At 33.9% G+C, this 63,775-nt stretch overlaps 3 protein-coding genes, 2 long non-coding RNA genes and 1 other non-coding gene across 6 annotated transcripts in view; 5 read left to right on the top strand and 1 right to left on the bottom strand.

Annotated features, from left to right (window-relative positions):
* The first annotated feature begins 4,085 nt into the window (after positions 1-4,085).
* LOC132060160 (uncharacterized) lies at positions 4,086-10,511 on the top strand. The gene is made up of 2 exons (XR_009415891.1): positions 4,086-4,242; positions 10,045-10,511. It is a non-coding gene; the product is annotated as an uncharacterized LOC132060160 (long non-coding RNA).
* Positions 10,512-25,364: 14,853 nt separating this feature from the next.
* On the top strand, positions 25,365-29,403 carry LOC132060159 (actin-97). Its single transcript, XM_059453059.1, has 5 exons — positions 25,365-25,494; positions 27,395-27,460; positions 27,592-27,985; positions 28,157-28,770; positions 29,129-29,403. The coding sequence occupies exons 2-5, from the start codon at positions 27,401-27,403 to the stop codon at positions 29,192-29,194; spliced, it is 1,134 nt and encodes a 377-aa protein (XP_059309042.1). The 5' UTR covers positions 25,365-25,494; positions 27,395-27,400; the 3' UTR covers positions 29,195-29,403.
* Positions 29,404-30,004: 601 nt separating this feature from the next.
* Positions 30,005-30,077, top strand: TRNAK-CUU (transfer RNA lysine (anticodon CUU)). The gene has a single exon. It is a non-coding gene; the product is annotated as a tRNA-Lys (tRNA).
* A 3,882-nt stretch (positions 30,078-33,959) lies between these two features.
* On the top strand, positions 33,960-39,794 carry LOC132060158 (triosephosphate isomerase, cytosolic). Its single transcript, XM_059453058.1, has 9 exons — positions 33,960-34,131; positions 35,244-35,319; positions 36,024-36,147; positions 36,432-36,516; positions 36,635-36,767; positions 38,104-38,198; positions 38,673-38,751; positions 39,270-39,352; positions 39,498-39,794. The coding sequence occupies exons 1-9, from the start codon at positions 34,093-34,095 to the stop codon at positions 39,546-39,548; spliced, it is 765 nt and encodes a 254-aa protein (XP_059309041.1). The 5' UTR covers positions 33,960-34,092; the 3' UTR covers positions 39,549-39,794.
* A 10,342-nt stretch (positions 39,795-50,136) lies between these two features.
* On the top strand, positions 50,137-54,040 carry LOC132060157 (receptor-like cytoplasmic kinase 176). The gene is made up of 6 exons (XM_059453057.1): positions 50,137-50,406; positions 51,602-51,903; positions 52,346-52,481; positions 52,748-52,890; positions 52,982-53,105; positions 53,286-54,040. Exons 1-6 carry the CDS (start codon positions 50,355-50,357, stop codon positions 53,693-53,695), a joined length of 1,167 nt encoding a protein of 388 aa, XP_059309040.1. The 5' UTR covers positions 50,137-50,354; the 3' UTR covers positions 53,696-54,040.
* Positions 54,041-60,519: 6,479 nt separating this feature from the next.
* LOC132060156 (uncharacterized) overlaps positions 60,520-63,775 on the bottom strand; it is a 3,704-nt gene continuing 448 nt past the window's right edge. Inside the window, exons 2-7 of the long non-coding RNA XR_009415890.1 lie at positions 63,697-63,742; positions 63,488-63,584; positions 62,101-62,267; positions 61,970-62,070; positions 61,230-61,284; positions 60,520-60,705 (exon numbers count right to left, since the gene is read on the bottom strand). This is a non-coding gene — a long non-coding RNA (uncharacterized LOC132060156). The remainder of the gene's footprint in view (positions 60,706-61,229; positions 61,285-61,969; positions 62,071-62,100; positions 62,268-63,487; positions 63,585-63,696; positions 63,743-63,775) is intronic.

Genomic DNA, 63,775 nt, shown 5'->3' with positions numbered 1-63,775 from the left:
ACGAGTTGATTGATTTCTTGAAACGAAGAAGAAAAGAAGAAGAAGACGACGACGTACGTGGCACCGACGACACATCGACCGTATGAGAGCGCAACACTTTTCACCGTGAAACCGGCATCAAATTTTGATTGTGCTTACATCGACCAAAAAGTACAAAAATACGGGTAAAAAATAAGGCCAGGGGTAATAGGTCACCCGCAGTGCGAGCGCGTCATAATTAATCCGACTATACGTTCAAAGGGGGGGTGTGGGGTTATGTATTTTCCCTTTAAAATTATATGAAATGTAATATGGATCAACATAGTAAATAATTAAATATCTTAAGAAGTTTGAAAAAAATATAGTCATGTATAAATTATCTGACTTCCCAAATAGTCTAACATAAAATGAAATCAAAAAAATATCTAAATACAAAACCGTGCGCCGAAGCACTAATACGAAATAATAATGTTGGGGCGCGGGCTCACGAGTCGTGTTGGGCTCATACTTTGAACACATAAAAGTGATTGGGAAAAGGACACGCGTGTCCAACGCCAAACTAATCCCACATTTGGCCAATGTTTGGGTTTAATGTCACCAGAAGTTCACTCGGCCCAACTAATTCCACCCCGTAGCCCAGCGGTTGAAAGCCCACACCTAACGCTTTTATTTCCATTAAGCTAAGGGAAAAGGATAGAATTGGGGTTTCCATCATCGACGTCTTCTCTTTTCAACATAACTGAAAGGGGTTTCGTCTATCTCCTATTTTTAAGCTCGATTATGTTCGAAATTGATATGTTCTCTTCATATAATAATGCCTATTTCCATTAAGTTGTATCTATTTTGTGTATATACACATTGTATTGTATATATTTTGTATATTGTTTGTATAGTGAACTTTGTTGTATGTATAAAACTTGAAACTAGTTTGACGTGCTCATGTATCGTGTGGTCGAGAATCGAACCGAGGCTATTCCTTTTTCTCGACACACGAAAAGACGTGTATATATGTTGTATATTTTTGGTATATATATACACAATTTTGTATAGATATGTATATTTTGAACTTACCTATACAGTATAATCGTATCGATACATATTTTATACAAAAATGATACATATTATATACAAAAATGATACAATTTTCTATTCTATACAGGACACTGTGCTGATACATATTATATACACAAATGATACATATTATAGACAAAAATGATACGATTTTCTATTCCATACAAGGAACTGTGCTGATACATATTATATACACAAATGATACATATTATATACAGAAATGATACATACCTCAGTGATTCATATTTTATACAATTTCTATACATTACAAATAGGTACTGATACATATTTTATACACAAATGATACATATTATAAACAAAAATGATTTTTACGGCTATTGTTTAGGTGTTATATAGGTTGAAGTTTCCACGTTTAAGAGTGATTGAAGAGGAAATCGCCTCGCAGTTTTTTGCGTTTGGGTTTTTATTTGAAAATTGCCTTATTTAAGTTTTAGCTAACGGATGGGATTTGTTTAAGGAATTTTTACTTGGTGTAGCTTCTTCTAAGAGGTAATTATTGATAATAACGACCTTTTAATTTATTTATATTTAGTAGCTACAATGATTTTCTAAATTACCATTCGTAGCTATATCAAAATACATCAAGTCGAGTTGTTTAACCTGTGTTCGAACCCACCAACAACATTACTTTTATATATTTTTCCTAGCTTCTTCTCCTTATATTTTCGAGTGTATTTAACTATATTTCGTCATATGTATAATCAAGTTGGACTGGAAGTGGTTATTGCGTTGTTCGCCCCTTCCCACTCGTGCTCGAACCTCACCAACAACATTACTTTTCTTACACATTTTTCCTAGCTTCTTCTCTTTGTATTCGTTGTATTTTTCGTCATATGTATTTGACTCATATTGTATCTCATATGTATTTGTCCCGAAAGATTTGTATCCGAATGTATACGAGCCAAATACATGGGATAAGTGTATTGGCTTGCTCAAATACATACGAGCCAAATACATATTAAAATGAGCGTATTTGGCCAAGTCAAATACATTAGCTACTTAATTGTAATTTGGCAAAACAGTAGCTACGTATAGTAAGAAGAGCCTCATATAAGGTAATTATATTTGTAAGTTTGCCTCCGTTTAATGGCTACATTTTGGGTTTGGGGAAACTTGGGCCAGCGGGTGGGTTTAATTTAGGCCGAACGGCCAATTGTGTCCTTTTCCCAAAGTGACTTAGAAATGAAATTGCACGAATCGACCTTCTAATGGGCTGGTCTAGCCTTTAATTTTTGTCCCTTAGTACTTGGCATAAGTTTTTTGAGGGAAAAAATTACGCTAACATAAATAAGCGATATTATAATACGAAAAATATAAACTTACGCGCGACTATCACAAAACAGGGGCAAAAGTGCGACCCGTTTAAACAATCAACTTGCGCAGAAAACGTGATGGAGAGCTCCAACAATGACTTGGTGAGAATATCAGCCAATTAATTGCATATTTGCAGTCCTAGAAAAATTGTACCTTAATCATAATGACCCATCTCCTTATCCGGTGGGGGATGAAATAACAATTAATTTCAATCTGCTCACTGTGTTCATAAAGAAATTGAATTATACTTAATATTTAACGCAACTTAATTATCAAAAATTTCATAAAATTTTTGAATTACACACAGTATTTAAAGCAGCCTAATTATCACAAAAGAGCATTAGCTTGAACATATAGTCACGATTTCAGTCCCCGCTGAAGCAATTGTGTCCGGTCTCCATTCATAAATAAGAATTGGTGCAGAAAATAGGCTGCCTTTTTAGCCAAAATAAAAAGAATAAAATTCGATGTGTACTCTAATACCTTTAATCAAATCTTAGGTAAAGATCAATTTGAAGTAGAATATCCTGATTTTGCTAGCCATAGCGAAATCGACACATGAGCGATCTATCAGACCGGGAAGAAGAGAAAGAAAGGTCAATCTCCGAAAGGCCTTCGCAAAGCTGAGCTTTGATCCTCCCATCCCTTTCAAAAGCCGTTTTAACTAAATGAATTTGATCCAAAATAAGTGTTACTTTAGAAACCAATAAGACATTAACTATTTTAATCCAAATCTGTTTTTCTCTAATATCTAATAGATAATCTGTATAATTTTCTTACAAGTCTCTTATTTACTCATTTTAGAAAGATAAAGAGTAATTTATTTTATTATTAAAAGAGAATAATTTCCTTAACATAGTAACTTTTCATAATTATTACTGTAAATAATTTTCTCAATCACAATGTCAAAACTTTAAAGGAAAATTATGTGACGTGGCAAACATTTAGATTGTATTTACGAAACCTAAGTATAATTTGTAAAAATTACGAAACATAGCTACTGTATTTATGACACGTAGCTATCAGCGCTGATACATTATGTGCTAATAGGTTTTAGCTGATATAGCTGATACTGCATGATACAACCCATACCCACCTAATACAACTGAGTTGACACCCGTTTGATACAGTTGATACCTGACTAACACAACTCTTTTGTGTAGTACAATAATTGTAAATACCTTTCGTATATATGCTAAGGGATTGTTTGGTAACTTGTTAGGAGTAAGTTATTCATGTATTAAAATCCCGCTAAAGTAATATAGTGTTTGGTAGCTAGTTATGATGTGAGTTATCCATGTATAAAATTAGTACGGTATTTGATTTGTAATTTAAAAACCCGCATTAACTAATACATGTATAAGTTACGAGGGAATAAACATATTATTTTATGTAAGGCAAAAGATGAAATAGCTAATACATGAATAATTAAACCCTGCATAAAATAATGCATAAATTCCCTCATAATTAATTTGTGTATTACTAACACCTGCATAACTCTAACCAGCTACCAAACAACACCCCGAGTGTTACGCTCCAAATTATAGCTATTTATGAAATTTTCACAACTTTAACCACATTTAAAAAGGACCAATGAAAACATTATTTTCACCAGATTTAGTTCAACTCTTTGCAATCACAATTTCACTTCACTCACACCATTGATTCTTCGTCTTCTTCGCTCTCATAACTCATAACTCGAATACTTTGATAGATAAAAGCAAAAAAATGAATAGAAAATTTGGTGGAGGGAAGAAACCAACAGGAACTCCATCAATGGCTTGGTCAACTGTGGTTGTCGTTGTTTCTCTCCTTGCTGGTGCCTCCCTTGTCCACAACTTTTTCAAACCTGATTTGGTAACTCCCCTTATCCCACTTTCACTTTTATTTTGAAACCCCTAATTGATTGATTATTGGAATTAAATGAGGTTGAAATGGAATGTGTTCTGTATTGAGTGTTTAAAATTGAGACGCACAAAGTGAAAATTTTGGTCCTTCTACGGTAGCAAGTTTGTTAGCAGTATGAGATTTGGGTGTTTTATTTTAAGGGTCATTTGGTAGCTGGTTAGCGATATGCAGATATTAATAATACATGGATTTATTTTATGTAGTTTTAGTTATGCAGGGTTTAGTTATTCATGTATTAGCTATTCCACCTTTTTGCCCTGTATAAAATAATAATAGATTTCCTTATAACTTATACATGTATTAGTTAATGCGGGTTTCTAAATTGCAAACCAAATACTGTACTAATTTTATACATGAATTACTCACCTCATAACTAGCTACCAAATACAGTATTTCTTATGCAAGATTTTAATACATGAATAAATTATTCCTAACCAGCTACCAAACGACCCCTAAGTGTTTACCTAGCAAGGGCGGATAGCGTGATTATATGTTTGATAAAATGCCCCTTCAACATTGCGGCTATCTAATGGTGGTGCCAGTTTAAAGACATTTGTGCTATCTCTTAACTATGCTTAGCTATAAAATTGAAACTTTTATGCAGTACATTATGTATGAGTACACAAGTTCCCCTATGCTGAATTGTGATTAGAATTTAACTGAATGATGCAAAAATGAGATCGACAGTGCGGTCTGCAATAAAAATTATCTAGTTTACATGAAATTTAGGTGTACTAATAGGCATGGTTTCTAGCAAGTAAGAGGAGTCTGTGTCTTTTTTCCTATGTCTTTTACCTGTCTGATATCAGTGGCGAAGCCAGGATTTTCATTTAGGGGTTCAAAAATTCTAAAAAGTAAATACACGAAGAAGTCAGGGGGTTCAACATCTACTATAGATACATAATAAATTAATTTTAACTTTAAAAATACAGTGTAATTTTTCGCCGAGGGGGTTCGGATGAAACCCCTGGAGCCAATGTGGCTCCGCCCCTGTTTGATATAACGCCCTTTGAATTTGTGGCTGAAACAAACTGGATAAAATTTATCTGTTAAATAGAACAGATAGGATATATTGATTCAATGAACGAAATTACAATAACTGGAATAAAAAATAGCAATAGAACAGCAATAACCCCAGTACATATCGCAAGTGAACCAGGTGATCCTACCGAGTTGGGCTATACATCAGGATATCGTCGAATACGACTAACACAAAGCGCAGGAGGTATGGCTTGAATACCTCGTTCATTGTACCCTGGAACGTCGGCCGGGCATTAATACCTGTCATGTGTGCGAAATGCTATTTTTGCGACATCTGCTGTCCTAGCCCTGATCTTATGGTATCCAGATGGTAAAAATAGATGGCTCCATATAATTTTTTGAATAACTCATCGATGGTTGGAATTGAAAATTTGTCTGACAGTGATGGCATTGAGAGCCCTATAATCAACACAGAACCGGAACCTTTAAGTACCATCCTTCTTCTGGACTAGTAACACTGGAGAGGAGAATGGGCTCATGCTAGCCATGATGACCCCATCCCCGAGCATGTCAGCGACCAGCTGCTCCATGACTTGTTTCTGGAAGTAGAGCTATTGATAAGGCTCGACATTGACCCGTTCTGCTCCTGGGTTCAAATGAATTGCATGATCCTGTGGCCTGGATGGAGGTAACCCTGTGGCTTTTGAAACACATTGGCAAATCTGCTAGGATAGCAAGCAAGTCTAGATCACGGCTCAGTAGGAGTCGAATCGGCTTGAACTATCTGTAGGCAATAATATGAAGACATAACATCAGTAGCTGCATTTTGCCGAAAGCTATGCAATTGGACTGGTTATAGCTGGAATGTCCCCTTTCCAACTTATGGTCGTCCATTGCAAATTGAACTCAAGTAGGCGATCTGCATAGTCAATCACTGTCTTTCCCAACGTAGAGAGCCATGAAGCCCCTAGGGTCACAGGTCCGCCATGCGTAGGGAGAACATACAGGTTAATGATAAGACTACACCCTGGAATGGTAAGAGCAACTTAGTGTTCAATCCCTTCGCACCTGAGATGTTGACCGATGTCCACCATAACTGGAAAACTCGAAATGGAATCAATAGACAGCTGAAGAAACTTAGCCACCCTACTCTGGACAAAGTTATGGTCACTACCTCTATCCACCAAGACTTGACTGAGAACCGTTCTCAAGGATCGAGAAACCGAAGTGTAGAGGATGAAGTTCCTCCCGCCAAAGCATAATACGGATAGCAGATTGCTCTTGGACTTCCAGATACCGCAAATCTTCTCGCTAAGAGATCGTCGGAGACAAATGGCTCGGCAAGGCAGGGTCAATATCGAGCCACAATGAGAAAAAGTAGTTGAGGCGGGAACTTACATTTATGATCGGCAGTGTACTTCTCCTCACTATGATAACATAACCTGCTCTCACGCACCCGCTCTCACGCTGGCTATGGATCTCAGCATGAGTGAGTTGTTTAAGGGGTGGTCGATTTGGTGCTTGAGGTGAGTCTGTGGTAGGGGTGAACGAGGCGGAGGGATTTTGAAATGGGGATGAATTGGGATCCGGTAAAGCGGAGCCCCTTTATTAGCAAAAACGGGTCGGACCGGACCCTTTTCTGCCTGGATCCGGCGCTCATGGATATGGGCCAACTTAAGTGCTTCTTTGGACGTAGTGATCCATGACCGAGAACTAAGTTTCTAATATCCTCTCTCAGCCCAGAAATAAAGTGTCTTACTATAAGTCCGTCGGAGTTATTATTCGTTTTGTTGGCGATGACTTCATATCTGGAGCTTCGCCAATCGGCCTTCAGCAGACTTGAGCCCCTTGGGCTGATAACGGATGTTCACCTTCTCATCAAAGTGTTCCCCAGCTGTTTGTTCAAAAACAGCCACCGCCTACCGATACCATTCTATAGCTTCTCCATCGAAGTAGAACTAAGCGAGAGATAACTTGTGGGTTTCTGCAATTTCGTAGAATTCGAAATAGCGCTCGACTTGGGATATCCATGCTTTCAGGGTTCTCATCATAGAATCTCCCCAATTCCACAGGCGCTAGTTTTTGACGGAGAGTTGGCGTCGCCGGCGTATGGTCGTCGCTTCTTTCCCCTGGCAATGGCAGCTTACCTCCATTGTTGGATCTCGAAGGTGAGGGGTTGGCAGCGCCATTTTGCCAACCACTTCCTATGACATACATTGAGTATCAGCGATATCCTTGGAATATGACTCCTGAACCTTAACTGATATACTGTTGAGAGCCTCCAGTAAAAACCTCTGGATGAAAGCACCAATGAATCAACTGGATAACAAAACTCTCTTAAATAGAATGGATTGGATACATTAGTTCAATGAACAAAGTTACAATAATTGGAATGGAAGATAGCAATAGAACAGTAAGAAATCACTGAGAAGAAGAAAGGGGATGAGGAGAAATACAGAGATAAGATGAGAAGGTAGAAACTCAATGCAAAAATACCCTGAATTTGTTATGCACACTCATAGCTATTTATAACAAACTCCACATCCTTCACACCCTGCACACAACACACGCTCCCCTTCACGTTTTGGTTACCCTGTCTTTACAATAAAATCAGCTCATCTTTTAGATGGATATGCTTATCCGCCGTGTCTGCCATATTGTCCTCCGTGTCGCCACTTGGATTCATGACAGTGGCTATCTAATGAATGGTGCCAATTGGGAAATTTTAACTACTAATAGTAGTGTTTCATCTCTAGATGCACACAACTTGACCTCTTTCGTAAGGCAACAAAAAGTTGAGTAATTTTTTGGGTATATGATGTCTGAGGAAAAAAGATTTTTTCTACATTGGAATGTCACTAGCTTGGGATTTAAGGATGAAAAATTGATATTGACACTTTAGTCTGCACTATAAAGATATCTAACCTTATTGAATCTAGGTGATGAGTTACAAGAAAAATATCCGCTTATACAAGTGGTATGCTTGTTTTGGTGACATTACTCCAACTTGAAATATCACTTATTCTATCTTTTGTCGCGAATTGCAGAACCAGAATGAGAGCATATCTTAATGATAATGCAGCTTACATGATTGTATGAGATAACTTTGTGTCTTTTCCAAAATGATATTTGGAACAATGTGAGTTGATCTTACTCTCTGTAAGAACTTACTTCTTTCCTAGAGTTTTACGGCCCACAAAAAAAAAAAAAAAAAAAAAAAAAAAAGATCAAAAGAACCTTGTAGATTTTCAAGTATGTAGGCATTAGCATCTGAACAGTCATCTTTAACTTACGTTTTTATCGATAACTAGTCAAATATTCTAATTACAATCATGAGAACTTAGACATAAAATATGGTGTCTTGTGTTGTAAATATGCATTGATCTTAAAAATGCCGATTAGCAGGGTTCTCCATCATATCTGACTATTCTTTTAACGTTCATAATCAAACACTAGAAGTACTTAACGGATATCATGTTTGCTAACATAATTTGTTCTTAAAACAGATCCATTATGTGATTAGACTTTCGAAACATTAGGAGGTTGTTCAATACATTAAAAAATGGTTTGCAAATTTAAAATTGAAACAAGCTTAAAATGTTTTCTGAAGATTCCTGCAAGAACATAAAGATACTTGACAAAACCTTAAGCTTTTACAACCTATAACTTTTACATTTTAATCATACACGGACTTATGAAAGAAAATTTATCATAACGACTCATTTCTTCATCCCCTATTTCCTCCCAACAATGTGGTGAAAGGATGAGTCTTTAGGTATTGAGTCCAAAAATCTAAAAGAAGTGAAAATATCTTACTCTGTTGCCTGTCCTATACAAATGTTTAGAAGAATTCATCATTTGTAACAGACTAAAAGCCAAAAGGTTACCTTAGGCAAATAGTAACAAAAGGTTATTTCGTACTTCTATATCTATATTTAGTCATCCAAGGATTAGCGTGCATTATATTGCTATTTTTGTATTTCTGATGTTTATGAGTATCCTTCTAAGAGGAGGAGAAGATCTGAATTGGGTATTGGGTTGGGGTCCGTCTGGCAAATATGAGAAGATAAGTTACACGGAGAATGAATGCAGAAATTCATAAACATGAGATATACACGGTAGTTATTTCCCTTCTTTATTGACCTTGTATTATTTTGTTTTAAATTTCTTTTTAACTGCTATTTGGATTGTGAGTTTTCGTTTAAACAAAAGTAGAGAAAAATATAGTACTAGATGTATTGGTTAAATGGTTAGTCACTTTACTGAAAGCAGAAAAAATAAGGTGGCCTCTTCTGGATGTTAAATTCACAAAAGATTCATTTCAATAAATGAAGCTGAAACTCTAGCAACGACCAAAGACTAAGGGACTAGTTCATGGATAATTGGCGAAAGCCTCCCTTATATTGGGCAAGAGTTTAGTCGATATGATGGCTAAAAACAATATCCCAAGTGCTACCAGTTTCAAAAAAAAAAAAAAAAATCCTAAGTGTATCTTGTTAGTTGAAATTCTTTTTAAGACTGTTTATTGTTGTAAGGCTTTGACAGGCACATAACATTTTGGTGTAAGCGGGGTTGAGGTTATTTTGTGAAATATCTTGGTATCAGTTACTTGTGATCTTCTAGGAATGATTTATCTTGTATTTACTCGATTGACCCTCTTTTGTAGAAGCTCATAATTTCTCTCGTTACTTCCTCCTAGTAGCTCCTTTTCCTATTGGTTTCAGATTCTTTTCTTATCTTGTAGCATTTGATCTATTGTTGAAATTGCAGACTCTGCCCCCTGTAGACAGCATAGATGGAATCAAGCAGAAAGATGCGGAGAAGCAATAATCTTTTATTTCTATTCATTTAAGTTTGATGAAAATCATGAAATGGAGTAGCTATTAACAGTAGTACGCGCACACCCCTCTCCTTCGCGCAGGACTGAGTTTTAGCACTTGAAGCTAAATGATGTTGCACATGTGAGATGATTTGAGTTCGGATTCACTGATTATTATGTTTTCTTGGACAGTCCAGTTCTTAGTTGTTCTTTCCCTTGTATTTCGCAGTTGTTCCTAGTAGCGGATAAACCAAGTTTAGTGTTTCGTGTTTTACTAGGTTGTGCTTTGTGCATGTACGTCTTCGTTGTCTGTCAATTGACCAAGAGACTGTAGCTCATTTGAAATGAAGTTCTCTTACCCAAAAGAACAAGAAGAAAATTATCCATGATTATGGTTCTGATGGCTTTTGAATATTGATGTTGCTGAGACTCTCTTAGATCTAAATATACATCTTCTAATGAAGTGCCAAAGCTAACTGAGTCCAAATGGTTCATCCATCCAAAGGGCCCGAGCCATCTGCTGAACTTACGGGGTCATTGTCACTTATGCGTTTGTACTGGTCTTTAATTTTTGGCCCTCGTAGTAATAACTTTTTTGCAGATTCATTAAGTGCTATACTTGCGAAACATACGAAGGTTGTTTAAAACATTAAACAATGGTTTGAAAGTTTATAGTTAAAACAAGCTTAAGTTAGTCAGTCATATTATGCTAAAGAAAATGTGTCCTGGAGATTCCTGCAATAACATAAAGATATACAGACTTGTGGGTTTTCTATTTATGAGCGTCTGGGCATTCACACAACCTGGTCCGACCTCTTCTAGTCACAAGAATTTCTATCAATAATGACTATTTTTTCATCCCCTATTTCCTCCCAGCTACGTGGTGAAAGGATGAGTTTTTGGTATAATATGGTGTGAATTTATGGAGTCAGATAAACCAAAAGAATTGAAAATATCGACTGTGTTGCCTGTCTTATTTAAGATGTTAAAGGAACTCACATTTTTTTTTTTTTTTGATGAAAGGTAAGAAGAACTCATCATTCGTAACATAAACTAAAAAGCTGCCTTAAGCAAATTGGTAATAAGAAGTTAATTTTTTCCTTCTATATCTATATTTAATCATTCAGGGATTAGAAGTTATGTTCCCAGTTTTGTTTTTATGATATTTAGAAGTATACTTCTAAGAGGAAGAAGAAGATTTGATATGTTTGGTTTGAGATCTGGCGAATATGAGAAGTTACAGGAAAGATAAAAATATGAGAAGTTACGGGAAAGATCAATGCACAAAGCTATAAAGATGAAATGCAAATATACCTATTTCCCTTCTTTATTGACATAGTATCTTTTTGCTTTAAATTTCTTTTTGACTTGAGTAAATGCCTGATCATGAACTGAAAGTCTGAAAGCAGAATGAATATGGTGGCCTCTTAAAAATTTTAGATCACAAAAGATATTATTTCAATAAATGAAGCTACATAACATATTTCCGGACACATCCTATAGCAACGACCAGAAACTGAGGGACTACATCCTTGGTTAATTGGCAAAACCTCCCTTATACTAAGCGAGAGTTTAGTTGATATTATGGCCAAAAACAATATCCTAAGTATATCTTGCTAGTTGAAATTCTTTTTAAGACTGTTTATGGTTCTGGGGTCTATTATACAAGAAATGGAGATATTGATGATGACGTCACACATCGTATTGGTTCAGGGTGGATGAAATGGAGGCTCGCTTCAGGAGTGCTGTCCACCGGAACTTAAAGGCAAGTTCCACAAAGTGGTGGTGACACCGTCTTTGATGTATGGAACGGAGAGTTGGCCAGTCAAGAACTCTCACGTTCAGAAGATGAAAGTTGCGGAAATGAGAATGTTGCGATGGATGTGTGGGCACACTAGGAGGGATAAAATTAGGAATGAAGATATCCGGGATAAGGTGGGGGTGGCATCAGTGGAGGACAAGATGCGAGAAGCGATACTGAGATGGTTTGGGCATGTGAAGAGGAGGGACATAGATGCCCCAAAGGCGAGGAGTGTGAGAGGTTGGCTATGGACGGTTTCGGTAAGAGAGAGAGGTAGGCCGAAGAAGTATTGGGGAGAGGTGATTGACAGACTTGGCCAGCTCGCTTCCGAGGACATGACCTTGGATAGGAGGTTATGGAGGACTCAGATTAAGTTAGAAGGCTAGTAGGTAGTCCCGCTTATCTCTTCGTACAAGTAGTCGCAGTTTTCTCTATAGTTTATTGTCCTTTGATTCCTACTACTATCTGTTGTTTCTTGTACTTCGATTATCTTATTTATCTGTGCTAGATACTGCCTTCTTTTCAGAACGCTTGATCATGACTTTTTTCGCTTTCGTTAGTTTCATTTTCATACTGCTTTGATCAGGTTATCCTTATCTAACCTTTTTTCGTCATGTTTTCTCTTGAGCCGAGCGTCTTTCAGAAATAGCCTCCCCAGACCCCACATTGTGGGATTTAACTAGGATGTTGTTGTTGTCGTTGTGTAAGGCTTTGACAGGCACATAACATTTTGGTGTAAGACGGGTTTGAGGGTATTATATGAAATATCTTGGTATCAGTTACTTGTGATCTTCTAGGAATGATTTATCTTGTATTTACTCGATTGACCCTCTTTTGTAGAAGCTCATAATTTCTCTCGTTACTTCCTCGTAGTAGCTCCTTTTCCTCTTGGTTTCAGACTCTTTTCGTATGCTTGTAACATTTGATCTATTGTTACAATCGCAGACTCTGCCCCCACTAGAAAGCGCAGATGGAATCAAGCAGAAAGATGCAGAGAAGCAATAATCTTTCATTTCTATTCATTTAAGTTTGATGAAAATCACTGTTACCATTCTAAAAAAAAAAAGTTTGATGAAAATCATGAAATGGAGTAGCTATTACTAACAAATAGGAACCCCACCGGGCCATCTTTTGTGTTGGATAGAGTTTTAGCAGTTGAAGCTAAATGATGTTGCACATGTGACATGATTTGAGTTCGGATTCACTGATTATTGTGCTTTCTTGGACAGACCAATTTCTTAGTTGTCCTTTCCTTTGTATTTTGCAGTTGTTCCTAGTAGCACATAAACCAAGTTTAGTGTTTCGCGTTTTACTAGGTTGTGCTTTGTGCGTGTACGTCTTCTGCTTTCTGTCCATTGACCGAAGTGACTGTAGCTCCTTTTGAAATGATGTCTCTTACCCATAAAAAGAAGAAAATTACCCATGATTATGGTTCTGATGGATTTTGAATTTTGATGTTCACTGCATTCTCATTGTGGAAAGGATCAAAATAACCCATCTACGAATATTTTAGTTCTATTATTCATTATGCTTTTGGGGTCATTAAATTATCGTTGCCAAATCATCTCATATTTGCTTTTGGTATCCTAATGAAGCTCCAACATGAAACGTAATTAAAGGTAAATTTTTTAATCTCAGTTGATCATATAGGACCGTGTGAAATGCACATATTCCAAGTTGATGCTTGTTAAAATCAAGGATAACTACACGATTTGCTAATGGAAAAGAGATAAAATTAAGAAAATTTTGTATAGTGAAAAGGTAAATTTGAGCCTTCTACCTTTGATCATTTTATGACCACTGATCATGCTTTGAATTATCAAATCCTATAGACTCCCTATTCTTGTTTCACAGTAATGCAAGTTTAGTCTTTATATTCAATTTGTAGTTGGATGTCTTACGATATTGCGTTAGAAATAAGGATAACTACATGACATAACTAACTCTAGTACATATTTGTATTTAGTAGCCATAGTTTAAAATAATTACATCCCATAGTAAATAATAATATGTTAAATACAACTTATAGCAATATATATATATATATATATATATATATATATATATATATATATACACAAAAGTAGAATACCCTATCATCACATTATTCACTTCCAACCCAACCCTCATCTCTCTCTTTCCATCTTCTCCCATTACTCTCCGCGCCACCCCGAAACCTAAGCCGTGAGTTCACATTGAATGTATCAGGCGCATTTCGACGTCTTCTCCGTACGCCACGCCTTTAAGCGCTTCTTCCCCTTTCCCCTCTCCGATGTCTTCTTCTGCGGCACAATAGCAACCTTCTTCTCATTTTCCCTTCTCCTGCCTTCTTCACCTTTTTGATTTGGAAAATACATTATTTCTTCGAATTTCGGATACGATCGGAATTTTTTTCGATACGAAGGTGACGGTGATGATGATGGAGAAAAGAAGGAAGAAGAAGAAGGTGTACAAAGATCGATCGGAATTTTTGGATGGAATTTTTTTTCCGTATCGTGTATACATATAGTGTATACTTACACTTTTGTATACATATTTTTTCAAGTTCTTTTTTTCGGATACGTATACATACACCGTATACAATATTTTCCGCGTTTTTCGAAGAAATATTTTTGTATACAAATGAATAGAGTGAATTTACGCCTGTATACAAATGAATACAATCAATTTTATTTTTTTTATTCAATATTTGAGTGTATTCGTTATTTTTTTGGTGTACATATGTTGTATACAGTGTTTTTCGCCTGTTTTTGTTAATTTTTTTGATGTATCTATATTGTGTACGCCTGTATTTGTTGTATACATACCAAAAAATATGGTGTTTGTTAATTTTTTGTGTATATATGTTTTTATATCTTCATTTTTTACTCGTATTTATGAATACGGATAGTCATTTTCATGAATACGGTGAAAAAACAAATTTTTTGTAACACCCCAAAATTTTTAAACTAACACTTGAATTTTCGATTGACTACACCTTGATGGTAAGGGTATATTTTACTTCGCACTTCTTGAATGCGAACTTGACGACATGGGAAACTTGTTTGAAGTGTTATAGTTTAGTATGTAAGATACTCCTATTATTATCTTAGTAATTTATTTGATGGATTAGATAGATATTTATAAAAGTGGGAAGCCTTTTTATTTTATTATTTTCTTTCAATCTTATCAAGTAAAATACATTAGTTTATTATTTTCTTTCAATCTTATCAAGTAAGATATATACCCTTTGGCTCTTATCCTCTCATCCCCACACTTCCAAAGAGTTCTTGAGAGTTCTTGAGGATTCCATAACCTTCCACAATCTTCCATAATTTTCCATAAATTCGTTTTCTCCAAGGAAGCAAGACACCAAAACCTCTCTTCTCTCATAATATTCATCACTAAATCAATCATCAAGACTTGCTTTGGTTGAGCCCCCAAACAACTCTACACAATTGAGGTAAGTTACAAACCCGTTTTGACTGGACTGTTGTTAGTGTTTTTAGCATAATTCCTTGCATAAAGCTCCGTTTAAGTGATTCAAGATGTTCTAGAAAGCTTTTTCATAGCCCTCACAACTTCGGCTCGTGCTTAAAATCTCGTTAGTATTTTGAGCATATCTTTTTGTACAAAACTGATATAGGAGTGATTCGAATTTCTCTAAAACCCCAAGACATATATCTACAACTTTTATCAAGGCCACAAAGTCTATTTTTGCCGTTTACCCCTTTGAAACTGAGCGACAGTACAAGATAGTAGTATTGTCCAGAATTCCTGTTTTGCTAGTTTAAGGTGATTTTCATCGATATCGTGGGTAGTTTTGATGTGCTGAAAGTATTGAACTTAATTAGACATTTGATTGTGTGTTAAGGCATATATATACTCTTGTACAAGCTAAGGGAAATTGGCTAAGGAAGTCGACATATCTACTTGATCGTTGTTTGGGATTTATAACTTCGATGTTTGTTTGAGCTTTAAAGCTCTAAAGCTCCAAGGTTTGCACCTAAACTTGAACTCCGCTCTCTTAATTTGGTTTGAGATATTGTGAGAAGCTTGAATCTTGGTAAAATAATATCTACTTTAAATTGTTGGCATATTGGTTTTTTGTTGCTTTGCTTGGATAGTTTACTTGCTTTGTGGGCTGTGAAGAATATCTCGAGACACATCAATATGATAACATGATCATTGAGAGTATGATTTTGTAGTTTGAGTTATAAGTATGCTAAAATCACATTGGTGTTATATGAAGCATTTTTGTAAGACGACTTAATTCGCCCACATATACGGATTGGCTCGAGCGTCATTATCAGACTCTTGATTATGGGGGTGACGACCCTTCTTGATTTCGGATCTTGCCCATCTTGACTTTGGATTTGCATTTCGTCTTGATGATGGACTTTTGTCCATTCTCGAGTATGAGTGAAAGCCACTTTCAACACGGCTCACATTCTCTTGATTATCGGATAACGATCCTTGAGCAGGGCTTCGATCCATCTTGATAGTGGCTTCGGTCCTTCTTGATATGGGCTTCGGTCCGTCTTGATGGGCTTCGGTCTTGGATACGGCTTCGGTCCATCTCTTCGATAGGGGCTTCGGTCCATCTTGATAGGGCTTCGGTCCTTCTGGATACGGGCTTCTGGCCCATCTGATGTGGCTTCCGTCTTTCTTGATATTTGATAGTGCTTGATGTGATGGCATGAAGTATGTGTTGGGCGAAATTAACTAACTGAATGACGTTTCGTGAATTAGCTTCAAAAGCCTTCTTGACACTTGGTATTTGAAGTTTTGAAAGCATTCTTGACACTTGGTATTTGAAACTTCGAAGGCTTCTTGACACTTGGTATTTAAAATATTAGTATCTTGAACTATCTTATGGTTTGGTGACTCTCTTGAAGTATCGTACACTGATTAAGTACTTGGCTATAACTCGGATGAGCTTATGTCTTCAACTTACTTCTTGCACTACTATTTGATTCATAGCTCATTATTAAATTAACCAAATGGTGGAAATTCTTGGAATTGCTTTGGAAAGCTTCTTGCTATGTGAGATTTTGAATATTGATATCTTGAACTATTTTAATATATGATATTTACTTTCTTGAAAGAATTGTACCTTCATTTAGTTCTTGTTTGATATTTCATTTCCTTGAAACCATTGTACTTTCGTTATGCGCTTTATGATGATTTTGACAAGCTTATTCCTAGAATTTATTGTGTGCTTCCTACATAGCCTGCTTCTCTTTTTTGTAAAATGTTAGTTAAGTTTATGTACCACTAAACTTTATGCTTAGCGATAGTTTGTTACTATCGTAGGTGATGCTCCGAGGGAGAATTAAGGATGGCCAATTGAGGTAGACTATTTGGAAGCTTAGAAGAAGATCACATTTGCATGAGCATGTTCATTTTGCATATGTTTGGGGACTTGTACATGATCCATGTGACACACTTAGGCATGCACTTTTGAAACTTGTTCACATGGGCCTATTTTCGCTACTAAATTATTGTGAATAACTTATTAAATAAATTTATTCTGAACGTTGAGGTATGAAATTTGCTTTTGTTTCGTAGGTGGCATCCTCCCAAAAGGGGGTGCTACATTTTTTTTTGTTTGTATTCATGAATACAGCGAAAATAAAAAACGAATACAGTGAAAAAAACGTATACAACCGTTGGCAGCTGGGTTGTTGCTACAAAATGTAAATATTGAAACATTTGCTATGTGGCTTGATTAAAACCCAAATGTTTGTCATTTATGTAGTTTGCCCTAGAAATAATAAGGAAAAACTACATGGCATAACTAACGCTACTACATATTTATATTTAGTAGCAATAGTTTAAAATAACTACATTCCATAGCTAATAATAATATGTTAAATACAACTTATAGCTATATATACATATACAAAGTAGAATACCCCATTATCACATTATTCACTTCCAACCCAATCCTCCCACCTCTCTCTCTCCCATTTTACCCCGCTGCTCCGTCGTCGGCCACCACGAAACTACCGGAGCTCCGGCAAAATGGAAAGCAATCAAAAAAAAAAAAAAAGAGGACGCCGCCATGGCAAAGATAGCCGTAAAGGAAAGCAAGAAGTGACGCGAGAAGGGTGACGCCGCCATGGCCGCAGGCATTGCCGTAAAGGAAAGCAAGCAATCATCACCACCCATTTACAACACATTTGTATCAGCACAAAGAGAGGACGCCGAAAAGGAAAAAAAAACTCAGATCTACGCCGGAAAAGAAAAAAAAACTCGTGTCTAGGCCGAAAAGAAAAAAAGCTCGGGATCTAACGGAAGTACTTCCTTTTTGTTATATACATACGGTATATACGGTGTCATATACGGATTTTGAAATGTATACAAATGAAGACAGTGAACTTTTTGAAGTGCATACAAATGTCAGACGTTGTTGTATTCGCCGGAATTTTTTTTTGTTTAGACTGGGAAAAGTCCAAATTTTCGCTGTATTTGTTGTATATTTACCGTGTATACAATGTTTTTCGCTTGTATTGTTGTATAGATACCAGAAAATATGGCGTATTTGTTAATTTTTTGGTGTATCTATGATGTATACAGCGTTTTTTGCTTGTATTTGTTGTATTCATATCGAAAAATAGGGTGAATACAATATAAAAGTAGCTACAATGAATACAGTTGAGTTGAATACATTTAAATTGAATACAAAATTCTGCAAATTTTAATGATTGTATTCATGAATACAGCGACATGAATACAATAAGTAACTGATGTAAATAGGTAAAATGTAGCTAAAAAGCAAAAATAAGGCTTCCAAGTTAGTCATTTATAAAATTTCCCAAATAATAACCCTTGTGGGCTCTTATAGTTCGTATGACAGTCTTTAATGTATGTTTTAAAGATTCGAAATTGTATTTGGTAACTGGAGAAAATGGGAGCATCCCACTTCTAGAGTTTGGGCACATAATTTTTTGGAAATTAAATTGTTTTCTATTTGTTTCGATCATATTCGGACAATAAAGTTGTAACACCCCGTACCTTTAACCTAAGCTTTGACCATGATCCTAGACTTAGAAAACCAGATAAAGAATGTGGGAATTTGAAATTTCCTCTTCAGTTGTAAGATGGGGGTTTATGCCCATGAACGGTGACCATATTTCAGTATACGCCCTGTATTTCAAGTCGTAAACTGGTACCAAAGAAATCTGAGCATTCTGGAATTTGGCATTTGGAGGTTACATTGTTAAATACGGATCGTATTTTAAAATACGGCCCGTATTTCAAAACGTATTTGGAATTTGGGAAAACTTCCTTGATGAAAGTTGTAGAGATTTGAATTACCTTTCCAACAAAAGATATTATGGGGGTCAAACGTATATTTGTGCAAGAGTTATGGCCATTTTGCGAAGAGTCGCAAAGGTCAATCCACACAAAATTAGGACCGTATTTCAAAATACGGCCCGTCTTTCAAAATACGAAATGATTTTGCCGGGCGTAAAATTTAATTTTCCGTAACAAAGATATATTCGTCCATATCAGGTTCAAATCATTATTTTTCATTCCTTCAAACCCTAGAACGACCTCCTACCCTTTCCCATCATCAAGGAAAGCCTATTTTAATTATTCCAAGTCAATTCTAATATATATCCTTGTAATCTAAACAAGAAATCATCATTCCTAACCTAGGGTTTTCAAGAAAACCCATCTCAAGGTTCAAGATTCAAGATTTTGGAAATTTTCTTCAAAGTTCAAGTCTTTAATTCAAGTTTTGGAGTATTACCAGGTATGTAGAGTTGCTATCTACGTGTGGGGACATCATTGTTCTTCCCCACGCCTCTTCTTTCATAAAAGTATGAAGCTTTACAAAAAAATTAGGATTTTTAACCATGTTCATGATAACCCTAGGTCCATATCCCCATGATTATATTATGTATTGAATTATTATTAATTCTTCATTGAGTTCTTGATATTTCATTATGATTATTGAGAATCCGTCCGAAATCCATGAAAACCCATACTTTGCATCCCATGAGTTCCTACATGCAAGTTATGAATCATTATGTTATTTTCAAGAAAACACTTTACATGATTTACACGTTTTCATGCAAGTATATTATGTAATTATATTGTTCAAACCCATGTTTTACAAGCTATTTGATATAAAACCGTGTTTATGTTATATCACTTCAGAACATGTTTACAAGTTATTTCATGACACTATGTTACAAGTCATTTCATGAAACCATGTTACAAGTTAATTTCGTGAAATCACGATTACAAGTTATTTCACGAAAATCATGGGCTTCTTAGCCAACTATATCATGTTTATGTTTTTGGAAGTTGCGTAGTTAACCGAGAAGGCTCAGTAAAGCCTGAAACTACCTAGCCACCGTAGGATAAGGGTTGTCAGCAAGGAGGCAATACCTTCATTATGCAGTTTAGATCCTTACATGCTTATTATTATTTAAATCTCATATTCCTGGCAAGGTGTGAGTGTTCTGCTGGTAGGACGCAAGTACCAGATCATGTTGTCGGTTATATTATAGCACTCCTCACGTTACAAGTAGTTATATATACATGTATTTCCATTGATTTACGGTTTTTAGACTTTACTCACGCTTCATGCTCATGTTCAGGTTATATTCAGTTTCAGTTCATGTCCTATACCAATATTATATATGTATATGTAATTATGTCCATGTCAGATACTCATGTTCATGACCAGGTTTCAGTTTCAGTTTCAGCCCTTATCATGTTATTTCATGTACCATGTTTATTTCATTCAGTTGCTTTACATACCAGTACATTTAATGTGCTGACATCCCCTTTCTATTGCCCGGGGGCCTGCATTTCACGATGCAGGTATGGATTTACAGGACGACGCATCTGCTCTATAGGATCATCCACGTATCAGCTTTTGGTGAGCCCCATCTCCTTCGGGGTTTAGTCATTATTTACTTTTATGTCAGTTATGCATTTAAGGTATCTTAGGGCCTTGTCCCGCCAGTATGATTAGTAGTTCGGACTCATGTTGCAGGTTTCATAGACTAGACAAGTCGTTATGTTATGTCGTACTTTCGTAGCTCGGTTAGCCATTTTGGCTCATTTATGATATTATCCGCATTCATGATTTAAACAAGTATTTCTATTTAATATTATGACTTACTATGTTTTACAAAGGCTTACTATGCATTCGTGTCTTATTCCGCTTATGATATGTCTCATACCGATTCAGCAAGCCATGTGGTTCGCTCGGTTACATGTAGTAAGGCACCGAGTGCCGTATTTCGCCCAGGCCATGGTTCGGGGCGTGACAAAAGTATAATAAATAAAGAGATGAATTTTATTTAGCTAGCGTTTGGCCATAGACTTTGGATCAAATTTTGAAAATGCGTCTTCAAATTTTTTGGGTCATTCGCACAAATGTCCTTACTCGAGTGGTCTTTAATTTTTGCCCCTTAAATTGCTGGTCTTTAATTTTGCCTTTGGCACTTTAAGTGTGTTATATCTCGTAATTTGTACGTTGGGACAATTTTGGGACGAGTCGTACATAAGTATTACTGGCATGGAATATTAAGGGCAAGCTTGGAATTTGGAAATTTTCATTATACATGACTTCGGAAAAGTCAAGTGGCCGTGGGACCCACCCATGGATGGCCAATTGTTTCAAGCCATGGAAGGGGTGTATGTGTCCATCTTATATTTATAAGGGTTAAATATATATATAGACAAAGATGACTATGCAAGGCAACAATTCATCTTTTATGGTTTAAAGAAAAATCTAGAAAATTGGAGAAAAAGGAAAAAAAAAAAAAAAAAAAAAGGCCAGCCAAGGGGCATGTGGCCACCTTGGTATGGATTATGTATCATTATATATATAGAGGAGGATGACCAAACAAGATATATTCATTATGTTGCAAAGTCTAGACAATTCAAGAGAAAGAAAAAAAAATAGGAGACCATCTTGGCTACGAGGGTCGGCCGAATATGGTCCCTCAAAGTTGATCAAGAAAAATTCTTTTCTCCTTGTCTCTCTACTAATTGGAAGGCCCTCGTTAACGTGGAGTAGTTGTTGGAACAAGAAAATCGTCCGTTGTTGCCTTGAACACTTCTAGCCGGAGAAGTTGATTGGGAGAGTAAGACTTAATCCTTATTTTCATATGTTGGGCTTGGTTTGTGCATGTTGGAAGTGTGGAAACGAATGAAATTCATGAAATTGTGGTGTTGTTGTGGTGGCCGTGTATGTTGTCTTGGCGTATGTACGCCACGTGCGTAAGAATGATGAATTCATTTCACTTAGTATTGTAGTTGTGTTTGTTGTGGATTCTATGATGTAAAGTGAAGGTTTAGTGATCCAAGTTGAAGTGATAAACGTATGGGCTGATTTGGAAGATAATGTGATTTCAATATAGTTTCTTGTATAGATGAAAATGAGGTTGCTAACGTAGGGATTTGTTGATGTAGTTTATGAATTTGGGAGAAAGAAATGCATTATTGTTGTCCCTATGGAAATTGGTGGTTTCGGGTTCCATGGCATATTGTTTGGAATGTTCTTAAATCTTGTTTGGATGGTTGCGGATTAGTAATTGAATACGTGAGCATTGGTGTTGGTTTGATCGTATGTAGTTTATTTGAATATAAATGAAATGTTGTGTCGAATTGTGTAGAAAGGAATTATTAATGTTAGAATGCGTTTTGAATCACTTATGGATATTGTTAGTATGGTTGTTGGTATGTTTGTTGTTGATTTGGCCGAGTTGAATTCTCGGGGGCGTTGAAATTATAGGGGAAGTCTTTGCCAAATTTCGTAGACAAAGTGTTAGTTTGGAATGGGATTCTTAAGTGTTTATGGCTAATGGTTGATATCTAATGACGTTGTTGTAGATTGTTGGAAGCCCGAGAGACTTAGGCTTGACTAGCGTAGGGAAGCGAACAAGGTATGTAAAGCTCTCAACCTTTCTTTCTTTTGGCATGTCTTAGTTGAAAGTAAGTTATGACACGCACTCCGAGGTAACTCTATTCTTGCGATCCGGCATGTTTGTGATACTTATTTGTTTCTTGATATCCGTATTCGTAATGTAGTCGAATTATGGCTCTTATGTCTTTTGCATGACTAAATTTCAAAAGTTGCATGAAAGTTTTGTTTTCACGAGAATTTTGTTTCTAAATGATTCCGAAACTACGAACGTCCGTAACTTTCACAGAAGGGCTCGGATCGCTTCGATATGTTCGTGGGAAGTCCTAAAGTGAATAAGATTCGTAACTTTCATAGGCGGGCCCGGATTGGGTTGACGCTCGCCCGTGGGTCCCGCGACTTTCTATGTTTGGTCCTAACGACCTATTTTTGAAAGAACTTAATATGACTATTTTTCCGACCCCCGAGTATGATTATATACTTATCTATTGAGTCTGAAATGATGATTCGTATACTTATGATTCCGATACGTTGCTATGATTTCTAAAATTCCGTTTGATATGTTTCCGAGTAACGTCCGAAAGATTTTTGATATAACTTTTGTCCCGACTTTCAAATGACGGTCCGTTTGTACTATTTCACCGAGTCTCTCGGAAATGATTTACGTGCATATGGTTTCTCACTACTCGCTCGTGCATGCCTCAATGCATCTTTCACCGAGTCCCGGCCGGCACGTATTCGTGCACATTCCATCGCATTGTTCACCGAGTCCCTCACTGTAGGCCGGCACGGTATATATATATATATATGATGATATGATGATATGGGGATGGTGGCCGATGGCATATGATGATTCTCACCACCGAGTCCCTCACTGTAGGTCGGCACGTATATATATATATGTATATATGTACGCATACATGATTATGATATGATTTTACTCACCGAGTCCCTCACTGTAGGGCCGGCACGGTATATATGTACGATGATATGATGATATGATTATGATATGATTTTACTTACCGATATATGTATATGCATGATAAATGTTTTAAAAGGCGAGTTTTATGATTTTTCAGGTCATTGTACTTGTTTCTGTAATTCCTACTTCGATTATGACCCTGTTTTCTGTATTTCCATGCTTTACATGCTCAGTACATATTCCGTACTGACCCCCTTTCTTCGGGGGCTGCGTTTCATGCCGCGGCAGTACACCTGTACGATGTCAAGATATTAGTAGAAGATGTTGTGCCCGGATTAATGCTCCATTTTCTCCGAGTGCCGCCGAGTCGCCGTATTATGTTATGGTATCATGTTCCATGCTAGAGACTTTGCGTACATTGCCATGTATATAGTATGTCGGTTGTAAAAAGCTCCATAAGCCGACGTATTGTTACGCATTATTTTTACAGATTTTATACGATTATAGACTTCGTTTGATTTGAAAAAGTATGAAAAGCTCATTTGATTTCCGAAAACCTTTCATGATGTGTTTATGTTATGATCTAAGGGCCCAGTATGATTTGAGTATCACGAGAGTCAGCGGGTTCGCTCGGCCCTAGGTAAGGGTCGGGTGCCCATCACACCCTATCGGATTAAGGGTGTGACAAAGTGGCCGAAAATACCCTTGAGATTTTGGGTTTGAACCCTAGCAGAGTATTAAAAAAATTCGTAGGGCAAAATCTCATAGCAAATTAGGTCTGCTCGGACAAAAGAAGGCCTACTTCTGTAGAATCCAACATAGTAAAAAAATAAAAAAATAAAAAATTCCTTGCAAACTTTTGTCTTAAGGCATTTCTAAACTCTGCCTTATAGGGCAGAATTTGCCTAAGACATAACTAAGTTCTGTCTTATAAAGCAAAATTTACTTATGCTAAAACAGAATTTTCGCGAAGTCTTACCTTCCTAAATTATTTTTTGTTTTTACTGAGCTGGGTTCGAACCAGAACCTCGAGGTATTTTTGGCCATTTTTTTAAGCGAACGACAAAAATTAAAGACCAGCAATTTGAGGGCAAAAATTAAAGACCAGCGCCTTTGAAGGGCAATCTGTGTAATAAAATGAATTTTTTTTGAAGTTCCAAAAACCTATCCAGTCCAGTTTTTGGGTTTTTCCAAGTAAAATGCAATTCATGGCCAATCACAACTTCAAGTTCCAAAAGCCACAAAAAACTCAAATTTTCAAGTTTCAAATTTCAAACTTCAAAATCGCCAAACGACTTGTATAATTTGTGATTCCCAAGATTTGATTTAACATTATTGGTTGACAAAATATTGAAAGAAAGCAAAATAAGAAATGAAAAAAATGAGGGAAAATATAAACACTGAATTTAATAATGAATACAAATACTGAATTTTATTTTAATCTGTGATTCTAAAAATTAATTTAATATTAATGGTTAGCAAAATAAAATAAAAATGAGGGAAAAAGCGATAAAATAGGGAGGTGTGAGTGTGTGACAACCACTAATGGAGTAATGAAGTAATGATAGCCTCCCACGACGTGTTATCCTGACTGTGAACAACAGATCCAACGGCTCACATTTCTTCTCCAATCTTCCTATATAAACTCTCATTCTTTTCTCATTTTCCTCTTAGAGAGTTAGAATAGAAAGAAAGAAAGAAAGAGAGTTTTACCACATTTTTGCATTTCCTCTCTCTCTCTCTAAATCTCTCTTTCTCTCTCTACAATATTCTCTTCCATTTTCACTTCCTAAAAAAAAAAGGTATAATTTCATCTACATTTGCATTTTCAATTCATTTTTTTCGATTTTTTAAATAATTACATTTGATTTTATTTTAATTTGTGATTCTCGTTTTTATTTTTTTTTATAATTATATTTGATATTGAGGCTTAATTTATTGATTTTTTTGGTAGTAATTAAGTTTTCGATTTATAGATCCGTTCGTTAGAATATTCTGTTGTTAATCGTTAGTTGTTGATATGTAAAAAATAATATTAAAATTGAATGAGCTACATCACATTTGCTGTTAATTCGTCTGCATTTACAATTTCAATCACTTTTTTTTTTTTTATAAAATTGTATTTGATTTTAGGTATAATTGATTGATTTGTTGTAGTAATTAAGTTTTCGATCGATAGATCCGTTTTGTTATCCGTTAGTTGCCTAATAATATAAAAATTAGTATCAAAAATTGTAACTCATGAGCATAGAAATACTTGTTATTGTTTTTTTGAGTAAGGTTTTGATTAGGATTTTTATTGGATAATTAGTATCAAAATTGAATGAGTTATAGGACATTTTGTAGATTCTGTAGATATAACTCGGATATGGTTATCGATGAATACAGAATGAATTGTTATTATTTTTTGTAAGGTTTTGATTAGGATTTTGTTGGATCTGCTGAATACTTTTTGACAATGAATGTGATACTAGTAACAGTAAAATAAAAAATAACAAAAAAAAATTAAAAAAAATAAGAGGTCTGTTAGTTTTAAGGGCAAAAGTGAACCAGAAAGGTGAGCGGAGGGGTATTTCTAGCAAAATCGGTGGATGAAGGGTATATTTAGACCTTTTGAGATAATCCAGGGGCATTTTTGGTTATCGATGAACACAGAATTGTTTGATTAGGATTTTGTTGGATCTGCCTAGTATTTTTTGACAATGAATGTGATACGAGTATTCAATTAATGTGATAGATCCGTGCTCGTTAACTGATAATGTCCAGCACAGCAGAAACAACTATAATAGTGCTACTAGTATTTGTTGATTTGTTGTGGGGATCATAGTATAGTGCAATATTTATCATAGTGCAATAGAATACTGCGGATGCGTTTCGTGATGATCTGGTAAATTAATGATTGTAATGCACTAGATTTGGGAAAAGATGTGGAATGGAATCTGAATTATATGGTTTATTGGAGTCTCATTGTAACTTTCTGTGTGAAATAGAAGCTATCGAGTTTTATGTGTAAAAGTATATGAAATTTCAGGTGTATTATGTGTTATTTAATGTGTATATTATAAGGTTTGATAAAGTTGTATCTCATCAACCTAATAAATGTAAAATCCACCAAAAAAACTTGTGATGATTATATATCATTTATCCCTTATCCATCGCAAACCAATATTACATTTTCTGTATCCTCGACTCACAAATTTTATTGTAGCTTTCTCTGACCAACTTTGTTAGTGTATTTTGTGAGCTGGTTCAATATGTCCGTAGAATTTCAATGCTGTGAAGCGTATTCTACTTATTTGTTGATGCACTGGTTTATCATTAGCTATATTAATTTTGTAATTTTTTATTTTATCAAGATCATTAGCTATAGTAATATCTTTAATTCTTCAACAATTTATTATTCAATTGTGTGCGAGCCTTCATTTATAATCCCTGCAAAGAGAGAATAAATTTCTTGAAAAACGGAAAAAACAGAGGTTTAAAATATTAGTATCCTTTTGAACAAAGGAATAGTAAGAACATCTCTTTCCCATAAGGTGTGTGCTTTTGCATGGGACTTTATGTGTTCAGCATATTTAAAAAGTTGTTCGTTATTTAGAAATAACGAAAGCTAGTATAAGGAACAAAATATCAGAATCATATAGTAACTATTTGGACCTATACATCTTTTACTGAAGTTTCATTTTGCAATGCAGGAAATAGCATAAGATGGCAGACGGAGAGGATATTCAGCCCCTTGTCTGTGACAATGGAACAGGAATGGTCAAGGTAAGCTGAAGTATTTTTGTACTACTACAGAGTTTACGTGCTATTTTTTTTTTTTCCCTAGTGATGCTTGTTACCTTGTGCTCCATTATGTTTACATAATAAAGAGATCCTTACATTGGTTTATTATCTAGGCTGGGTTTGCTGGAGATGATGCTCCACGAGCTGTGTTTCCTAGTATTGTTGGACGCCCGCGCCATACTGGTGTTATGGTGGGTATGGGTCAAAAAGATGCCTATGTGGGAGATGAAGCCCAATCAAAGAGAGGTATTTTAACTCTTAAATACCCAATTGAGCACGGAATTGTTAGCAATTGGGATGATATGGAGAAGATATGGCATCATACTTTCTACAATGAGCTTCGTGTTGCTCCCGAGGAGCATCCCGTCCTCCTAACTGAAGCCCCACTTAACCCAAAGGCTAATCGTGAAAAGATGACCCAGATTATGTTTGAGACTTTTAATACCCCAGCTATGTATGTTGCTATTCAAGCTGTGCTCTCACTGTATGCCAGTGGTCGTACCACCGGTAAGAAAATTTTCCTTCTTTATTAGCATATGTAGTTTTTTGATGCTTCTACCACGAAAAGATCTTGCATTTATGTGATGCTCAGTGGATGTGACTACTTATAACCTTGTAATTTTTGACATGATTGTTATTGGTCGTGTTATTGCTGCTAATTCTTTTTCTCCTCCACAGGTATTGTGTTGGACTCTGGTGATGGTGTCAGCCACACTGTCCCAATTTATGAAGGTTATGCCCTTCCACATGCCATTCTCCGTCTTGACTTGGCAGGTCGTGACCTCACTGATAGTCTGATGAAGATCCTCACCGAGCGTGGTTACTCGTTCACCACCTCAGCTGAGCGGGAAATTGTCAGGGACGTGAAAGAAAAGCTTGCTTACATAGCTCTTGACTATGAACAGGAACTCGAGACTTCAAAGACCAGCTCTTCTGTAGAGAAGAGCTATGAGCTCCCTGATGGGCAGGTGATCACCATTGGTGCTGAGCGTTTCCGGTGTCCTGAGGTCCTTTTCCAACCTTCAATGATTGGAATGGAAGCTGCAGGAATCCACGAGACTACATACAACTCTATCATGAAGTGTGATGTGGATATTAGAAAGGACCTTTATGGAAACATCGTGCTCAGTGGTGGATCTACCATGTTCCCGGGTATTGCTGATAGAATGAGCAAAGAAATTACTGCATTGGCACCTAGCAGCATGAAGATTAAGGTGGTAGCTCCACCAGAGAGGAAATACAGTGTCTGGATTGGAGGCTCTATCTTGGCTTCCCTCAGCACCTTCCAGCAGGTCTGCTTCCTCCTCTCTCCTAATATTAGAATATATACTCCCTTCGTCCCAATTTATGTGAAGGTGTGTGACTAGGCATGGAGTTTAAGGGAAAAAAGAAGAAAACTTGTTGTTTAAAATAAGCTATAGAAATTTCTGGCCGATAAATCATTTCATTATGGGCAAAATGAGAAGCTTGAAGTTAAACTGTTATTCAATATGGAAAGATGTCATTTTTTTTTAGGATTGACTAAAAAGGAAAGAGTTGCGTATAAATTGGGATGGGGAGTAATAAGCTTTGCTTTTTTCATTGTCTTTTATAACTAGAAGTTTGATGGTTTTTCTGATGGTGTTTTCTGCTTCTCTTCTGTTTCTGTAGATGTGGATCGCAAAGGCAGAGTATGACGAATCTGGTCCTTCTATTGTCCACAGAAAGTGCTTCTAATTTTCCAAGATTTACAATGTTGATGAAAGGAAAATATTTCTTATTTCCTACCGGATCAGAAATGCGGTTGCAGTGTTATATTCTAGCTTTATTTTCTGTATTTTTGTTCACATTTTGGATTGAAGATATTGAGAGGGCAAGGAGTTGATTGTTGGGTTTATCCTAATTCTTTTATTTCTATTGAATTAGAAGTTTCAACTTTTCCAGTATTCTTCTCTTTTATGTGTGCTCCTCTTCCCTCCCTTCCCTCGTCTACTTAAGATGACTGAAGATGGCTTGACTAGGCAATAATCTAATTAATGGTGTCTTTTCGTGACATATACATAACTTTACTTCTACTGGCGAGTACTTATAGACACCGACATAAACCGTTTCACCATGTGTACATTATGATGTTCAATCTTGGTCCAATTAACTAGGTCGTCTCACCATATGGTGACTGTCGATTATATGCTAAACTGTTTCAATAAAATTAACAAACTTGGTGGAAGATCACGGAACTCAAAACTTAATAAACAAACTTGGTGGAAGATCACGGAACTAAAAATTAAGGATGAAACAGTCACAAAATATGTATATTATCTGTCTTATAATGTTATTTGAAATCACTTGGTTCTTAATGATCATAAATCCTTGAACTGGTGAAAATGGGGCTGAAGTGTATCATTATGAAGGAATTTGTTCAGAGCGAATCCTTGCTTGTGCTCATTATAATTAAGTTTGATCATGACAACAAAATATATAGAAAAGTATAGTGTTTTTCCTCATCCAGTATAATATTAGTTATTATGTGAGCTTGAGGTAATCAAAGCCCGTCTAGCTCAGTTGGTAGAGCGCAAGGCTCTTAACCTTGTGGTCGTGGGTTCGAGCCCCACGGTGGGCGTTTCTTTCTTTCTATGTTTTCTTTTCTTTCTATGTTTTCTTTTTTGTCTAATGAATAATATCTAAATGGGCCTTTTGTCCAAATTAGGCTTATCAATAACTTTTCAAGGAGTTAGCTGCACGGTCCACAATTATCTTCAGAACCCAAGATTGATAGCTTTTGGATCGGATCGTTGGCACTTATGTCCCTATTTTGTGCTGGTCTTTAATTTTAGTCCCTCATAATAAATTAGCTTTTTTGCAGGTAAGTTTATATTTTCGCATCAGAATATCCCACAAATTATGTTTCGGATTAGGCACAAGTTTGATTGCTAAAATGCAAACATTAAACACCAGTCCATTTGAAGGGAAAAATTAAAGACCAATCCATTTGAAGGCCAATTCATGCAAGTTCTTCTTTTGGATCACAAGAATTTGTGTAGATTGTCCCTACTTGGACATGGCATTTAATATTCGTCCCCATTTTATAAACTTTTGTGAGTCGTTATAATTGGCATTGCAAGGTAAATTTGACATCCATGAACTTATTACTATAAGAAATGTAGAATGGTTTATGTATCGACAATGGTCTAGTTATTGTTGATTCCCTTTAATGGTCGGTAGCAACATTATTAATGATAAACACACACAAAAAAAAAAAAAAAAGTGACCCGTAATGCTTCATGCTTGGCTGCAGCCTGCCAGCAAAATTGTCAACTGCTAAGTGTGGCAAAAATCACGAGTTATTAAATAAATCGGATTAATTGCCTCCCTGTGATAGATTGTCAAGTCTCTAACATGAAAGCGGAGAAAATTAAAAGCGATCAAAATTGGAATTGCATATTTAAAGGAATATCTTGTTGAACAATATCAGACCAAATATATTAATCTGGTATGACTCAACAACAACAACATATCCAATAAAATTCCACAAGTGAGGTATAAAGAAGGTAGAGTGTACGCAGATTTTACTCTTACCTTGGAAGATAGAGAGGATGCTTTCGAAAGACCTTTGGCTCAAAGAAAAGCAAATTAAAACAATCAGAATAAGAAATAATCAGAAGTAAAGAAGCCGTGATAAAATACTATATAAAGCATGACAAAACTTGATCTGAAAAAGGAACAATAACTTAGCTACAACAAAATCATACGACAATCAAAGTTCAATAAACGACAGATAATAACATAAATCAAAGAACAAGAAAATTTTGGCATGTATATATATATATATATATATATATATATATATATATATATATATATATATATATATATATATATATATATATATATCAATAATTAAATAAGATATGTAAGATGATAGTAATATGTCATACTAATTTGGCATGATAAAAGAATAGCATAAAGTCATATCAATTGGGCATGGCTTGTGAACAATTAAACTGAATAAGTAGAATGAAACTAGTACTAATTCTTATACCAATTTGATATGACTTGTGAACAATTCAACCATAAGCCTATAAAGAAATGAGGACAAAGTCATTACCAATTCCGCATGTCTTGTGAAAAATTGTAAAAAATAGGTAGAATGAAGATAATATCAAGTCATACCAATCCGGCGGGACTTGTGAGTAAATATGTGGAATAGAAATAGTATCAAGCCATATCAATACAACATAATTTATGAATATAACAAGACATGTAGATTGAAAATAGTACCAAGTCATACCAATACGGCATATTAAACTATATCAGTATAGAACAAACTACCCCAAGAGTTTTTTAGTACCTTTATCCCGAACTTCTCATGTGGTTGATGAATTCAGTTTCTTTTTCGTTGTTTGTAACAAAAACTTTACAAATATGACTTAAATGTAAACTAAAGTATATTCGGGTTAGTCTCTTAATGCAATTTACAATATTGCTAATACTTTACGTTCCAAATATCCGGAGTCATGTTATCTTGATGTTTAGTCGTGTAATTCATACTATCACCTCAACATTGGAGAGAAGAGGGTATTTGAATTAGTTTAAAAGCTGATCAAACTAGCTTAAAATCCTTTTGTGGATAAAAAAAGAAGTGAAAAGAATAAAATTAAGTGGAATATGACATGTCGACATGACACGTGTAATACACTATTCACCTCAAGAATAATGCATTTTCAGGAGGGATAATGAACTCACTTTGAAAAAAGTAGTGACTTGTAATAATTCCAAACAATAGAAAAGGAAAAGCTTTCAAACTTGTGGATCCAATCTGCTTGTATCCACCCACTTTTTGTGATGCCTAGTATTTCTGTGTACTGTAAGACCAGTAAAAACTATGAGCTACTTTCGCACAAGCAACAAAAAGTTCACCTACTTTCTGAAGTGACCAAAATATCCTCACAAGTATATGCTCTTCAAATATACACCTTGAACAATTTCGTTTAAAATATTTCTTTGGAAAAGAAGTTAGCCGTTTTTAAAAAAAATATTGTGCTTAAAATGTTTTTCAGAAAACACGAAATGGAGGGACCAAAATGCAAATTTTTAAATGGAAGTGCCCAAATAAGCAGTTATTCAGTAGCAGAAACAAAACTTTTACTAAAAAGTTGAAACATAAAAATAATATAAAAAAGCTAAAAGAATTCAAATAATATCCAGCAAAGAATTATCAATACCCTTGTCAAATTGACACCCTTTGGACAAGGATGGTGTCACTGCAGCAGTCATCTTTTGCATAGTTGGTTGTCCATCGTGTCGTACAACCTCTTAGGAGTCGTTTTACTATCCCAAAAATCTCTTGTTTGTATTCCGGATAAATTTAAAAAAATATAAAATGAAGTTGACAATCTTAATATGAAAAAGCTTATTTTTATCTCAAGAATTCATAATTAGGATAATTTAGTTCACGTACAGGTTTAAAAAAATAAGAAAATCTTGTATCCAATATTTACACGAAACAAATACTTCATATTTACTAAAAAAAAAAAAAAGAGTGCATAATATACACATTGATCAAATTAACTTTAAGCCTTTTATGTTAGAGTAAAGGGTCAAAAACACACCTAAACTATCACCTTTTTCATACCCGTCAAATTAACACCCTTTATGCTATAATGCGTGTGATACACTCTCTCTTTTGTTTAAAAATAGTGACGTGGCACTCCATAAATATTTGGATAGTTAATTCCACTTGGGTTAAAAGTTAAAAGCCTAATACGTTTGTAAAATTAGAAATTAAAACATACATTAATAAACAACATCTTCAAAATTTTCTCATCCTCAAGTTCCTTCTTATCCATTTTCAAGCCAAGAATAACAGCCTTTGCTTGAAAAATCATCATACCAATCAAAGAATCCACAAGCAAACGACCACTAATCTGAAAAAATTAAATCACAATTTTGATTAATGGAAAAAACATATTGGATAACAAATAATTTGAAAGATGATACCCCATTCTTCCTGGATGATTATTTGTTGTTGATGTTCACTAAAAAAAATGACCAATGAAAAAAATGAAAGGAAACAAAAAGGAGGAGAAAATCTTATTAGCCCTTATAGAAGAAGAAAATGAAGAACAAAGTTGATCATAAATGAAATAAATATGCACATGAAGAAAAATGGTTGATGATGAAGAAGAAGAGAGCAAAAAAATTAATTGGATTTTTTTTTAAAAAAAAATAACGAGTCCAAAATATTTATCTATGCCAAATGGACAAAAAAAAATTGATAAAATTTTGCTTGTGTGCTACTAAGCGTCCTGATAAATATTCCGAGTATAAACAAAAAACCGTGATAGTTTAGGTGTGTTTTTGACCCTTTACTCTTTATGTTACTCTCGAAATAAATATTTATAACGTATTTTAAGCCAAAAATTTAAAATTATTCTTTCATCCTTTTTTTAAAGTGGGTGGATCAGAACAGGGGTAGTTTAGTCATTACAATTACACTCCCGTGAGTGACAACATCAAGGCTATCAAATCCGCATGGTATATAAATATCCTCTCACTCCTCATCTCATTACCACAATTACACAAACAACTTGTAGATCTCATTTCTTGCTGTGCAATCCTCAAATCAAAAAAAAAAAATGGGCAGAACTTTCTTCGTTGGTGGTAACTGGAAATGCGTAAGCTTTTAATAATCGATTTTTCATTGTTCAATTTTAATAATCGATCATTCAATTGTAAAATCTCATGTATTTTTCTGAATCGCTAGTATTACAATTTTTTTGGCCTACGATGTGATGAAAATTGTTATATTAGCGATTTGGATCTCGATCTTATGTTGTTACGAGTGACTTATGTGTATTTTGACTGAAAATAAGTTTAATCTTTTTATTATTTTGGATCTGAATCATTCTTTGGTATGTAATTGTCTTTACTGTTTAGTGGAGTAGTTAATTGATCTATATGAAATTGGATCCGATTATTTAAAAGTATCCGTTTTGACTGTCAATTTGACTAAACTTTGAAGCTAAATTATATTAGATTAATATTTTAAGCTAACAATGGATATATTTGAAAACTACGTGAAAAGTAGTAATAACTTACAACTTTTTTTGTGTGTGTGTTCTTATTGATAAGATCACACGAAAAAAAAAAAAAAAAAAAAAAAAAAGAGCAAAACAAAAAGAAACTGAAAGGCCACCACGAGTGTCAAAGTCAGATTTTTCGCTAAGGCTGTTTAAGATTTAACATATATGTATAAAAAGTAATATATGACCCGCAAGGGTGGCTTAGTTAGTTGAGCATGGGGCTTTCATAATGGAGGTCTCAAGTTCGAAACCTCTGCCTACGACAGGAGGGAATTTGCCTTTGGGGTCGTGCTCGCACGGGGCTTGCCTAGTGCGGGTTATCTCTCCTGTGTGGTTTGCAAGCTATTGCACAGGAGCTGGTTTACCCTGTGCGCACCCGAAGGGTAGGGGCTGCGGGTTCCCATGTCATCAAAAAAAAAAAAAAAGTAATATATGCCTATATATGTAGTATAATTTTCTGGTCACAGCTTAGAAGATTAGTTGTTTAGTTTTTACTGATTCATAGATGTGTTATGTACTACTCAAGCTTAGAAATGGATCTAAAATTTTAATTTAAAATATACTCCATATCTTGTGAAAACTTTTTCAACTATTTTATGGTTCATGAGGCCAGATCCACCTGTAATCGAGCTTTGCTTGATAGAAGCCTCTATAATATTTTGTAATTGATAGATGATTTAGCTCTAATAACAAATACAATGCAGAATGGAACCAGTGAAGAGGTCAAGAAGATAGTATCAACACTCAATGCCGCTCAAGTTCCATCACAAGATGTTGTTGGTAAGTATTTTTCGGTGTAATTAATTTTTAAGTGTTGATCAAAATATTTGGAGTATCATTTTAAGATGCCCGTATCTACTCCACTAAGCCCATAAGACAAACAAATGTAATATATTTGTATTTTTGGTTGTAACTTACCAAGACGTTTTATGTAAATGATATCTACATAAAAGCTAGTATAAAATTTGAAGGTATCCGATATTCTAGACATCATATATATCAGACAGACAACTTGATCAGCAACAACATACCCAGTGTAATCCCACAAGTAGGGGAGACAACTTGATCAGCATCAACTCTAAAGATATATTTAGTCATCTCTTCTGATTAGTTAACCGAATGAAGGAACAAAGTATCATGTTTTACTTATCCCATCTTATAGGGGAATAGTTGGTGGAGCATATTGCATAAAGCTTTTTAAGTGTTGTCTCCTAAAATGAAGTCTCAATCACTATTTATTTGATGGAAAAAAATTCTGTCTTTCTGGATTATATAATCATTTGCCAGTATATTGTTGCTCTCATGTTCGCATAAACTGGAGTTGGACAGAATTAGGAACATGTTTAAACAGTTGAGTGATAACAATGTAGTTGAATACTTGAATTGTCCTTCAAGTTCTTCACTTGCTTTTATTTGGGCTATAAATGTGCTCGGATAAGATCTTAGTGTTGCTTAACACATTGAGCAACTCTCTCCTTTTGCAGAGGTGGTTGTGAGCCCTCCATTTGTATTTCTTCCTCTGGTCAAGAATGAGCTTCGACCTGACTTTCATGTTGCTGCCCAAAATTGTTGGGTTAAGAAAGGGGGTGCTTTCACTGGTGAAGTTAGGTAGGTTACTATTCTTTTTGTGTACCATGTTGTACTTATGGAATGACGTTATATCTAGCTGCTTAGTGTTCGAGGCCTGCACCTTGAGGAAAGAGGTGAGACTTAGGAAATTATTGTGGTCTAGTTTCATGTATTGTTTCTTCAAGCTGCAAGTCTTGGCTTTATATTTTGACCATGGATGTTTTACGCTATCCTTGTGCAGTCTTGTGCATAGTTGAGAGGGTCTAGTCTGTAGAATTTGAGGACCGTAATTTATTCTAAGCTGTTTGTTATTCTCTGTGCAGTGCTGAGATGCTTGTAAATCTGAGCATTCCTTGGGTCATTTTGGGTCACTCTGAAAGGAGAGCCATTCTAGGTGAATCAAATGAGGTAAGCTATTTCATATAAAGCTGCTGATTTCTGTTATATCCTCAATGTAGTTATTAATCACTGAGCTGAAAGAGGATTATATTTATTATTTCTGTAACTTGTTAACCATTGATTGCAGTTTGTTGGAGACAAAGTAGCATATGCTATTTCTCAAGGTTTAAAGGTAATTGCATGTGTTGGGGAGACTCTTGAGCAAAGAGAATCAGGATCTACCATAGATGTTGTTGCAGCACAAACAAAGGCTATTGCAGGTAGAGCTATCAAAAATGCTTTTTTGCTTCATGGATTATTGTTTTCTAGCTAGAATGTGACTCGAGATATTATGTTGATGAGTGCTCCATCCACTTTTTAATGTGATATTAAATATGAATCAGCATGAAAATGGGCATGATGACGAAATAAATGGATTGATGAAATTTGTTAGAACTGAAACACCCGATCTTTTTATTTGCATTTTGTTAGTGCTTTATGGTGCTTCTTAGTGCATGTTAGGGGTGACAACTTGGTATTATCGTTCATGCATGGATTGCCTATTTGAAGATTTGTAGATGTTGTATTCTAATACATTTTAATTACTTCACCAAAAAAAAAAAAAGATTTGAAGATGTTGTAAAAAATATTACTCTCTACGTTTCAATTTATATGATACTCTTTCCTTTTTGAGACATTCGAAAATGTTTAACATCATTCAATTTTTATATAAATTTCACCGCAATGGCTCACTTCATGCGTGCTTAAACCTCGAAGCTTAGTGAAATCTAGGTTGTATGCTTCACTTTGCTTAATTGACACTTTACTGTCGGCGTCAAGGTGTTAAAGCGTGTGCCCTTCAGTGGTAGGTTTGGCCTTTAAGGGTACTACAACAATATATGTATATAGTATTTTCATTTTTTAATCCAGATAATTATTGTTTGTGTTTATAGATGCATTTTCTGCATTAGATTTCTATTTTTGTTTGCGCTCCAAGCTAAACTCAATTAAAGTGTGTGCTTTTAGCAAATAAAAGCCCAACAAAGAAAAGGCTTTGGTTATAGAACTATCTTGTACCTGTGCTTGTGGAAAGTGTTAGGAACCTGGCAAAATAGTTGAGATGCGCACAAACTGACATGATAAAAAGTTGATTAAACAGTTCACTTCTCAACTTCATTTGATGTTTCCTCTCTTTTCATCACTAATTTAATATTTTCTTCCACCATCACTATACTATGTAAGTTTCGAGGGCAGATCCAGTGTGGTGACTATGGGTTCACAGGAACCCACTAGCTTTTGCTTAAGACCCTATATATATATATCCATTAAATATTTATAAGTATTTGATTGTGGACCTAGTTATTATTGTATATTAAGTTTAGGTTATTTATAAGTATTTGATTGTGGACCTAGTTATTATTGTATATTAACTTTAGGTCATTATAGGAACTCATAAACTTAAAATTCGGGCTCCGCCTCTGATAAGTCAACATCTTGAACACTGTGCCACTTGAATGCTGTCACATAAAATGAAACAGTGAGAGTTATTATTTGGAAGAGGAACTAGCAGTAGATTTTTTATTCCTTCGTAACTGTTTTCACCTCATTTCACTGCAGACAAAGTGACAGATTGGTCAAAGGTGGTCATAGCTTATGAGCCTGTTTGGGCTATTGGGACTGGAAAGGTTGCAAGCCCCGCACAAGCCCAGGAAGTAAGTTGATTTGACCAGCTGGTTTAATTTACCCAGTAGTTCCTTTTGGTCTATAATGAAAAAAAAAACTAGATTTGGATGTCAGTATCAATGTTTGTATATTGATCTCATCAGTTGATATTTCCCATGTTCTTTCTTTTTCCAGTTGTTTTTAACACTAGATTACAAAGATCTCACTTTCATGTTCTTTCTAGGCTTTGTCCTGGGATCTTTTGCTGGTGGGAAATGGATGGGGGAGTCGTTCTGTTAAACGACTATCTAAATGTTCTTTACTTCTATGTCAAGTTGTCAACCTATTGAGTAATACTTTCGAGATAGATTGCAAGTTTCTCCTAGTGTCTTTGCAGTTCATAAATTATGTTGGTTGTGGTTTCATGATATAACCACATTGATGTAGATAATGAATGCACCCCGTAACATTAATTTGGTATGACTTTTAGCAATTTTGTTTTAAGGCTGTTTTCTGCATTCCAGGTACATGCTGAATTGAGGAAATGGCTTCAAGCAAATGTTAGTGCTGAAGTGGCTGCCTCAACCAGGATCATCTATGGAGGTAATGTTCCTATGAGCGCTATCCATTTTATTCTAATCATTTGCTGCTTCTCTCTGTTCATTTGTCACCCATGCATCAGCAATAATATCTTGAGAATTTCTTCCCGAGATTCCACACATTTGTGGAAGATAAGATTAAATTCATTTTCAGTTTAAAAAAAAAGAAGGTAAGATTAACTCCATATATTGCTGGACACATTATACTGGCTTCTCAAGGAAATAACTCTTGTACATGTTTGACAGTAATGATTGCAAGCTTGTAGTCAGAATTTTATAATGATAGTCTACTATTGGACATAATCTTAATGAAGCAGACATAAGCTCTTTGGTGCATAGTCAAATACGTGATTTTGTTGCCATAACTTGGCTGCAAAATGGCTAAATAGTCATCGAGTCACATGCAAAACTCATTCTGCATGTTTCAGTGTGTCCTTTATTTCCTCCTTATTCCACTTTATAAACAGGATTGTTGTTTTCCCATTTGCTCCTACTAACTGAATGCTCATTATGCTCTTGCAGGATCTGTAAACGGTGCAAACTGCAAGGAGTTGGCTGGACAACCAGATATTGACGGTTTTCTTGTAGGTGGAGCTTCTTTGAAGGTATGTGAAAACTCTGGAGTTGCTTTCTACTGCCTATTCTTGGCTTAATAATCACTGAATAATGGTTGATAAAAAAGCTGTTTTAGAGAATACAAGAATATGATGCAACTTATTCTTAACGTTTTCCTTTTTCTGTATTTTATAGCCGGAATTCATTGACATCATCAAGGCTGCTGAGGTGAAGAAAAGTGCCTGAGGTCTTTGTACGCGATTGGAATTTTGCAGTTTTTGATCTAGGACTTCCAATGCAGTAGACTTGTATCAAGTCAATGTCTTGTGTACTCTTTGTTGCAGTTTGAAATTTACATTACATGTACAATAAAAATGACGTACATTGCACTGCCCTACTTTTTTTGGCTGCAACAAAATTGTTTAATAAAATTAATAGTGTGTGCATCTCATCAGGATGGTTTTTTGAAATACAGCTCGCTTTGTCCGGTAACGTTGCAGACTTTTTAACGTTGAGTCCTTAGCCTATGATTAGTATTTTCTTTTCGTGGATATCCTGTTGGTGATCTATTTGTTGAGAGTTCTTTTGGCTTCTTAATCTTATTAAGCTATTATTTTGTGGAAGTTAATTATTAGGAGTAGTTTAATTTTGGTGTATTTGGTGCGACCAAATACATTTTCAGACATTTTCTGGTGTTTGGTTATCAGGAAAAAGTGCGAGAAAAACAACTTCATTATAAGGGGGAAATTGACTTGCATCACTTAAGATTTGAAATCGTTATTCTTTCAATTATTTTTATCTTCTTACTTAACATTATTTGCTCTTTGATTCAACTAATGTTCAGACATTGTTTAGTACACGAAAGTTTCATAAAAACACACTTATATTTGTTAATGTTGTTAATAATATTTAATGTATATCTTTTGAAAAATATTTTCCTCTACTGAACATATTTTAGGATCCGACGATCTTGACCAAAACATTTTCCTACAGGGTCTTGGTTTTGCTTCTAGAAATCTGGTTTCATATTTTAAATTTGTGACTGTCTAACTAGTTACTCTAAATCTATGAGTAAATCTTTTAATCTTTGCATGTTAAACTATAGTTTATGGACGCGGAAACTTTAGTTGAACGTGACGATAGGCCATTTTCTCGTCTGCTTTTTAGTGTAGAAATTGGAGAATGAAATTCATCAATCTTGGTAAACACGTGATGGCACTTCTTGTGCAAATTGTCTATTGATACAAATACACAACCCAACATTAATATGTTCTGTCAATAGATACAAGCCAACATTAATATGTTCGATGAGTAAATTGAATGTCCTGGTTTTTTTAAATTTGTGATTTGAGTCTAAGCAACTAAGCAATCACTAGTTAATTCATTTTATCCTTGTTTCGAAAACTAGAGTTTATGGACGCAAAGACTTTAGTGGTATGTGAAGATAGGTCTTTTTCCCCTGTTGTTTGGACGCAAAGACTTTAGTTGTAGGTGAAGATAGGTCTTTTTCCCCTCTAGTTTTATTGGAGAAGCTGGAGAATGGGATTCAGTCTTCGTAAACACGTGATGGCTATTGTGCAAAATGTCTATATATTGATAGAACATAGATATCCAACCCAAATTATATGTTCAATGAATGAATTGAATGCTAGTCTGAAAGTGAAGATTTCCAATATCTTGGGAAGTTGATTGATTGATTCCTCAAAAACAAGAAACGTGAGACTACTTCCAAGTCATTTGACACTGATATTTAATAATGTTGCATTTTGTTGTACGACAAAGGTGTTGTAATTTCACATGTTAGTTGACTTCATTTTCCTTCACAAGCATGTCATCCTCTCAAATGGTTACTAGAACAACAAGAATTAAGTGAAAATATATGATACTATTTTCTTATTTGTCAATTTTAAAAAGATAATAACATCTTTCTATACTTGAAAATAATTTAATTTTCAATGTATCATTTTAGCCTTAATAGCATGAACCTCTAGGCAAAGGGATTCCATGCCATTGTTTACGACGGTTACGATTTACATTGATTGAGAGAATGTGTTTTCTCCTTATATGTATAGTCTTGAAAAATTCTTCCTTTACGAAGTAGCTTTTGGGGTTGATTAGACCAAGGTCCATTTTTCACATGGTACTGGAGCAATAACTCATCGATCACTGATGTTGTGTTTCTCAATGTTGGGTTTAGTATTATGTTAATCACACTCTAGTTGTCCAGAACGTGTGCGAGAGTAAAGTCCAGGTCCCGTATTGAGTGAGGAAATGTGTTATGGTCTCCTTACATGATCTTGGACAATTATTCTCGTGCTCTAATTTTTTGGGATTGAATTAGAGTACTTAAAATCCATTTCTTTACAAAAACCAGAAGTTCCAAAGATCTTGCTTTCTTTCAATACTGGTAGTTGAATTCTCATTTGGCAAATTATTTTAACATTCTTCTTGTAAAATTCGTCATGATGATGCTACAGTACTTAGAGTGATATCTCCATCAGTTTCTCCAAACCACGAATTAATGAATTCTATTATGTTTGAAAAATATTTAATTTAGATATTGAATTGCAGCTAGCTTTTAATCTGGTATTTAATATTCTACCATTAATTAAAAAAGAAGAAGGTAGAATTAGATTATGGTTAAAGAACATTCTGGTATGCTGCAAATTGCAATGCGGACGCTTACAATTCTTTTCCTCATATTAAATTACTTTTTGAGCTGCTATAATAAATTATTTCTAGAGGCTTAAATTAGTTCTTCCAATAAAATAGAGTATAATTACAACAAACAGACAAAAAGAAAATGTTATCTCCAGGCTGCCAATAGGATAAAGTCAAGAAATCATTTTTCTAGATTGAAAACTGAATAAAATAAGAATATTTTTAAATATATATAGTTTGATTGGAGTGAAGAGTATTCACATGACGAATCTAATTGTTTATTGGCCTGTCAATGACATAAAGAGATTGTTAGGGTCAAACTCATCATATTGTGTAGTGGTACTAGCCAAACATGGAACTTGTTACACCAATTTACAAGGGTTTCGTTTTTAGTAGGATAGGATTCTAATTTCAAAATTTCAATATAAACGTAAGATTCTTTTATTTGGCGCTGGTAGAATTTTTCATTTCGAGATTAGTAATTTAGGGCTGTTTATATTATAATTGTGATATTATTATTATACCATACTCCATGTGAAATTAACTCCGGGATAAAATAATAAAATGATGCAGCTGCCCTTTTTCAAGCTTTTCTCCTGAAGTCTTTTAAGAAACCAAGGTTAAAATTTAATATAAAAATCTATCCAAGTTCATCTAGTTTAAATTAAACACATATTTACTTCTTTATGTTTAATTTTTAGTCAAATGAATCAAATCATCTACCAATAAGACTAGATAATTTCGTTATTATTTTAATTGTATCTACTAAATAATTTTGTTATTATTTAATTCTCGTATTACAATTCTTAATGGGGTTTTGGGGGAGGGGGAGATGGAAGCTCATTATTGGTTGAAACAGTAATCGATAAAAAACTTTTGTTCAAATAGTTTATGTATAAACTAAATATGTACACATTAAATTCAGAATTCAATTATTGAACACTTGAAGTTATTGTTGTAAAATTCAAAATTCATAAAGTTAAAATTCTAACTTCCTCTCTAATTTATTTTTATTGTAATTTCGAGATTACTTGATTGCAAACCAAAAAGACCCTCCAAGCTTAGAAAATATATTATGTTTGTTTGGAGACTTTGTAAGTCCCATGAGTCAATTATTTGAACTTCCGTTGTCTTTAGTTTGGCACATTGGGAGTGAATTTTCCAATTTCTTTCTTGCCAGTTCAGTTTGGTTATGTCGTTTGACTGGTTGTAAGAGTTCACATTGGCCTTTCCAAAAATTCATGCACATGGACACTTATAGAAGTAGTAGAATATAAAGAGACAAGAGTAAGAAAGAAAAGAAACAGTATGAAGGTAACATTGATCACGGAGGCATATCTAAAATTTAAAAATTATAAGTAGTTTTTATATCAATTTCAATATAATATTAATTTCAATATAATATTATGATATAACTATGTTCACTATCAAACATTTACAGGTATCTTATAAATTTCTTAATAAGTTATACGCAAAAACTACTGAGTTCACGTGAACTCGTAACCAAACTTCTAGATCTGCCCCTAATTGACTGATGTTTTACGTCTATGATGACGAAAATCTTCTTAGGTTGTCATTTAGACCTTCTTTTTTTTTTTTGATTTTTTAGTATATGATATTCAGTTCTCTGTTTGATTAATTCGAAATCCTATAAAAAAGTTTTACTTTGTGAAATAAAAGGCTCCTTATTTATTTGTTTAGTTATACATGTAACCATACTTGCTCTTAGATTCACAGCGCTAATTAAAAATGCCAAAAAAGGGAGTAAAAAATTTGCGTTTCTATGTGGATGATACATATGGTCGTTATCAACTTGAGAATGTGTGTATGATCATATTTCCTTAAAAAATCATTATGTAAGGGTGCGTTTGGTATGAAGGAGAATACTCTTTGTAAAATATTTTTTATTTTTGATTGATTAAGACTTTTGAAAGATGTTTTTTTAAGAAAACACATTCCTTAAAAATGACGAAGATAACTTCCTAGTAAAGTAGGGAGAACAAATTATCTTCTTCCATCCTATTCTCGCTCAACCCCAGCACCACGCCCACCCCCACCACATCACCATCGTACTTCGTGCCCCACTCTCATAATATTTTTAACAGATTACTTGCGGATGTGTGTATGATCATATTTCCTTAAAAAAATCATTATGTAAGGGTGCTTTTGGTACGAAGGAAATACTCTTTGTAAAATATTTTTTATTTTTGATTGATTAAGACTTTTGAAAGGTGTTTTTCTGAAAAAACACATTCCTTAAAAATGACGAAGATAACTTCCTAGTAAAGTAGGGAGAACAAATTATTTAACAGATTACTTGCGGATGTGTGTATGATCATATTTCCTTAAAAAATCAATATGTAAGGGTGCTTTTGGTACGAAGGAAATACTCTTTGTAAAATAGTTTTTATTTTTGATTGATTAAGACTTTTGAAAGGTGTTTTTCTTAAAAACACATTCCTTAAAAATGACGAAGATAACTTCCTAGTAAAGTAGGGAGAACAAATTATCTTCTTCCATCCTATTCTCGCTCAACCCCAGCACCACGCCCACCCCCAACACATCACCATCGAACTTCGTGCCCCACTCTCATAATATTTTAACAGATTATGTACAAATATTTTTGAAAATATTATCTGCTTACTAACTAAACAATAAAAAATAAATAAGAAAATTTCTTATTTTTTTAGAAAATATTTTTCATTGTACCAAACACACTTAAAAAGGCAGAACGCTCCCCTACCGATGTATTTTTACATCCCACAGCTTCGGCAGATCGCTTAGCTCCGTTCATCTTCGGCGCAAGAGCGCTCGATTAGTGAGCTATTACGCACTCTTTCAAGGGTGGCTGCTTCTAGGCAAACCTTAAGTATTTATTTTAGTACATTACCCTTTATTACCTATATTTTAGAGATCTAATTAATAAGATTGAAACTGATTACTTAATGAAAAATAAAATTATAAAATGTAATTAATTTTCTTGATTTGTTGAAATGCATGAGGAATTTTTTTTATTAGTATACTTGAAAATAAAAGGGTGAGGTGGTTGGGTTGTTGGAAAGGCCAAAGGGTACCGAGAATAAATTCTAAGTTATATTATTTAAGAGAAAAAACATCACTTAACCCCTGAACTTGGCACGAAAACTTACTTTAGTAATTAAACTTAAGTTGTATTTATATACCTCCCTTAACAACTTTCATTTAAATTATTTTTCACCCTAAAAAAATAATACCACTCTCATAATGTGAGGTGTATTACACTCGCGCCACGTCATTGCCACGTCATTGCCACATCATTGCCACGTCATTACCATGTCAAAATTACCAACACTTCATTTTTTATTTTTATTTTATTATTTTTTCTCTTTCTCTTTCTTCTTCTTTCTTTCTCCTCATCTCGTCTCTACTTTTAGCAACAGCTACGCGCTGTTACACCGCCACGCCGTCAAAAAAAAAAAATCATTATTATTATCGGTCCAAATTGGACGAACTCGCCTCTTCAAAAAAAAAAAAAATCACATCATCTTTAACACCCGCGCCGCGACCGCATCGTCTCCCCACTTTAATTTCATCCAATTTCTTCTCAAATTAGTTCCACTTACACTCAAATTCGTCCAAATTGATTGTTTTGGTTGTTATTGTTGCCATTATTAGTTTGGACGAACTGCCCTTAAAAGGAAAAAAAATCACCACCACCATCTTTAACCCTGTGACAACACCACCATCATCTCTGACAAATTTCATCTAACTCCTTCTCAAATTAGTCCCACTTACACTTAAATTTTCGTCCAAATTGGTTGTTTTGGTTGTTATTGTTAGTTTATTAGTATTATTATTAGCAAACCCATTTCTTTCATAACCATTATTTCATAACTTTATTTTAAAAGAAAACAAAAATCAAAATCAAGAAACAAAAAAAAAAAAATGGTGAAAATGAAAGAAAGAATGATGAGAATAGAGAGAAAGAGGGATTGTGAAGAAGAAGAAGGAGGAAGGTGGTGGGAGCGGGGGTGCGGGTTGGGGTGAGGGGTTGTGAAGAAGAAGAAGGTGGTGGGGCGGGGCTACGGTGGGTTGTGAAGAAGAAGAAGGTGGTGGGAGCGGAAGAAGGTGGGGGCGGGGCATGGCGTGTGGGGGGGGGTTGTGAAGAAGATGAGTGGGCGGGAAGTCAGTGGAGTGGGAAGAAGATGGTGGGTGGAAATTTATTGAGTGGGAGGGGGATTGTGAAGAAGATAGTTTTTTATTTTTATTTTATTTTTTAATTGTAATAATTTTTATTTTATTTTTAATTTATAATAATATATATATATATATATGAGCGGGTCCACTTTTTTTGTTTTTCACTCTCTTAATTATTATTATTTTTTTTTTTTTGTCACGTCAGCATTTGGAGTTGTATTTAATTAAGATGAAAGTTGTTATGGGGGTATATAAATACAACTTAAGTTTAGTTGCTAAAGTGAGTTTTCGTGCCAAGTTCAGGGGTTAAATGATGTCTTTTCTCTTTATTTAATGTCATTTATTACGACGCCCTTATGTCAAGTCTTACGTATGTTAAAAAAATATGCGGTGTCTGCTCCTCCTTTCTTTATGAACAGGCAACACACAACCCCAACCACCACATGTAAACATGGAGTGAAATACTAGAATTAATGGTGCCACCTTTCTTGCAACCAATTGACTTTAAGCAGCTAACACACATCCTGCATAATTTTTTACATAAATGTAATATCTAATATGATATAGCTAAATAATTCAGCTCCCACGGCATTTAATTAAGAGTTTTGAATTTGAGCTCTGAAAATAAAGAATGTCTCAGTAAATACTCCCAGTAAATACTCTCTCTGTCCAAAAAGATTATCACTCCCATTTCTTTTTAGCTGTCTCCAAAAAGATTGTTCATTTTTATATTTAAACAATTTAACTTTATGGGATGATTCTGATAGCACACAATCTGAAATGATCTGGCTTGTTTTGAACTACACATTTCAAAAGTCTTTTTTTATTTCTTAAATTTTATGTCAAATAAAAAAAGGACAATCTTTTTGAAACGGAGAGAGTAATATGTCATCTCTCGGTAAGTTTATCGAGCACAACACTGATTATCAACCAGTAAATTTTAGATGCCAAACTTCCGTATTGATGTGAGTTATTAGAGAAGATCAGGATGTCATTTCGATAGTACTCCACTTTTATTCATTGAGACAAAATCCTTTTATTCAGTACCATTAAATCACTAAAACCGACTTTTCATTCTTACTCGACAAGTGTTTTCTTGAACTCAAACTGCCTTTACCCTTGAGGTCTAATCTTTGTCCGACCCGAAAAACTCTTCTCAAGACGAAAAACCAATTGATAATAACACTTTTCTCTTTGTAAGTTTATCCAGCGCAACAATGATTATTAGCGATGTTTATCCGAATTTAGGTAATCAATTGAATTTATAAGTGAGATGTAGGATATGTGGATGAACTTTAATCTATTTTGGGTTTATAGGAAATAATTATAGATTTGCGTGTTATAGCATATGTATGTGAACATATGCGTTAGTGATTCGAATCAAGATACAAATATTTATGATTTAGCCAACTATATTGGAAGAATAAGCATAAAATGCCATGATCCGGATCAAAGGAGAGAGAGCTTAATATATAATTTCTATTTTCGATTTAAATCTTGTAAAGGTAACTCCTTAAAAGTAGGGAGATCGCCTTTATTTATATTTTTGCCTTATGGGCCTAATGTGACATCTAACATAAAGCCTTTTTCGGAATAAAGTATACCCTAAAAGGATAAGGTTGGGCGTGCGGTGCTTACGTATTTTACGGTCGCAGGTACAACGTGACGAACGATATTGACGTGTGGCGATTTTATAAGCGGTATTAGCAGGACTAACGGCCACGATCAACTCGATCATCTTTGAAGCAAACGGACCAACGGCCACGATCGAATCGACATCTTTGAGCCATTTGCCATTTGTGATGCGGAGTTTGGTGCAGTGATACGGACCAAATAAATTCGCTTCACTTTTCTCGTGTCAATCAGCAATGTGCAATATCACCGGTTCTGAGGAAGACTCGGTGATCATGCTCGTCTCTTCTTATCTCCTAGATACAAGCGAGTGAAGTTTAGTCTTTGAATGCCTAAATGAGCAAAAAAAAACATAAATTTAATTTAAAAATAAAAATAATTAAGCCTTAGTTACGAATTTAAGTGAGTCGATTAGATATGAACTCACAAAAATAGATTATCCTGTTTAAATTCATCTCAAACTAATATTATACTTAAAAAGAATGAAAAATGCCCAATCGAATGAAATTATGGAGCCGTTTGTCCACATTTATTTTTCATTTTAAAAATACTATTTATTTATAAATTGATTGATTTTTTTTTAATGTTTCGTTACTATATACTGTTTTTTTGTTATTTGCTTAGCGTATTGTTTCTTCTCCTTTTTTGACTTTATTTTTGCTTTATCTTGAGACGATGGTCTATGAGAAACAATTTCTCTACATCCCAAAGATAGTGGTAAGGTATGCTTATACTTTATCCTCCTCAAACCTCAATTATGGAATTATGGTGGGTATATTGTTGTTGTTGATGATGGTTTTTTGAATTTCTAAGTCCTTAAGTTTGGAAAATTAATTTTAACTGATTTTCAAGTGAAACTCCTTCCACTCATAAACCATTTTTTTTTTCCCAAACTAAATGCATATACTCTTTCTAACTTAACTTCAGATGCTATTTTCGACCCAACTTTTACGCCTCAAATGGCCACGTATAAACATTTCTAGAAACTGTTTTTATCATCAGATTAATTTGAAAGTTGTTGATGTTGATCCAAAGGATGAAAATGGGTGCAGTAAATGCACACGTTTGTCTTCTTCTGCAAGTTGTCCACGCTGAAAAAGATAGGCTTTAGCATGCAAACCCCTAGATAAAAAGCTAAGCTGGTCCCCACACCCCATTAACAATTTAATTGATTGTGACGCTTTTTTTTTTTTTTTTTTAATTTGTTAGATAGAATGTTACATTTCTACAATTGAAAAAAAATCAACTTAACATCAAAATCTTACACAAAATAGTTGAGATTTATTTTAGATCATAATTTAAAAAAGTATTTTTTTTCTTAAATTTTGTATCAAGTCAAGTAGTACAAGCATAAATTGGGACGGAGGGAATATTACGTTACCTTTTCTTGTATGTATTTACGAGAGAAAATAGCAAAAATGGTCCTTCATAATTAGAAATAATTTTAAAATAGTCTTTGAATATATTTTTGAGTAGTTTTGAGCTTTTAAGTTTTTCAAAAATAGGTATTTTAGCATAAATTAAATATTTAATAAACACAAACTGTGAAAAAATGAAATTGGTGTGAACTCATATTTAGAGATGCAATTTTTGCTATTTAATCTATTTATAGAGTTTGGTGTAGTTTTTGTGGTGTAGTGTTAATTACCTTTGTCTATTTTAGATGTCTGGTGTAAATGTTATTATGAGATTTTGATACTTGACATAAATTTCTTGATGGTTTTAGTTATTCCCTATGCTCCAATTTATGTGACACTTTTGCTTTTCGAGATTCGAACTATGTGAACTTTGATCATATTTTAAAATACTTTTTGTTATCATAGTGACTTGAGAAGAATTGCAATTTGTAGTACTTTTCCTATAGATTTTGAATACGTGAATTTTATTTTTTAAAATATTGAGTTGATATAATCCAATTTAGCTTAGAAAATTACTTAATTTGACTCTCGATAACAAAAATTATCACATAAATTGAGATAAATAGAGTAAATCTTTTTTTTCCCTTACAACAACAACAATATATCCAAGATAATCCCGAAAGTGCGGTTTTGTGAGAATAAAGTGTACGCAGGCCACTTTGGCAGTAAAAAACTATTTCCGATAGGCCTACACGATTTATTAATGAATTCAAAGCTGTTGGAGTTCGGCAAATATAGATCCAAAACTGATCAATAATATACTTAAGGCACTATATTTTTATATCTCAAGCTATAAGGGACAATATTTGTTATGAAAAATCAATTTTCAAGGAAAAAAAAAATTAATTTGACTAAGACAAGAAGAAAGGTCAAAGTACCCTTTTGTAGATTTTGGCCTTTGCAAAAGTGTAGAAAGAGAATCTCGTGAAACCCAACCCAACAGAGTACACCAATATTTTTTCAACACATATATAAACTACATTTCTTTTTGTTCACACTTTGCTCTATTTTTTTTGCTTTCTAAAATTTCCCTTTTGAGTTTATATATGTAAACTCAACAATCAAAGCAATTACTGTTCATTTATTTTGTTGAGTCACCTTTTTAGTTTCTTTCTAAGAGGAAAAAAGAAGAAAAAAGATTGAAGCTTTTGTGTTCTCTAATTTAATGGGTTCATGTATCAGTGTTAGAATTAAAGCTGAGAGTCCTCTTCATGCAGGTAAATTAATTTTTCCTTTTCTGGTAAATTAATTTTTGTCAATCAAGTTATTTTTATTAGCTAAAACATGCTAGCAGACTTCATGAAACTAGAAAAGGTACAATTTTGTGTGTGTACTACTATTTATGGAAAATTATGGGTTCTGTTTTAAAGTTATCTAGCTATAAATCAACTTGGATATTCTTTCCTTTTAGATTAAAAGCTATTCATGGTCTCTAGTTTTTATAGGATCAATTGAAGAAATTTGTGTAAAGCTTATTGTAACATTTTCTTGTTTTCTCCAGTTCTTCTGTTCTATCCAGTACATTTAATTAGCTGAAATATGTTCACAAAGTCAATGAAACTGAAAAAGGTAGATTTTTTGTCTGTACTATTTATGGAAAATTTTATGGTTTGTGTTTTAAAGTTATCTAGCTATAAATCAACTTAGATTTCTTTCCATTTTTTTGATAAAAAGAAATAGTGTAAAATTTACTGGATTTTGTTGATCTTTATGGAGGCAATTTTAATGTACTAAAACTATATTTCTCCAAATTGTAATGAGAATACTAAAACAATTTTCATAACAAGTTTTTTCTATTAGCTGAGATATGTTAGCTGACATAATGAAGCTAAAAAGGTAGGTTTTGATAGTGTACTATTTATGGAAAATTTTGGGTTCTGTTTTGAAGTTAGCTAGCTATAATTCAACTTAGATTTTCTTTCCATTTTTTTATTAAAAAGAAAAAAAAACCATGGTCTCTAGTTTTTATAGGATAAATTTGAAGAAATTAGTATAAAATTTATGGGAACTATTTTTGGGTTATATCTGGATTTTGCTGATCTGTATGGAGGTAATTTTACTAAAAAATATTTCTCCAAATTGTTATGAGAATAGTAAAACAATTTTCTTAGGCTGCTATCATAATTCAATGTTTTGGAAACTATACTTACGTGTGTTCGGCAAAATTCAGTAGCTTTGGCCTATTTGTGTTAAAAATCTACTTAATTTGTAAAAATAATTTATTCAGAATCCAGTAAGCTACCTTTTCTACAATCCAGAACCGATAAACTTAAAATTGTAGGTCTGCCTCTATGTTCAAGATCCTGAACCTCAGTGCAAAGAAAGTTGAAAATGATGGAGAACTTCTAAGTTTTATTTAATTTCATTAATGCCGTGATATTATTGGAGGTAAGTAACCATTTTTTTCCACAGGAGCAAATGACGGAACAGAGTTGAGTAGTAGGCGGCTTTCGTATTCATCAGCTCCGTTAACTCCTCGAAGTCAGAGTGAAATCCTGGAATCGTCGAATCTGAAAAGCTTTAGTTTCAATGAACTCCGAGTAGCCACGAGGAACTTCCGACCTGATAGTGTGTTGGGAGAAGGCGGGTTTGGTTGCGTTTTTAAGGGTTGGATAGACAAGCATACGTTTAAAGCTGCAAGGCCAGGAACTGGATTGGTTATAGCTGTAAAGAGATTGAACCAAGAGGGATTTCAAGGTCACAAAGAATGGCTGGTATATAAACTCTTCCCTTTAAAGATTTGAGATAATTACAGTCCAATGCCTTTCGATGATCTAATTTACAAAATAGCTGGAAAATGGATAAGTTATGTATATTTATGTATACAATCAGTGTATTCATACTCTATATACATATGATATACATAATCATATGTATATTTATGTATACAATCAGTGTATTCATACTCTATATACATATGATATACATAATCAGTATATACATTTTGTATATTTTGCCTAGCGCCTGTAATTAATTTCGGCCGACGGGCAAAAATGAAGAAAGCCCTTAAGATTTTCAATGATCATTGTATGAAAGACATGTCGGAATTGTTGAAGATAGATCATTTAGCCGTAATGTGATTAGCAGATCATGTTTCCTGTAATTCTTGATCTTGATTAGTTGATTAATTGTTGTCTCGGTCAACTTCAACTACAGGCGGAAATCACTTACTTGGGTCAGCTATCTCATCCTAATCTCGTGAAGTTGATCGGATATTGCTTAGAAGATGAACACAGGCTTCTGGTGTATGAGTTCATGGCTAGAGGAAGTTTGGAAAATCATTTATTCAGAAGTGAGTACAGCTTGCCTAAAACCATAATTCCGTATTTATGTGGATTCACGGGAACCCAATAGATTTCTTCTACACCTTGTATATGTATTAAGAAATTTACTAAATATCTATAATTTTTACTGTGGGCTCGGTTATTGTTGTATACGAACTTGAAATTGTTATAGGAACCCATAAACTTCAAATCTTGAATCTGCATATGATTTGAGGATCCAATATCTCATTCATATAATGTCATGACTTAACCTTTGGTACAACATCTTGAACAGGGAGTACTTATTTCCAGCCGCTATCATGGAATCTCCGAATGAAGGTTGCTCTTGAGGCAGCCAAGGGACTGGCTTATCTCCACAGCCCGGAAGCTAAAGTTATATATCGGGATTTCAAGTCATCTAACATTTTGCTTGATGCTGTAAGTAAAACAACTATGAAATTTAGTCTGCTAGAAGTTTAAGAATGTTTATTTTATCGTCTTACGATCTGTCCATGCCATGAATTGACAGAATTACAATGCAAAGCTTTCTGATTTTGGATTGGCAAAGGATGGGCCAATAGACGGTAAAAGCCATGTATCTACTAGAGTAATGGGTACCTATGGTTATGCTGCTCCTGAATATATGGCCACAGGTAATACATCCTCTCGTTAATTTAGCTTATTACTATTAATATTCTCCCTAGCTTGTTACTATTAATTTAGGTTATCTAACTCATTCGCCTTTTCCCGTGCAATGTTGCGGTTTAGAAGTGGTCTGTTCCTGTGACAGTAAAAAATTTCTCCATTTTCTGATTGTCATCTCACCTGTGTAGGCCATCTAACTGCCCGAAGTGACATATACAGTTTTGGGGTTGTTCTTCTAGAAATGCTGACAGGCCGTCGAGTGGTGGACAAAAACCGTCCGCATGGGGAACATAATCTAATTGAATGGGCTAAGCCTTTCCTGGCTAGTAAACGAAAAGTCCTCCGTGTTATGGATCATCGTATAGAAGGTCAGTACCCAGTGGAAGGAGCACTGAAAGCAGCACTTCTTGCAGTCAAATGCCTGGCATTAGAACCCAAATTCAGGCCCAAAATACCCGAGGTCGTAAAGGCATTGGAGCAACTTCAGAACTTAAACGAATCAGGAAGTCTCAAACGCGAAACGACGCAAAGGAAGCATTCTCGAAGAAAAACTTCGTCTTATCCGAGGCCAACTGCTTCTCCCCAGCTTGTTACTTGAATCGAGAAATGAACGACAACAGCTTTAACCATATATACTACCTGAAATGAGAGAAAATGATGAGACATCTGACTAGGTAGACTGAATCTTGGTAACTAGGAAATATGTTGTAAATTTGTACCAATCATCTTAGCAGTCTACAGTTCTTATTTTGATCTAGCTAGAAATTTACCATTGATGTTGTCTTCATACATCTATGCTAAATAGCCTTTTGTTGTAGATAGCCTTTTGAGCTTTTGAGAGCCAAAGAAGTGAAAAAAGGGACTTTTAACATATTTGTACTACTTTTTTTGAGAATTTTATACATGCCTGAGATGAATTTAAATGGAGAAACATGATTATGTTTACGTTATGTAAGTAGGATATTTCTCTCTATATTCTGGCCCTCGTTTTGCAGGATCAAAACCAATGAAATGAAAAAGGTTAAAAGCTTTCTCGCGTCCGGTGTTTACGTCAAACACATAAGTGGTCATGTTTGATTGATAAATTGAGGTGAAAGTGTACATTGTAAACTATAGTTTAGTGATAAAATGTATGTGAAGAAGCATGTTACACATTCAGCAATTAGCGGAAACACCGGATGTACGTAAGTTCTCAATAAGCTCCTCCATAAGCTATCAGCTATGGATGGCCCATGGTTTGAGAGTGGTTTCATCTACTACAAACTTACTCCCATCCAGTATTTACACTAACCCAATGAATACAAGATATGTGTGTCAATATACATTCTTATCACTAAAATCATAATTTATTAATACACATTCTTATCTTAATTTATGACTTAACTATGATAAATTAGCAAGTTTTTATGATTGTGCACACTTTTGAGGGAAAATCCTAGGATCTTACTGGTAAGAGAATTTGAATATTGTTAAGCTAAATACACTGAATGTGCCAACATTTGGTACTATCACATTACTAAAACTTTCCTTTGGAATATTAGCAGAATATGTCTGTTACATTAGTTGTCATAATTTTGTTTGCACTCTCTAAATCGTTATTTATATTATACTTTGTGATGTCTATAATTGTCTGGCAGCATCTTTTCATGCTTCGAGTTTACCAAGTTTTAGAATCCAAAACCGTCCAGTATACTTCAATATATTTCAACAACTGACCAATATAATATACAAGTCAAATAAATATTTTAAGTCAATGTGTAATCATATTGTATCACATACAAATGGTGATGAGAATCCTAGTATTACGAAGAGACCTATGCAAAAACCAAATGCAAGATAACGTGGATCCTGTCTAATTTAAGCACTTTTCATTTTCCTTTGGAGAGCAAAGTTTTAACAGTGTGCGTGGAAGGCGCAGGTCATCGATTCTAACCTTGTCATCACTATATTAGAAGAGTGGGTTTGGTCATCAACCACCCACTCTTCTAATATAGTTAATTAAAATTAAAAATTAAGGTGGGGTCCACGTGAAGAATTAGGAGATAATTATTTTAAAAAAAGGTTAAGTGGGGTCCACGTGAAGAAGTAGGAGATAATTGCAAAAAAAAAAAGGTGAGGTCCACGTGAAGAAGTAAGAGACAATTGCAAAAAAAAAGGACATTTAAATAATGATAATAAATTAAGAAAATGGTAAAGGTACGCTTAGAGAAAAATTAAAGAAGAGAAATTCAGGAAAAAAAATAACGATTTAAATTGAATACAAAAACCGCTAAAGAAGTCATAAAACCAAAAGATTTAAAACTTATACCTCTGTGTAAGGATAAAAATGCACTAATTTTAGACACATATATCTCGCACAAATAATGAAGAATAACATCAAGAAGATGAAATAAAATGATGAAGTTGGTCTATACTTAAAAATTTAAGACTATAACAAATGATAACACGTGAAAACGCTTTGCAGTGTTGTTGAGTAGAAAGAGATGATGACATGAAACTCGATAGCAGAAGGTGTATTTCAAATCTTTCAATTGGAGAACCAACCAGGAAGTCATATATGGGAGAAGCGGACTAAATAAAATAATTTATTAATATTTTCAATTAATTGAATTATAATACTTTCTATAATAAAAATTCCATAATTATATTACTAAAATGTACTCTCCTGTTCTAATTTATGTAATATACTTTGACTAGGCACAAAACTTAAAAAAGAAAGAAAGATCTTTAAAATTTATGGTCTAAAATAAGTCATAGATATTTATGTGGATTTCATTTCATTAATGGTAAAAGGAAAAATTTCAAGTTGAATAATTTCTAAACATAAAAATATATCATTCTTTTTTAGATAGACTAAAAAAATTATGATGCTATTTTTTGTGTTGGACCCGTGCTAGCACCGGCTTTTATCATCTAGTTATAGATAAATATTTCTAGAGTTGGCTCCACTCCAGTCAAGATCCCTCCGTACTACCCCTTACAATCTTGACATGTGTCCTCCTAATGATCCAATGGATCAGATTTATTCAATTAATCAAAAGAATTTAATCATGATAAACAAATCTCTCTCTCTCCTCACGTGGCTGCTCTAAAAGATTTCTTCTCTCTCAAATCTTACAGAAAACATAAACAAATTCGAATTTTGTTAGTTCAATTTTATAGCACCCGTAGCTTGTTTCTTGTGATGATTCAAATTTTTCAATTTTTGCTTTCATATTTTTTCTCTCAGAAATTTGTTTTACATTTCCTATGTGGGTTATTTGTTTCAAAGAAATTCTTTCTCCATTTCATCTTCTTGTTTAAGAGTTCAAGATCTGTAAATTAAAACATTTTCCTTTCAGTTTTAATGCAATCAAGGAGATGAACATAACGAACTTAGGAAATATGATGGGTAAGAGCATTAGATGAAAGGTGTTTTGCCGTGAAGAAAAAGAAAAAACAGCAGTTAATAATTTAAAGAAATTGATGACTATATGGAAGACAAAGTTGAAGGAGAAGATTTTATTTACTGCTGATAAATATTTGAAATTGCGGGATGATGATTTTTCTTTAAAGATTTAGGAGAAAAAGAAGGAATTAATCTTACAACAGGAGGAAAGAGAGAGCTGTTTATCATGCTTAAATTCTTTTTGATTAATTGAATAAATCTGATTTATTAGGAGGACACATGACAAGATTGTAAGGGAATACTTGAGGAAATGGAGGGATACACTTATTATTCACCAAATTTTGAACTGTGCGTCACTATTCTCAAAAAGCTCAAGTTAGAGAAAAGGCCATAAATAGTCGCTTATTTATGGAGTAGATCTAAATTGGTCCCTTAACTATACACTTACCGATTTTAGTCCTTCAACTATTCAAAAACTTATCAAATTTGATCTCCGTCTATTTTTTATACAAACAGCGTACAAACCCATAAACCTCCGTGAGATTAATGTTAAACCATTCTTCAAACCTGTCTCTCTCTCTCTCTCTTCGCTTCTTTTTCCTCGAGTTCCTCTTGTTAAAAAAAAAAAAAAAAGCATTCGACACTTTGGTGTCGCTCTTGAGTCTACCGAAATTCGAAAAGACAAACTCGTGCACACAATTTACTGTAACAATTCTTCTCAAACACTACTAAAAAACTGGCAAAAACAGACGGACTGCGTCGGTTATTTTTTGTTCAAAAATGCGAGAAAAAATATAATTATTTTTATATTATTTTCTAAAATAAATCGATGGAGTTCGTCAGTTTTTTTTTTTTTAATTTTTTTTATAAAAAAAAACCCACCTACTCCATTGGTTTTTAGAGCGAAAAAACAGTATAAATTAAATCAATGTAAGTATATGAACAAAGAATATCAGTGGTTTAGTGGTAAAGCCCTTTAATGCCAAGGAACATACCCGGGTTCTATTCCAAGTTCCTACATTTCATTCTTTAATTTTCAAAAAAAAAAAACCGACGGGAGTCCGTCGGTTACGAAAAGTGAGAGAGAACTTGAGGAAAAAAGTTGAGGTTAAAGAATGAACTTGAGGGAAAAAAAGCGGGGGGAGAGAGAGATAGGTTTGAGGAATGGTTTAACATTAATCTCACGGAGGTTTATGGGTTTGTACACTGTTTATATAAAAAATAGACGGAGATCAAATTTAATAAGTTTTTGAATAGTTAAAGGACTAAAACCGGTAAGTGTATAGTTAAGGGACCATTTTATACCTACTCCCATAGATAAGGGACTATTTATGGCCTTTTCTCGCTCAAGTTAAATACTCCCTCGTTTCAATTTGTGTGAACCTATTTGATTGGGCAAGATATTTAAGAAAGAGAAGAGACTTTTGAAATTTGTTGTTCAAAATAAGTTTTGAATATTTGTGTGGCTATAAATCATTCATAAAGTGAATTTATTTTCAAATTAGGAAAGAAGTTATTTATTTTGGCAGGGACTAAAAACGAAATAGGTTCACATAAATTGAAACAGAGAGAGTATATATAAGTAGGGGTGTCAATGATACAGTTTAGGCTGTTATTTTATAAAATTTATATCATACCAATTTTTTGGTTATTTTATTTTGTATAATCAAAATTGGACTTTTCGAAAACGTACCATCATCTTGGTTTTTTTTCGGTATCGATACGGTTTGGTTAATTTTTCGGTATTTTATAAAAAAAACGTCATATAGAATTCACAAGTACAAGTTATACACGATATCATGCATACTTGCATAAGACTTTGTCAAGAACTTTCTAGACATTTTATTGTTTAAAAGGTGAAGAATTAAGAAAATATGTATCACGACAAGAATAGAGATCCATCCCACTATTTTTATAGTAGTGTACGATAATATTAAATAAAAACAAAATATTTAGATCACACGAATGGGAAGTAATCAATCAAGATGAGACACAAGAACTGAGTCTAATAAGATTCGGTATTCAATTAAAGAATTTAAATTATAGGAGAGGAAAAATATCTAATACCTTGTAGCTTGCTAGTAAAGATTGTTGGAATGCCTTATAATCAGTTACTACTTGAGGTGCATGCTAGAACTAATTTTGTTTCAATAGGGATAACATAACAAGGTGAAAAATTTAATGGTTTATTAATTTTAAACTTAATAAATAAAATATATATTACACATATAAATATATTCGGTACGGTTCGATATTTTTTCAATTTATTTTTATAAAATAAAAGACCTACCCAATTTTTCGGTACGGTTAGAAATTTATATAAAAATCATCAGTTTTATTAAAAACTTCTAATAAACGGTTCGATACTGTTCGATTAGATCGATTAAGTCGATTTTTACAAAACCATTGACACCCCTTAATATAAATACAATAATTTTCCCTGTGGTATCGAACAACACCAAATCGTAGAAATAAAGTCTATTGTCCATTTTACTGCTATGTTTCTTGGAAAGTAGTTATTGTCGTGGAATTTTAAATCCACAAATGAAACTTCAGGACATTCAAATTTCACAAATTAAACTCTATCCGATGAAACTCCATCTCATATGTGAAATTGAAAACTCCGTAACCATGATTATTTTGAATAATAGAGGCAAAGATAGTTGGATTATTAATATCTAATGTTGACCATATTTTCTACTTTTTGCGTTTATTTTATATAACTAGACGGCGTATGGTCGTGCTGCGCACGGGCCCAACACTTTGGATTATAGTGTATCTATGTGTATGTAGTTGTGTTTGGGTAGTGATAATATATTTATATATATTTTATATTGCTAATAAACGTACATAAGTTTGTGCTGTTTTTATGCATACACACACACACACACACTATGTTCAAAACACGATTAATATAACATTGTAGTTTGTGCTCCTTATCAAAACTTTATTATATTAGTGTTTACTATAAATACAAAGTTGGCAAAAATTTATTAATACTTTTTAAAAGAGAAGACTTGTTTAAAAGGAAACTATTTTCCTCTCTTTGATATAAAACAATGGCAATATTAAAGCATCAGTTGATACTTTGAATTTTAATTCGATTAATTTAAAGGTGTAAAATATTCTATTGTTAATGTATGTAGATTGGACCTAAACAATACTTATTATTTTTTTTATCAAATTTTGATTTGGATAATTCTAATTCAAATTGTTAAATTAATTTTACATGTTTAAAACGAAACAAAGTAGAAATTTGATTTTCTGTTTAAATGAAGAACTACTATTTTTTAATTTTTGGTAAATATTATTGGTTTAGCTCATTTTACTTGTTATGTTGTCTTTCGCATGATTTTTTAAGGAAACGTCAATTAGAATTATAATTTGACTAATTTACCTTATTAATTATTTGGTCTCCATTTAATATAATTTTTTCGTTTATGATATTAATCTCTTTTCACATTTATTAGAGTAAGAATAAAAATAAAAAAGTAATTTATTATATCTTATTTTAAAATATAAATATTTTAAGTATATTTATTTAGTAAACATAACAAATAAATGACATGGCGGAATAGCAAATATAACAGTTAAATATCTAGATTAAATCTCAGGTTAATATAAGAAAAGAAAGGAAATTGTATGGTTTGGCTACTTAATTTTTTGAAGAAAAGAAATAATATGGAGTCCATGTTTTTTGATACAATAATTTCATTTGCTCCCACTAATGAGTTGATACACATGTGGCAATGAATCCACCGTTATTGACTTAATGGGGATACTTTGGGAATTATTGCTTGATTTTTTTAATATGTGGTCCACTTTTTTTTTTTTTTTTTTTTTTTTTATTTTTTTATTTTTAAGGAGGACTGACGACGAAGCATGGGTAAAACCCATGCTTCTATATAGTACTAGATGGCCCGAGCCTATGCAAAGCACGGGCGAATGGCATTATATAAAAGTGGTTTGACTTTCGAAAGGTACTTCCTTATTCGTTTAATAGGAGTTTAACCAACAAAAAGGAACCAGTACTATCAAGTTAAATATGCTTCACATAAAGATAATATACTTCATATTGTGCGAAACAAAGTTATACTATTACATTGCCAAGTTTGTCAGAAAGAGAAAAGTTATGAAATTTTTGATGTTCTTTGTGTAAGGGGCTACAATCTGGATTCAAGTAGCTGTAGTTGACTGTAGAAATTGCATCTGGGTATTAACTGGGAAAGAGAAGAGAAAGCATACAAAGTTAGAATCAAATTGTAATGCAATGTTTAAGAGTAATTAAGTGAAACCCAAAAACTTATCTAATATTAAGATTTCCACTCCTTTACAGTTATAAATATGGACCCTAATCTCCACCTTAGGTACTTCCAATAGATTCAACCCAATAAATTAAGAAGAGAAAGCACTAATGTGCATTCAACAAACAGAAAGATAAGTAATCATTATAACTAAGAGGCGGAGACAAGCAACTTTCTAAAGTCTAGACATTTAAGAGAACTTGCAGCTTTTACAAAAGACTACTAAATTTACAGTCAATAATTATGTTAATCTTCCATTGGTTTGGCAAATGCTAATGATTAGATGTTCCGTGGGATAATTGTTTGCTTCACATGAAAGCATACGCCAGAAGAAAGAATAAGAGCACCTCAATACCTCTTGGTTTATTCTACATTGCAGAATTATATATATATATATATATATATATATATATATATTTTTTTTTTTTTTGAAAACTTACCTAGTTGCAATGCCGTAGTAAACATCAGCATGTTTTTCTGAAGCAACCAAATTAGCTGCAACAATGAATTGATAAGATGGAGATGACATTAATTGATGCTTAGACTTCACACTATTGTGAAAGAAGTGCTGAAAGTGTTGTACACATGCACAAAAAGAGGGAAGTAAATAGCATATTTCATTAATTTGTTAGTGAAAAAGTTAGAGAGCCTTCAAAATCATTATTTATAAGAGTCTTGCAAATAGAATCACCAGCTAGAGCAAATAGCCTAACGAGGTCAGACTAATATTTATGTCAACGTAAAAGTCTCTTATATTCAAGTACATTGCCTTAAGGGGCTATCTGAGCACTCTTTACTATGAAATTGTGATAGCCTAAAAATCTCTACCACTGACTCAATGATTATGCTTTTAAATTAGCCAGAGGACACTATTGTTTAACTGAAATCAATTTAGCGAATCTTTAGGTTGAGCACAACGAACTAAACCTGTCTTTTCCATTAATCATGTGACTCTATAATGTTTGAGAAACAGTGATATAGTTGAAGCCACAGCCAACAAATGGTTAAAATTTGAAGAAAAAGAATTTGCTAAAACTATTTAGTATATACTTGGAAGTCAAGAAATGTACTATAAAGTTATACAAAGTAAAGCTTCCTTAGAAGCAAGAGAGACAGAGATGATGGCATGTAGAAGGAAAGGAAAAACAAAAGTTTGAAGAAGAAAACAGAGGAAGCATACCGTACTTCAAAGAACAGTCCCTGCAATGGTTTGGGTGGCAAACTAACTGCCATCCCATTGTGGTTATCAGACAGATTTCCAGGATCAGCAGAATTGTCACCCTCTATGCACTCACCACCACCACTTCCAACCCCAGCAGCAGCCACACCATTATCATCATGCTCATGATGATCTACTTATAAGGTGCAAACCATGATAACGATGATGACGACAATTGTGATCATCCTGTTCTTGCAAGTAGTGCATCATTTCTGACTCACTCGCTGGTATTGGATCCATGTTTATTCCAAAATAGTACCTGACCAGTATGTTCAGCTCAGGGGCAAAAAAGGATATAAAAAGAATATATTCCACACATTTTCAACCACAAGAATCTTTTCGCAAATGGATTTAATAACGAGAAGGACAAAAGAAACTGCTGAATCCGCCAGCGCTGAAATAGAAAAGGAAAGGACTAATCCACAGATCCAGGAAAATAAAAAGATGTCAAGGTTCTTGCTTCACAAAAATGTTCCAATAGCAGCAAGTCCAATTTCATTAGCAACCTTTTTTTGGGATTACAAATAGTGTCATTTTAGCTTCATCAATAAAACACATTTTATGTTAAGGTTCAGTGTTCGTGGACCACTTCATTTGTTTTTTCGAGTATACAGGAAGCTGCCTTGCTAGAAGCAAAACTGCAAATTCATTACTGGACCTCTTCTTATATGGATTCTTTTTTCACGTGGAAGGAGTAAAAAAAGGAAAAGGAAATTCATCCTATTTGAAATAACTTCCTTCAAATAGCACTTGTAATTCTTCGAAGATGTAAGGTTAATGCATTGACCTATGCAAATCTAATACAGCAAAAGAGCGACAATAATGGAAAATCAAAGAAAGTGAAACTCTAAATAAACACAGTTTGTATAGCCAATCTAAAACTTTAAATTTTAGATTAAAGTCATAAAAGCTGGAACTGAGATTATGTAATTGCTAATCAAGGAAGGCTGGTACTGAAGCGTTGGTGAACAACAAATTATATAATTTACAATTTTATTATTAGTCTTTCATTTGTTTATAGAACAAACTACATACATAGAAATTAGAGATCAACAAATATTTGTTTTTTTGATCTAGTTGGACTGTTTCTAAATTTTGAGGATTATTGCTTATATAAAAGCTAAATGTATCAGAAAGTTGTTAATGCCTGTGCTGGTTCTCTAGCTGGTTAAAATGAATCTTATCCTGTAAACTTTCATATCAAAATATTAAGAAACGTCAGTCATAGTTGTATCTACTGTAGGTTTCACAACCATTATAACTTTTGGTTTCAGAGGAATAATATCAATAAAAAAGGTGGAAAGACATATAACAAGAATCCTACTTTTTAGTTTCCACAAGAACAAGTTGGAAATGCAGAAAGATAGTAATATATGAAAATAAATAAATGGAGTCAAAGAAATAGAAATGCAGAAATAAGAAAGCAGTAAATTGTGCAAAATAAATTAAGATTAGTTGAATAAATGTAATTTTTATTACCTTTGTTTGATGGATATATATGTTGTTGGAACATCTAGTTGCAAGACAAAAAGTCAAAAGCAAGTTTCAAAAGAGAATTGATTTCCCTACAAAAGAACTGTTTAAGAATCAATAAATTTTAGTTGTGGTTGATGTTAAAAATTTGTAAAAAGAAAATTGTGGAACGTTTAAGTAAGGGAATAGGGTAAATAAGTTATGATATAAATTACCTATGTTCCGCAAAACGCAAAAGTGATTGCAAAAAAAAAGGTTATCCTGCAAATGTGTTTACCAGAAAGAATGAAAGAG

This window comes from Lycium ferocissimum, chromosome 6 (assembly GCF_029784015.1).
Source record: "Lycium ferocissimum isolate CSIRO_LF1 chromosome 6, AGI_CSIRO_Lferr_CH_V1, whole genome shotgun sequence".
NCBI classification, from domain to species: domain Eukaryota; kingdom Viridiplantae; phylum Streptophyta; class Magnoliopsida; order Solanales; family Solanaceae; genus Lycium; species Lycium ferocissimum.
Note: the sequence above shows the minus strand (reverse complement) of the source record. Positions and strands in the feature narration are given on the sequence as shown.

Excerpts from the sequence above, each read along its gene's own strand:
- LOC132060159 (XM_059453059.1), top strand. The coding sequence starts at position 27,401 with ATGGCAGACGGAGAGGATATTCAGCCCCTTGTCTGTGACAATGGAACA. Across the intron at positions 27,461-27,591 it reads ATGGAACAGGAATGGTCAAG|GCTGGGTTTGCTGGAGATGA; the intron begins GTAAGCTGAAGT and ends TTTATTATCTAG. Across the intron at positions 28,771-29,128 it reads CCCTCAGCACCTTCCAGCAG|ATGTGGATCGCAAAGGCAGA; the intron begins GTCTGCTTCCTC and ends CTGTTTCTGTAG.
- LOC132060158 (XM_059453058.1), top strand. The coding sequence starts at position 34,093 with ATGGGCAGAACTTTCTTCGTTGGTGGTAACTGGAAATGC. Across the intron at positions 36,517-36,634 it reads TTCTAGGTGAATCAAATGAG|TTTGTTGGAGACAAAGTAGC; the intron begins GTAAGCTATTTC and ends CATTGATTGCAG. Across the intron at positions 38,752-39,269 it reads AACCAGGATCATCTATGGAG|GATCTGTAAACGGTGCAAAC; the intron begins GTAATGTTCCTA and ends ATGCTCTTGCAG.
- LOC132060157 (XM_059453057.1), top strand. The coding sequence starts at position 50,355 with ATGGGTTCATGTATCAGTGTTAGAATTAAAGCTGAGAGTCCTCTTCAT. Across the intron at positions 51,904-52,345 it reads AAGGTCACAAAGAATGGCTG|GCGGAAATCACTTACTTGGG; the intron begins GTATATAAACTC and ends CTTCAACTACAG. Across the intron at positions 52,482-52,747 it reads GGAAAATCATTTATTCAGAA|GGAGTACTTATTTCCAGCCG; the intron begins GTGAGTACAGCT and ends CATCTTGAACAG.